General features: G+C 36.9%; 1 protein-coding gene across 1 annotated transcript; it reads left to right on the top strand.

Moving 5' to 3' along the window:
• Nucleotides 1-41,870: 41,870 nt before the first annotated feature.
• SLC7A13 (solute carrier family 7 member 13) lies at nucleotides 41,871-71,614 on the top strand (the record flags this gene model as incomplete). The annotated part of the gene is given in 8 exon segments (XM_079722144.1): nucleotides 41,871-41,952; nucleotides 57,137-57,288; nucleotides 59,797-60,299; nucleotides 60,301-60,392; nucleotides 64,199-64,330; nucleotides 68,762-69,123; nucleotides 71,343-71,484; nucleotides 71,487-71,614. Coding segments are annotated over 8 exon segments (1,593 nt in total).
• Nucleotides 71,615-72,089: the final 475 nt, after the last annotated feature.

Below are 72,089 nucleotides of genomic sequence, written 5' to 3'. Positions count from 1 at the left end.
CTATATGCTTTCTAAATATGTCCTACCCAAGAATGAATGCAATCCCCCCAGATATAGTCTGACAAAGGAGGTATAGAGCAGGACTATCTTTGCTAATTCTAGATATTAAGTATATTGACTCTCAGACCATACATAGGTTCATAGATTTCATAAATCTCTTACCAAAACTAGAGCCTGATTATTACATTCACCAAAAATAGTAAATAAGTCCTTCCAGGGAACATATTCTTCCAGAGAAAGATAAAAAGAAATTAGATAACCATGACAGAAAGGAGAAATATAAAATTCATCCATGAGAGAAGTAAAATAAATTTGCAACATGAATTATTTACTGTATTTTAAAATAAGACCTTATAGAAAATTTGTTCAGTAAATTTGTTGTCTTCAAATTCCTTCTGTACAGATACTCAGCATTCATGTTTATTCTGGGAGGTGTGGTTATGTTAAGTGGTGTGAGGTGTGGAGCCAGGGTTTTTAAATACATATCCCCCTGAGGACCTAAGGGAAGAGATTTAATTGCTGTACTTTCCAAAATGAGGCTGATAACAATTCCAGAAATACCCTTATTTATTTTGTAGATTATTCCACAGATGCGTGTACCACACTTTGAAGATAAATTGTAACAGCAAGCCTGATTCTGGGGTAAAGGGCTAGGTAGATCTTTAATGACTGGTTTGTCAACATGTAATCATAGAAGGAGGTGGTGTTCTGTGAGCTTACTGTTGAAAAGAGCCCAGGGAGAAGAGAACTGAGTTTTCCACTTTTTCCAATTAAATTCCAATTAAATTGTTGTTGTAGATCCTCTGGTGTCAGATATGCTTGCCTCTATAGGCAGGAACTCATTGACACAATAGAGTTTGTACCAGAAGTGAACAATTTCAGACTCCAACCTAATAAAGGAGTATTGTTAGACACTGCATCTGTTAGCATGATTTGATTGTGGTCAACAGAAATTAAACCTAACTAACTTAAGCAAAGTCAATTTATTGGAAAGATATGGGACTTTAATCTGATGAACTGGGCTTGAGAACAGGCAAGAATTGAAGAAGCTCGGAGGCCACACAACAATAAGCTCAGGGCAGGAACTGTCTTGTCAGGATGGTACTGACCCATTGGGATGTACTCTATTTATTTTCAGAGTTCAGGATCCTCTGCTCAAGCTTCTGTTTGGTTCAGTTTTTTTTTTTTATGGAAGAGGTAGGACCCTGATTACCATCCTCTAGATCAGTTGTTCTCAAGCTTTTTGGTCTCAAGAACTCTTTACATTCTTGAAGATTATGGAGGACTCCAAAGAGCTTTGTTAATGTAGGTTATATATCCATGTACATTTACTATATATATTTTTTTGCTTTTTAAATTCATTTTCTTATTTTATTTATTTAAGTCACTAGTTATGTCATGAATGAATAGTCCTTGTATAAAGAGAGATGAGAAAGGATGACAAAAGGCATTAATATTATTTGAGTGCCCACCATGTGCCAGGGAGAGTCTGTAAAAATAGTAATGCTGTCTCTCATTTTTGAGTGACACTCAATATATTTATTATATGGACAAAATGATGAAGAAAGTCTGTTATCATTATTTCCTTATACATATATACTATGCACTGTCAATGCATTATCTCTTTTAATTTGTATACAACACTTGCAAAGTAGCTAGACATTTACTGTACTATAAGCCAAAAGTGAGATATTTTTAAAAATTCATTTATTAATTTATTTTAAAATATCAACAATAAACTCATCACACGTTAACAGAGATAGTATAAGCTCATGAAAAATAATAGTATTTTCCCAAACAAAAAAATTAGTATAAAGAGTGACATTGCTCTATATTTTTGCAAATACCTTTAATGTTCGGCTTGATAGATGAATTCTCATATCTACTCTGCATTCAATCTTTTGCAATACACTGTTTCAGTTGAGGTACATGAAGAAAATTTGGTCTCACACAGATAGATAGTTAGAAAATAGAGAAGTATTTAAAAGCCTTTTTCAGTTAATTGTGGATAACTGGTGTTAAACTGTAAAGTAGACAGAATAGTCTGAAAGCCTGAAGACTAAGCTAGTGAAGCTTTGCCTCAGTGGAAGCCTTTGAGGACCAGAGAAAGTCACTGGGACAGGACACCTGCTCCTTATGCCAGGAAGCCATATAAATCATCCCTCTTCTCCCATTGCCATCTTCCTCACACCATCAAGGGGACAAGGTGAGATTGAAGGGAAGTTGAGAGTCTTTCACTGACTGAGATCAAAGTCTGAATTTACTTCCTTTAAAATCAGAAGTATTGGGCTTCCCTGGTGGCACAGTGGTTGAGAGTCCGCCTGCCGATGCAGGGGACACGGGTTCGTGCCCCGGTCCGGGAGGATCCCACATGCCGCGGAGCGGCTGGGCCCGTGAGTCATGGCTGCTGGGCCTGCGCGTCCAGAGTCTGTGCTCCGCAATGGGAGAGGCCACAACAGTGAGAGGCCCACGTACCACCAAAAAAAAAAAAAAAAAAAAAAAAAAATCAGAAGTATCTGGAATTGAACATGGTCACTTCGAGGGTTTTCCTGTCTCAAATTTTGAATCCATTCTAACGTGCCCAATCCTCTGAACCATTGATCCCTTCTTCCACTAATTTGATATGGTAGATCTGGTATCTTTGCTTAATGTGGGCCATTCTTTTTTTCTAAGCTTCCAGGAACTATCCCAGTAGCATACTGGAGCCCTCACCCAGGGCCTTGACCAAGATGTTAAGTCCTACATTATGGAAGAATGTCCCCATATTGACAAACACCCATAGTTTTATATTTCATCTGTCTTGATCCAGCACTCATTTTCTCAGTTCCTGCTGGGACACATTAGCCAGGTCCTATAGCAGCTTCAGCATATACTTTTCCTCCCTTAGCAGGCCCAGCACTACTCCAATCTGGTTGTGTAGAGATTTGACCCTAATTGTTTGTCTGTAGCCAGGGAGGTGGAAGCAGATCTTGAGGAAGGCAGTATGAACTTGCAAGGCTTCTGCCTCATATGAAGTCTCCACATAGGCTTCAAGCAAGGAAGTGAATGTTGATCTATCTTCCAGGAAGAGAAAGTAGGTCTACTCTGCAGGCCCAAAGCATTCAGGGGAATTCAGAGGTTCAAGGTTCTGAAGTTCATCTACCTGGTTATCCTCAGCCTGTTACTGAACCAAACTTGGGTCCATTCATCCATGTGCAGTAAAGCCAATCTACTGACACTGAGTTGTGGTGAAGGAAAGTACAGCTTTTATTACAGGGTGCCAAGAAAGGAGTCCAGGACAGCTAGTGCTCAAAAAGCTCAAACTCCCTGTTGGGTTTCAGGAAAGCATTTTTAAAAGCCAGGAGAGGGAGAGGTCACAGGGTCTGTGATCAGCTTGTGCACCATTCTCTGATTGGTTGATTGTGAGATAACAGGGCAGTGTCACAGGGGTTAACATGATCAATCCTTAGGCTCCAATAGGCCTGGGGACTATGTGCTCACAGTCATCAGGTAGTTAACATCTCCCATTTGGTGGGGGGAGGGGGACTTTAACATCTGTAAAACAACTCAGGAAATATGCATCAGATACTCTTATCTAGGTACTTTAGAGAGGAGCTAAAGCAGAGGATATGGGGGAGTGGTCTGTCCCAGGAAGGCCCCATAGGGTCCTTCTCAGTTACAATCACTGATCTCAGTTCTATTCCTTCCCTGTCAGAACCCTGACTTTGTCATCAGAGATTTGCCAGAAGGAGAATTTAGCCTTCTGTGTGGTTCTGCCATTTTACAATCAAATCCTGTACCTGATCTTCAGTGTTTCAACTACAAGACATGAGGTTCTATTTAAAGGCAGTCAAGGAAGTTCTCTGACTTTGCTTTAAACTTTTGCTTTAAACTGTTGACTAATAACTCTGAGACTGTTATTTTTTCTTTTCCATGAATCAGTAACACAGTATCTCATTCCAATTTTTATATCTGCTATTTCTCTAATACTTCTCAAATGCCCCAACCGTAGCACCAGCTTTTGTAAGCCCTTACACATCTTTACAGTTTGCCAGAAATGAAAGTCTTCACAATCACACAACTACAGCAAGTCAGTGACAATGACTACTTCACATATTACCTGTGATGGGTCCTCATTGCCATTCACCTGGCAAGTGGTGCAACTCCAGAATCTCATCCTAAGAGACAGCTTTGTAAGACCACATTCTAGAATATAAACAGAGCCTGAGACTGGGGATCTTAGTGATTTATTGCAGGAACATGCTTAAGATAAGGGGAAAGAAGGAAGCAGGATACAGCAGGGGATTTAAAGCTAAGCAAAATTGTGGTCTCAACTAGAGGCTAGCCTTAGTCTCTCCTAAGGGAACTCTAGAGCAGAAATTGTATCATAGTTAAGGTTTCCTTTATTAGTTTCTTTCTAGGCAAGGTGGCTCTCATTTGGTGGAGGGCAATACTCTGGAGAATGGGACCATAAGTCATTACTAGCAAGTAACAAGAATTAAAACAGTCATTGGTAACAATATTTACAAATGCTTGGAAGGTGTAACACTGCTGAAACCAATTATTGAGAGGAAAAAACTCTCTCTGGTTTCTATGCATTGCAATTTTTTGGAAAGTCATCATGTTTGAGAACTTCCTCTGCCTCTCCATTTACTGTTTTTCATTTTCTTTTTCCACTCTGCATGACTGTTATGAGTACCACTGCAAAAACTGAGCAAACCAAATGAGTTATTTTATAAACATTCATGGCATTATTTTTTTGCACCTTGGCCATTTTCTCCAAAACATTGTTATTAACCCAAATGAACACTTCCACTCTGGAAGAGCTCCACGAGCTTTTGTTAGTAACATTAAAAAAAGGAGGAAAATGATCTAATAATCTTTTCTTCTTTCAGTCTCTCCAGCCTGCTCCTTTCCTCTTTTTTCTTCCCTCTCACCTCCCTTTTCTTTTTGGCTTTCCTTTTCCTCTCTTCTTCCTTTTCTTTCTTCTTTTCTTCCTTCCTTCCCTCCTTCCTTCCTTCCTCCTTCCCTCTCTCCCTCTTCCTTCCTTCCTTCCTTCTTTCCTTCCCTACATCTAAATATCAGTCTCTCTTTTACTTGGTTCATCATATATATATATGGTTTTATTTTTCAAGATTGTTCTCTGACACCATCTGTCTTTGCCTCAGACAGGTATTTCTCTCATGATTTTAGGAGTTTTTAATCAGCATGCTATGAAACAGATTCAACAGCAAAAGACTTTCCAGATTTTCAACTTTTAACTACTTTCTCTGAATATCTCTCTTGAAGAAAATAAATTCTTTTTTGGAGCATATGCTGGCTATTACAATCGTAAATTTTTAGTATAAATCAAAAGGAAGAGGTAAGAAAAGATAACTAACTTTTATCATGTAGAAAACATTTTCTGTAGTTAAATAATTTCAATACCTTATATTTTAATGCTATGGTACTGTATCAGTTTGCTAGGATGCAATAACAAAGTACCACAGACTGAGTGGCTTAAATAACAGAAAATTATTTTTCATAATTCTGGAGGCTAGAAGTCTGAAGGTATTGGAAGGATTGTTTTATTTATTTATTTATTTACTTATTCTTGCAGTACGCGGGGCTCTCACTGCTGTGGCCTTTCCCGTTGCAGAGCACAGGCTCCGGATGAGCAGGCTTTGTGGCCATGGCTCACGGGCCCAGCCACCCCGTGGCATGCGGGATTCTCCCGGACCGGGGCAGGAACCCATGTCCCCTGCATTGGCAGGTGGACTCCCAACCACTGCACCACCAGGGAAGCCCAGGATTGTTTTATTTTGATGCCTCTCCTCATGGCTTGTAGATTGCTGTCTTCTCCCTGTGTCTTCACATGGTCTTCTGTCTCTGCATGCATTTATGTCCAAATTTTAATTACCTCTTTAAAGACCTTATCTCCAAGTCACATTCTGAGGCACTGGGGGTTAGGACTTCAACACATAAATTTTTAGGGAGACACATTCAGCCCATAACAGGTAATTATCAACTACATGAGAAATCTTCAGATTCTGATGAACAAGAAAATCTGCATATTACTACTTGCTATGTTACATTGTTTTAAAAACTGCTAAACAGGGGTCTTAGTCTCTTGGGTCTGGGTTTGTTATAACAAAATACCATAAACTAAGTGGTTTATAAACAACAGAAATTTATTTTTCACAGTTCTGGAAGCTGGGAAAACCAAGATCAAGGTATGTACAAATTCTGTGTCTGGTGAAAGCCTACTTCCTGGTTCACAGATGGCTGGTTTTTTTGCTGTAACTTCACATGATGGAAGAGGTAGAGGGATTGTTGTGGGCCCTCTTTTATAGAGGTACTAATCCCACCCATGAGAGCTCCACCCTCATCACCTGATCACCTCCTAAAGACAGCACTTCCAAACACCATCACATTGGGGATTAGCTCTCAGCTGAATTTTGGGGGAAACAAATATCCAGTCTATAGCACAGGAGGACATATGCTCCCAGGAATATTAAGTTGACATGTATTTCCTTATTCTTTCCAGTAAACACAATGAAAAATCCTGGACATAATATATAAAACAAAAAAGAAACTCTGAGCAGTAGATATAAAAAGGTAGACCAGCTAGGGACATCTAGACCCAAGGAATAACATGAAGGTATATTCTCTGAGCTTTCTTATTTTTTGCCACATATATATCAAACTGGATACTAGAGAAGTTGGCAACCCAGAAATACCAATGTTCTCAAACAGAAAAGCACCCTTACCAAAGCCTGCTCTCTCTAGCCAAAGGATCAAGAAAGGGGCAGCTGAACAAGGCAAAAAAGTTTCAGATAATAACTGCTCTACTCCAGTCCAACACCACAGGAAAAAAAAATGTGACCTCATCCTCACCCTACCAGCAAAGGTAGATTTAAATGACACATTAGACCAGATATACCTAACAGACATACTCAGAACATTCCATCCAACAACAGCAGAGTACACGTTCTTCTCAGATTGAGTGGAATATTCTCCAGAATAGATCATATATTAGGCCACAAACAAGTCTTAATAAATTTAAGAAGGTTGAAATCATAGCACGCATCTTTTCCTACCACAGTGGTATAAAACTAGAAATCAGTTACAAGAAGAAAACTGGAAAATTCACAAATATGTGGAGATAAAACAATACACTTTTGAACAATAAAGGGGTCAAAGAAGAATCCAATGGGAAATCAAAAAATATCTTGAGACAAATGAAAATGGAAACACAACCTATAAAACCATATGGAGTACAGCAAAAGCAATACTAAAAGGGAATTTCATAGTGATAAACACCTATGTTATGAAAAAATAAAGATCTCAACTAAACAATCTAATTTCTCACCTCAAAGAACTAGAAAAAAGAAGAGCAAACTAAGCCCAAAATCAGTAGAATTAAAGATGTAACAAAGATCGGGGGGAAACAAATGAAATAGAGACTAGGTAAATAATATAAAAGATCAATGAAATCAAGAGCTACTTTTTGAAGAGATAAACAAAATTGAAAAACCTTTAGCTAGACTTACAAAGAAAGAAAAAGAGAGAACTTAAATAAAATCAGAAATGAAAGAGGAAACATTATAGCGATATCAAAGAAATACTAAGGATGATAAGAAAATATAAGCTAGGGGAAATGGCTAAATTCCTGGAATCATCTAACCTACTAGAACAAAATCAGGAAGAAATACAAATTATGAACAGACCAATGACCAGTAATGAAACTGAATCAGTAATAATAAAAAACTCCCAACAAGCAAAGGTTCAGGACTAGATTCTACCAAATATTTAATGAGATATTCATACCTCCGCTTCTCAAACTCTTCCAAAAGACAGAAGAGTAGGGAACACTTCCAAACCCATTTTAGAAGGCCAGCCTTATCCTAATACCAAAGCCAGACAAGAACACTACTAGAAAAGAAAATTATAGGTCAATATCCCTGATGAACATAAATGCAAAAATCCTCAAAAAAATTAGCAAACTGAATCCAACAATACATTAAAAGAATAATAATCCTGGGATGCAAGGATAGTTCAACGTACACAAATCAATCAATGTGATACACCACATTCGCAAAATAAAGGATAACAATCACATGATTATCTTAGTCGCAGAAGAAACATTTAATAAGAATTTACCATTCTTTCATGATAAAAGAAACTCTCAACAAACTGGGTGTAGAGGTATAGAAGAAACATTTAACAAAAATTTATCATTCTTTCATGATAAAAACTCTCAACATACTGGGTATAGAGGGAATATACATCAACATAAATATTAAAGACCATGTATGACAAGCTCACAGCTAAAATCATACTAAACACAGAAAAGCTCAAAACTTTTCTTCTAAGATCTAGGAACAAGATAAGGATACCCACTTTTGCCTTTTTTATTCAATGTAATATTGGAAGTACTAGCCAGCACATTGGTTGTAGGAATGTAAACTGGTGCAGCCACTATGGAAAACACTATGGAGGTTCCTCAAAAAATTAAAAATTTCTACCATGTAATGCAGCAGTTCCACTTCTGGGTGTATATCCAAAGGAAATAAAGCCATTACCTATTTTTTTTTGAAAAGTATAAGTACTTTATTTATTTACTTATTTATTATTTTAATGAAAGTATAGTTGCTTTAAAATATTGTGTTAGTTTCAGGTGTACGGCATAGTGATTCAGTAGTTTAGCAGATTACATTCCATTATAGGTTATTACAAGGTAATGAGTATAGTTCCCTATGCTATACAGTAAATCTTCATTGCTTATCTATTTTATATATGGTATTAATAGTCTGTTAGCCTCATACCCCTAATTTGTCCCTCCCCCCTTCCCTCTCCCCTTTGGTAACCACAAGTTTGTTTTCTCTGTCTGTGAGTCTGTTCTGTCTTGAATAAACATTCATTTGTATTACATTTTAGATTCCACATATAAGTGATGTAGTGTAGTTTTTGACTCTCTGTCTGACTTATTTCACTAAGCATAATATTATCTAGGTCCAACCATGTTGCTGTAAATGGTAGTATTTCATTCTTTTTTTATGGCCGAGTAATATTCCATTGTATACAGATACCACATCTTCTTAAGCCAATCATCTGTTGGTGGGCACTTGGGTTGCTTCTGTGTATTAGCTATTGTAAAGAGTGCTGCTATGAATATTCAGATTTATGTATCTTTTTGAATTAGTATTTTCATTTTTTCCAGATATATACCCAGGAATGGAATTGCTGGATCATATGGTAGCTCTATTTTTAATTTTTTCGGGAACCTCCATACTGTTTTCTATATGGCTGCACCAATTTACATTCCCACCAACAGTGTACAAGGGTTTTCTCCACATTCTCTTCAACATTTGTTACTTGTAGATTTTTTGATGACAAGTGTGAGGTGATACTTTATGATTTTGATTTGCATTCCTCTCATAATTAGTGATGTTGAGCATATTTTCATGTGCCTATTAGCCATCTGTATGCCTTCTTTGGAAAAATGTCTCTTTAGATATTCTGCCCATTTTTTGATTAGATTTTTAAATTATTGAGTTGTATGAGCTGTTTGTATATTTTGGATGTTAACCTCTTGTCAATCACATCATTTGCAAATTTTTTTTTTCATTCCATAGCTTATCTTTTCATTTTGTTGATGATTTCCTTTGCTGTGCAAAAGCTTTTAAGTTTAATTAGGTCCCATTCATTTATTTTTCTTTTATTTCTTTTGCCTTGGAAGACTGATCCATGGAAATAATACTATGATTTATGTCAAGGAGTGTTTTGCCTATGTTCTCTTCTAGAAACTTTGTGGTGTCATGTCTTATGTTTAGGTTTTTAATTCATTTTAAGGGCTTTTATTATTATTATTATTATTTTTGGTATATAGTGTGAGGGAATGTTCTATTTTCATTTTTTTACATGTGCCTGTACACATTTCCCAGTACCATTTATTGAAGAGACTGTCCTTTCTCCATTGTATATTCTTGCCTCCTTTGTTGTAGACTAATTGAATGTAAGTTTATTTCTGGGTTTGTTATTCTGTTCCATTAATCTATGTATCTGTTTTTGTGCCAATACTATGCTGTTTTGATTACTGTGGCTTTGTTGTATAGTCTGAATTCTGGGTGGGTTATATCTCCAGGTTTGTTATTTTTTCTCAGAATTTCTTTGGCAATTTGGGGTCCTTTGTGGTTCCATATAAATTTTAGGATTATTTATTCTAGTTCTGTGAAAAAGGTCCTGGGTAATTTGATAGAGATTGCATTAAATCTGTAGATTGCATTGGGTGGTATGTCCATTTTAATAATATGAATATTTCCAATCCAAGAGCATGGAATATCTTTCCATTGTTTGGAATCATTTTCAAATTCCTTCATCAGTGTTTTCTAGTTTTCAGAGTATAGATCTTTCACCTCCTTGGTTAAGTTTATTTCTAAGTTTTTTTGTTTTTTTGGATGCAATTTTAAATGGGATTTTTAAACATTCTCTTTTTGATATTTAATTATTAGTGTATAGTAATGAAACAGATTTCTGTACATTGACCTTGTATCCTGAAAATTTGCTGACTTCATTTATTAGTTCTAATAGTTTTTGGATGGAGAACTTAGGGTTCTTTACATAGAGTATCATGTCATCCACAAATTGTAACAGTTTTACATCTTCCCTTTCTATTTGGATATTTAAATGTTTTTTTCTTGTCTGATTTCCATGGCTAAGACTTCCAATACTATGGTAAATAGAAATGGTGAGAGTGGGCATCCTTGTCTTGTTCCACATTTTAGCAGGAAGGCTTTAAGCTTTTCATCATTGAATACTACGTTGATTGTGGGTTTGTCATAAGGGCTTTTATTATATTGAGATATCCTCCCTCTATCCCCATTTTGGCGAGAGTTTTTATCATGAACGAAAGTTGAATTTTGTCAAGTGCTTTTTCTTTGTCTATTGAGGTGATCATGTGATTTTTCTTTCCTTTTGTTAATGTGGTGTATCATAATGATTGATTCGCATATGTTGAACTTCCCTTGTGACCCTAGAATGAATCCAACTTGATCATGGTGTATGATCCTTTTTATATATTGTTGGATTTGGTTGTTAATATTTTGTTGAGGCTTTTTGCATCTATATTCATTAAGGATATTGGCCTATAAATTTCTGTTTTTCTAGTGCCTTTGTCTCATTTTGGTATCAAAGTAAAGTGGTCTCATAGAATGAATTTGGGATGTTACCTCCTCTTCAATTTTTTGGAATAATTTGAGAAGGATAAGCATAAGTTCTTCTTTATATGTTTTGGCAGAATTCCCCAGTGAAGCTATCCAGTCCTGGACTTTTGTTTGCAAGGAGCTTTTCATTACAGATTCTACTTCACTTCTAGTTATCAGTCTGTTCAAATTATCTGTTTCTTCTTGACTCAGTCTTGTCAGGCTGTATGTTTGTAGAAATTTGTCTATTTTTTTTTCAGTTGTCCAATTTGTTGCCATATATCTTTTCATAGTATCACAATTTTTTTGTATCTCTGTAGTATCAGTTGTTATTTCTCCTCTTTTATTTTTTATTTATTATTATTATTATTTTTATTCTTAGTGAGCCTAAATAAAGCTTTATAAGTTTTGTTTATCTTTTCAAAAACCAGCTCTTGGTTTCATTGATCTTTTCTATTATTTTTATCTCTATTTATTTCCTGTCTGATCTCTGTTATTTCCTTCCTTCTGCTGAATTTGAACTTTGTTTGTTCTTCTTTTTCTAATTCTTTTAGGTGGTAGGTTAGGTTGTTTATTTGAGATATTTCTTGTTTCTTGAGGAAGGCCTGTATTTCTATGAACTTCACTCTTAGAACTTCTTTTGCTCCAGCCCACAGATTTTGGAATGTTGCGTTTTCATTTTCATTTGTCTTGAGGTATTTTCTGATTTCCTCTTTGATTTCATCATTGACCTACTGGTTTTTTAGTAGTATGCTGTTTAGTCTCCATGTGTTTGTTCTTTTTCTATTTTTCTTTCTGTAGTTGATTTCTAGTTTCATAGTCTTGTGGTTGGAAAAAATGTTTGATATAATTGCTATCTTCTTAAATTTGTTGAGGCTTGTTTTGTGACCTAGTATGTGGTCTACCCTGGAGAATGTTCCATGCATGCTTGAAAAAAAAATGTGTATTCTTTCTTTGGATGTAGTGTCCTCTAGATATCAATTAAATCCAACTGTTCTATTGTGATATTTAAGACCTCTGTTGCCTTATTAATTTTCTGTCTGGATGATCTGTCCATTGATGTCAGTGGGGTGTTAAATTCTTCTACTATTATTGTATTCCTGTCAATTTCTCCTTTTATGTCTTTTAGTGTTTGCTTTATATACTTAGGTGCTCCTGTATTGGGTGCATATATGTTAATGAGCGTAATATCCTCTCCTCATAGTGATTTCTTTATCATTATATAATATCCTTCTTTTTGTTTATGACCTTTGTTTTAAAGTCTATTTTTTCTGATGTGGGTATTGCTTCCCTGCTTTCTTGTGTTTTTCATTTGCATGAAATATCTTTTCCCACCCCCTCACTTTCAGTCCATGTGTGTCTCTCACTTTGAAGTGAGTCTCTTGTAGGCAGCATATTGAAGGCTCTTTTTATCCAGTTGAAGGGTTTTTTTTTATCCAATCAGCTACCTTGTGTCTTTTGATTGAAGCATTTATTCCATTGACATTTAAAGTAATTACTGATAGATATGTACCATCTTATTCCTTGTTTTCCAGTTGTTTTTGTAGTTCTTTGTTCATTTCTTCTTTTTGTTTTTCCTGTTGTGATTTGATGATTTTTTTTTGTAGTGTGCTTGACTTCCTTTCTTTTTGGTTTTTGTGTATCTATTGTAGGTTTTTGATTTGTGATTACCATGGAGTTCATATATGTTGACCCACAATTATATCTACTTGATTTAAACTGATAATCATTTAAGTTCAAACATACTCTGAAAGTTTTACATTTTTTACTCCCCTCCCCCACACTTTGTGTTTTTGATCTCATATTTTACATTTCATACTTATCTCTTTACTGTAGTTATGGTTGTTTTTACATTTTTTTTGTTTTTTGTTTTAAATCTACATACTGACTTATTTAAGTGATCTTCAATCTGTACAATATATTTGCCTTTCCTATTGAGATTGTCCCTTTCCTATAGAGTCTTGCTTCTTTTCCCTTTAGAGAAGACCTTTTAACATTTTGTTTAAGGTAGGTTTAGTATTGCTAAAATATTTTAGTTTTTGCTTGCCTGAGAAGTTCTTTATCTCTCCTTCAATTCTAAATAATATTTTGCTGAGTAGAGTATCCTAGTTTGCCCATTTTTTCATTTCAGGACTTTGAATATATCATGCCACTCCCTTCTGGCCTGCAAAATTTCTGCGGAGAAATCAGCTGATAGCCTTATGGGGGTTCCCTTGTATATGTCTCTTTGTTTTTCTCTTGTTGTCTTTAGAATTCTCTCTTTATTTTTAACTTTTGCCATTTTAATTATAATATGCTTTGGGTTCATCTTGTTTGAGATGCTCTGGTCTTCCTGTACCTGGATATCTGTTTCCTTCTTTAGGCTTAAGAAGTTTTCAACCATAATTCCTTCAAATACATTTTTGATCCCTGTTTCTCTCTTTTCTCTCTCTTCCAGAAGGGGCTCTCCTTGAACCTCTATTATGTGTATGTTGGCACATTTTATATTATCCCATAGTTCTCATATATTGCTTTTTAAAAAAAATTTGTTTTTCTGTCTGCTGTTCTGATTGGGTGATTTCCATTATTCTATCTTCCAGATCACTTATGCATTCTTCTGTGTCATTTATTCAGTTATTTATTGCTTCTAGGGTGTTTTTTATCTCAGAAATTGAATTCTCCTCTTTTGATTGGGTCTTCTTTATAGTTTCTAGTTCCTTGTTAAAATAATCTGTATTTACGTTGATACTCTTTCTTAATACAGTTAGCAGTTTTATTGCCAACTTTTTAAACTCAGTGTCTGGTAGACTAACTATGTTTCATTGTTTATTTTTTCAGGATTTTTCTTTTGCTTTCAATTTCCTCTGCCTTTCATTTTACTTAACTTTCTCTATCTCTGTGAATTTAGATGAAACGGTTATCTATTGTGGTCTTGAAAAGGTATTTTTATGTGGGAGCTCCCTATGTAGACTGAATGTGCCTAATGCCTTTGGTGGGAAGCTTGGATTTGATGTGGATGCCAGCCACGTCTTTCCTCAGGGTATGCTGGCCACTATCATCTTAGTAGGGTGTGTGGTTGGTGTTGGAGAAGCTAAAGCCTGTGCAGGGTGTGAGGCGGGACTTCCTGCTCCATGGCTGCTGTCACCCTGTCAAGGGCAGGGTCTGCTCCCCAGATGCTGGAGTGGAAGTCCTGAAGATTGGCTCAAACAGGCTCTATTCCCTTTAAGTGTGTGTTATTCCTTCTCCCTGCACTGAGACCTTTTACCCAAAGGAGGGGAGTGCTGAAGAAAGTGAGGCTCATGGCACTCACTGTGGTCCAATATGCTGCCTGTGCAGGCTTAAGGTCACATCCCTTCTCCTGCTGTGATCATTCCAGATCTAGTGCAACGTTGTGGTGTGTTTTTGGCAGGGCCAGGGCATTGGCTCAGCTGGGGGTTACAGTGTGTTTGTTGCAAGGGCTTGAGCAGCTGCACTGCTGCCAGAAGTTTGGGCTGTATCTGTGGTACTGCCAGTGTAAGTGCCAACAGCAGTTGCTGCTGCCTCCCATGGATCACTCCCCAGGTCCCTCGGCCATCTGTGTATCACTAGATCAGATCTCTTTCTGAGACCAGGTTGCCCTAGACCCTGTGCCATCGCATGGAGTGAGTGGGGCTGCTGTGTTTGCCCAGATTGGATTGGTGAGTGAGGCGAGGAGGCAGCTGCTAGTGTAGAGCTCTCTCTGCCCTGTCTGCTGGCAAACAAGCACCCGTGCACTCCTCACAAGTGGAGTCTAAGCTTCTCCATATCTTCTATCTTTTCCAGCATTTTCCCCAGAAGGCAGGGGGGCTTGTCTCCTCTGCATAGGACCCAGGACAGGGGTGCCCAGTCTGCAGCTCACTCCCCAGGCCAGGAGTGTGCCTGTGGGGTCTTTCTTCTCCTCCTAGACCCATCCTTGGGGTACAGGTCCCAACCTGATGCTTTTTCTCCCATCCTACTCAGTTATGTGGGAATCTTTCCTGTAGCCTTTTTGTATAGGAGTTCTTCTGCCAGTTTCCAGTTGGTTTTCCGTGAGAATTGTTCCACATGCATTTTTGCATAGATGCATTTTTGATGTGCTCGTGTGGGGACCTGAGCCCCATGTCCTCTAGCTCAGCCATCTTCATCCGCCTCTCTGAAACCATTATCTTATAGAGATCTGTACTTCTACATTCGTGGCAGCATATTGACAATAGTCAAGTTATGGAAACAGCCACTGATAGTTGAATAGGTAAAGAAAATTATATATATATATATATTTATATTGTATATATATTTATATTGTATATATAATATGTATACTAAAGTATTAATCAGCCTTAAAAAAGAAGGATATCCTGATTGTGCTTTCCCATAGTATTGCTACTTTACAACAATCCAATTCCGATAAAAAAGGGAGAGATACCAGATGTGGTGGTTGATGGGCATATCTTGTTAACAGATGTTAAGTAGACTTAGTATGGTGATCATTTCAGACTGTATATAAATATCAAATCATTATGTTGTACACCTGAAACTAATATAATGTTACTATGTCAATTATACTTGAATTTAAAAAAAAAAAGGAAATCTTGCCATTTGTGACAACATGGATGAAACTGGAAGGCATTATGCTAAGTGAAATAAGCCACAAAGAAAAAAACAAAATACTGAATGGTATCACTGATATGTGGAATCCAAAAGAAAAGTTAAACTTATGGAAACAAAGAGAAGAATGATGGTTGCAGGGATTTGGGTGTGGAAAAAATAGGAAGGGGTTGGTAAAGGGTACAAACTTTTAGTTATAATGGAATAAGGTCTGAGGATTAGTGTATAACATAGTGAGTATAGTTGATAACACTGTATTGTATAACTGAAATTTGCTGAGAGAGAACTTAAGTGTTCTCACTTTTAAAAAGGTGAAAAAATTACTATGGATGTTCATTGAAAGAATATTTACTTCCATTTGGAGAAGGCTTCATGAAGAAGGTGGCGAATTGAGCTGAGTCTTGAAAAATGGTCTTGAACAGATCATTTTAGCTAGAGTAAACAATAGAAGTAAGGCTAGGGAGACAGAAAAGAAAGGGCTGTGTACTGAAATTGACATTTATCCCAAGGTGTCTATACTAAAGTGTACCTATAATGCCATGAAAACGGCAAAAATCACTGAAGGAAGTGTGCAGTGAAGGAGACAGAGGGAAAGGTGACATAAGGCTAGGCAATACCTAATTGTAGGAGACAGGTTAGAGAGGAAAATGTATTCAAGACACTAGAAATTGTATTCAGAGAGGACTAATCTAGTTCCCCAAAGGAAAAGTTACTCAAAAGAGTCACATGCCATGGGGAAATTAAAAAGATTGAAGTGGGAGGTGGACATTTTTGGACTCTTTTCATCTCTACAAGGAAGGAGAAGGAAGCTACATTACATGGATTATGTAGTAGAAAGAAAAAGTTATTTTTGTAACATTTGTGATGAAAGAAAGTCATGATATAATGGTAATTTGAGGGGAAAGCAGAAAGAAGAAAACTTCCATAATAACTAAATCTTTCTGGTTACAATCAGCCAATTTCCTCTTGTTCCACTGCTGGATGGGGTAGAATGGAAGTTCACATCACTCTCCCTAAAGACAGTTTTAGAAAAGTTATTAACAGGCAAGTTATCCTGCAGTCCTTTCCCCAGTACTGTTATTTAAGTAGGAATGAATCTGACAGAGAGCTGCAGGTGGGAAAATGTCATTGCTCACTGTGGGTCTGGGTGGGTATTTTAATTTGAAAAACAATGTTTCCTGTACAAGGATAATTTAAAGGCAGTTTGGATCAAGATTTATAAAAAACATTTATTCTATTGTCCCTTGCGTTCAAGCTCTAGGAATAGATGATAATGGTGTTTCATTAGCCTTTATTGACATCAGTTTGAAGCCTTGTTTTTTCTTACAAGTTTAGTTGTGTATGAGTACAACACAAAGTTATCAGGCGGTTACAGATATTCTAAACAGATGTCCCTCTTCTACAAAGTCCTTGCACTATTAGTATTATTAATAGTAATAATGATTTACTAAATTCCTACAGTTTTCCAGGGACACTAATTATATTATATCTAATCCTTATAACAACTGCAAGGTAGATATTATCGCTCCCATTTAGCTTTAAGGAAATTGAGGCTTAGAGAATTAGCTTAAACTGCCCTAGCTCCCACTGCTAGTAAGATAAAGACCAGGGTTTCCTGTTCTCATTGTCTATATTAACCACACTTTAAACCAAAAATTGGGGCTTATAATGTGAGAATAGGATGTAATATTTGAAATTGGGTTTCAGTTTTATGAAATTTTCAGCACTGTGAAAAATCTGTGATATGTGTCTGGAACATATGTGTCTATTTCTTTGAATTGCAGAGCATATCTTTTTCAGAAATCTAATGAACAATATTTATTTTTTCTTTCCTTTGTTATTTAGGGAAACTGAAGAACCCCAGATGATTCCAAAACATACAATTCATGACAGTTCCCTTAGTGACTGTGGTTTCTTCTCTGCTTACTTTTTCAGACCCTCTAGGAAGTCCCCTATTTATGTTTGATAGCAAATAACCAAGAGAAAAATGAACTTATCTCTCATTCATCAAGTGCTTAAGTGCCAATGAATTATTGAGGAATGTTGTAGAAGACAGTTATATTTATATAATTTCTACAATTATAATTACCTATAGATATGTAATTATCTATCATAAAGAACAACCAAAACTATTTTTTGTGTAGGAAAACTTTTATCCTTAAATATAATTATGTGTTTTTTTTTGATGATAATTAAGTTCATTTCAAATACCATAATTGAAACTGCATGGTAAAGATTTGACTGAAGTTTCTGGTTTCTTTTTCATAATCCTTTTTTTTTTTTTTTTTTTTTTTTGCAGTACGCGGGCCTCTCACTGCTGTGGCCTCTCCCGTTGCAGAGCACAGGCTCTGGATGCGCAGGCTCAGTGGCCATGGCTCACGGGCCCAGCTGCTCCGCGGCATGTGGGATCTTCCCGGACCGGGGCACGAACCCGTGTCCCCTGAATCAGCAGGCAGACTCTCAACCACTGCACCACCAGGGAAGCCCTCGTAATCCATTTTCATAAGGCTTTCCCTAAGCACCATGTGTACAGTGACACCTTCTATAAAATCTTGGAAGGGTTTGTGTTTCAAAGAACTGTTTCGCAGTTCCTAATTGGAAATAAAGAGTATTTACTCTCATTTATTTATTTGACTGTTCTTGTGCATTTTTTCTAAAAATTGTGTGAAGTATATATATAACATAAAGCTTATAACTTTAACCATTTCTAAGTGTTCAGTTCTGTGACATTAAGTATATTCACACTGTTGTGCAACCATCACCACCATCCATCTCCAAAACATTTTCATCTTCCCAAACTGAAACTCCATAATGATTAACACTAGCTTCCCATTCCCCTGCTCACCCCGAACACTGGCAACCACCATTCTGCTTTGTGTCTCTATGAATTTGATCACTCTAGGTACCTTATATAAGCAGAATCATACAATATTTATTTCACTTAGCATGATGACTGATTTATGTCACTTAGCATGATGTCTTCAAGGTTCATCCATGTAGTAGCATGTGTCAGAATTTTCTTTCTTTTTAAGGCTGAATAATATTTCATTGCTTGTATAGAGTACATTTTGTTTATTTATCCACTTGGTCAATGGACACTTGTATTACTTCCACCTTTTGGCTATTGTGTATAATGCTGCTATAGACATGGGTGTACAAATATTAGCTTGAGTACCTGCTTTTAATTCTTTTAATTTAATTATTTTAATTTAATTTTAATACCCAGAAGTGGAATTTCCGGATCATACAGCAATTCTAAGTTTAATAATTTTTTGAGGACTCACCGTACCATTTTTCACAGTGGCTACACCATTTTACATTCCCATCAACAATGCACTAGGGTTTCAGTTTCTCCATATTTTTATCAACATTTGTGGCTTTCTGCTTTTTATTTTAAATAACAATTACGCTCATGGGTGTAAAAGGGTGTTTTCTCTTGAAAGAGTACATACTAAAGATTAATAGAAAACATGCCAGCAAACCAACAATTTCTAATACTCTTATGGATATTTGTTGTAAAGTCACTTTGAAAATAAGCCCTTAAAATAATAAACATTAGATAGAGCAGTATTTTAGAGTCCCTGTTAAGTACAGAAAATGGGAAAAGAATAAGAATATGCACCACAAAAATCTCAAAGAGAAGAATGTATTAAACAGTAACATATCCAAGGAAGATGAAGAAGTGTGGAAAAGAGTGAGAACTAGAGACGTGGGGAATTAATAATTTCCTAAATAAAACACTAAACCTCATTTACTACTATAAACACTGAAAGCAAATTCCTTTTGAGTACATGACAATTGACTCTTTAGTGAATGTTTAAGGGGTTTAGAAAACTTGTGTAAGACTCTAATAATGGTTTTTAGTTTTACCTCTGTTCTTAAATTATGTGAAGAATAGAAGATGTTGGATTTTAATGATCTAGCCATACTAGGGACATGACAACTAAACAAAAGCAGGATCAATTTTTCTAGTAACAAAATTTGAAAGCATTGTATATGAATAATGATCAATTAACTTTCAAGAACTATGAGTGTATTGTGTATAGGTAATAATTTTAATAAAATTTTTATTTTGTTTGGGTGTGGAAACACTATAAATAACATGTGACCTGACTATGAATCACATGTGACCTGATTTACTTTTGTTTAAAATGCTTACTCTTAGACCAATTTTGGGTATAATTTAACTTTTAAAAGTTTAGAAGTACAGTTTTTGATTCTACTTCAAGATGTTTATTATTTAATAATGTTTACTAGTATCTAGTGTGCTCTAGACATTTTTCTAGACTCTGGGGATCTATAAGTGAAAAAAATTAGATTAAAATCTTTGTTTTCATATACCTTACACTTTAGCAAAGGGGGAGAAACTATAGATAGTAAATATAACAAATAAATAATGATTTAGTTATTAGATGATGGGAATTATAAGGTATTAAGTGTTATTAGGATATTAGAAGATGTTACACGTTATGAAAAAGAAAAAGATGAAGATAAGGGGAATGGGGAAAAGGACAAAGCATGGGTTGCAGTTTCAAATGGGGTGGTCACAAGAGGCTTTATTGGGAAGGTGACATTTGAAAAAAGGCTTTAAGCAGGTAAAGGAAATGAGCATTCCAGACAGAGGGAACAGCCAGTGCAAAGTCTCTAAGGCAGGAATGTGCCTGGCATTTTGAGGAACAAAAAGAAGGCAAGTGTGACTGGAACAAAGAGAGCAAGGAGTGAGAAGACAATGAGTAGAAGAAACAAAAATCAGAGGTGCACAAAGATTTATGCACATTGATGTCCAGCAATGGATAGTATTGAATAAGTTGGGGTATGAACATGTGATGGACTATCATACAGCTCATGTTTATAAAGAATATTTAATGATGTAATATAATGCTTACAACTTAGTGGTAACTGAGATATGTGCCCTAAAATTATAAAATTATTGCACATATCTCAATTATTAAGTAACTGAGATATGTGCTATAATCATAGATATAGAATAGATTTATTTATATACATATAAATACACCAAATTTAAGAGTAATAATCTGTTGTTCATGTTATTATGGGCAATTTTTATTTTCTAAATTTTCTAAATTATTTTCTAAATTTTCTAAATTATTCATATATCATTTTCTTATTTTGAAAAAGATATTTCCAATCTAGAGGTATTTTCCTTAAATTAAAAAAAAATGATAGAGTGAACATTTTCAATCAACCAATTATTGGGTTGGCCAAAAGCTTCATTTGTTTTTTTCTGCAAGATGGCTGTAGTAGAACTTAGTTGTCTTTAACTTCATTCAAAACAATTTTGTTAGATTGTATGTAACAGCTGTCATATCAGTGTGCATTTAAAAAAAGACATCAAAATTGGTGAATTTTGTGTAGCCATTTTCATATTGAAGATGAAAAAAGCAACGTTTTGGGCATATTATGCTTTATTATTTCAAGAAAGGTAAAAACATAACTGAAACGTAAAAAAAGATTTGTGCAGTGTACGGAGAAGGTGTTCTGACTGATCGAACATGTCAAACGTAGTTTGCAAAGTTTCTTGCTGTAGATTTCTCACTGGACGATGCTCCACGGTCGGGTAGACCAGTTGAAGATGATAGCAATCAAATTGACATTAATTGAGAGCAATCAACGTTATACCACGTGGGAGATAGCCGACATACTCAAAATATCCAAATCAAGTGTTGAAAATAATTTGCACCAGCTTGGTTATGTTAATCGATTTGATGTTTGGGTTCCACGTAAGTTAAGTGAAAAAAACCTTGCATGCGATTCTCTACTTAAATGTAATGGAAAGTTCCGTTTTGTTTTTGTTGTTGTTGTTGTTTTTGTGGTACGCGGGCCTCTCACTGTTGTGGCCTCTCCCGTTGCTGACACAGGCTCCAGACACGCAGGCTCGGCGGCCATGGCTCACGGGCCCAGCCTCTCCGTGGCATGTGGGATCTTTCCGGACGGGAGCACGAACCAGTGTCGCCTGCATCGGCAGGCGGACTCTCAACCACTGCGCCACCAGGGAAGCCCGAAAGTTCCGTTTTTAAAACAAATTGTGATGCAATGAAAAGTGAATACTGTACAATAATGTGGAATGGAAGAGATTCTGGGGCAAGCGAAATGAACCACTACCAACCACACCAAAGGCAGTACTTCATCCAAAGAAGGTGATGTTGTGTATATGTTGGGATTGGAAGGAAGTCCTCTCTTATGAGCTCCTTCCAGAAAACCAAACAATTAATTCCAACAAGTACTGCTTCCAGTTAGACCAACTGAAAGCAGCACTCGATGAAAGGCATGGAGAATTAGTCAACAGAAAACACATAATCTTCCATCAGGATAATGCAAGACCTCATGTTTCTTTGATGACCAGGCAAAAACTGTTAAAGCTTGGCTGGGAGTTCTGATTCATCTGCCGTATTCACCAGACATTGCACCTTCGGATTTCCATTTATTTAGGTCTTTACAAAATTCTCTTAATGGAAAAAATTTCAGTTCCCTGGAAGACTGTAAAAGGTACCTGGAACAGTTCTTGGCTCAAAAAGATAAGTTTTGGGAAGGTGGAATTATGAAGTTGCCTGAAAACTGGCAGAACGTAGTGGAGCAAAATGGTGAATATATTGTTCAATAAAGTTCTTGGTAAAAATGAAAAATGTGTCTTTACTTTTACTTAAAAACCGAAGGCACTTTTTGGCCAACTCAATACATTGAAAAACTGAAGTGATGTCTATTACATTGAGTGAACTGGTCTTCGATAATTTGGGTAATTGTTCAGCAAGTATTCACTTCCCTTCCCCTCACACTGTAGGTGGAGTATGTTTGACCAATCTCACGATGTAGGACTTGGCCTTGTGACTTGCTTTGGCCAATGGAATGTTAGTAGTCATGATGTGAGCAGAAGCTCTAAATGTGTTTAGTTCTTAATTTGGATTGGTCCTGGAATCACAGTGACATGCCATGAGGAGAGCATGCCTCAGGCAGAATGAAAACATACAGAACAAACCAGAACCTGACCCATAGTCTGGACCCAGGACAGGAGGACAGCCACCCAGCTAAGGCAAGTATAAATCAGATGAACCATGGTTGACTTTCAGATCCTTCAGCCCAAGAATAAATGCTTGTTTTCATAAGTCATTGATTTGGTTTGTTATATATCATTATTGCAGCAATAACTAGTATGTGGACAATGTGTTTTTCTTGGTCAACATTGAAAAACTCACTCAAAGCTGTAATAAACAGAAGATTGAAAAGAAAAGATAGAAGGTCAGTATTCTTGTGGATTTTATACCAGGCCCAGGTTCTGAACTCTGATCTGTTTGTTCCCATATTACTCCATTGGAGGAATTAAATATTGATCTAATTTCAAGTACATTCCAGTAGCAAGAGTGTGATAGGTTAAGTTAGGATGAAGTTGCATAGAATCATTGTGGTTGCAAGAGCAACCTGGGTACCAATGCTCAGCATTGCTGTTCAATACTTCCTTAATTCTCCCACAGGTGTTATTCCGGAGATCATTCCTCTGTTAACCTTCTGCATGCAAATCTGCATTTCAAGTTTATTTCCCAGGAAACTGACTTACAGCAGTAAACAGTATTTGTAATTTTATCTTATGTATGTAAAAAATAGACTAGACATGTTTTCTATGCACACTTGTGCACACTTGTAAATGATTAGAAAATGTCTGAAATGGTGTAATAAGAAGTTGTGGATAAAGAAGATGTGGTATGTGTATATATACAATGGAATATTACTCAGCCATAAAAAGAATGAAATATTGCCATTTGCAGCAACATGGATGGATCTAGAGATTATCATACTAAGTGAAGTAAGTCAGGCAGAAAAAGACAAATATTATATGATATCACTTATATATGGAATCCAAAAAAATAATACAAATCAACTTATTTACAAAGCAGAAACAGACTCACAGACTTAGAAAACAAACTTATGGTTACCAAAGGGGAAAGGGGAGGAGAAGGGATAAATTAGGAGTATGGAATTAATAGATACACACCACTATATATAAAATACATAAACAATAAGGATTTACTGTATGGCACAAGGATCTATATTCAATATCTTGTAATAACCTATAATGGAAAAGAATCTGAAGTTGTACACCTGAAACTATCACAATATTGTAAATAAACTATAGTTAAATTTTTTTAAAAAGTTGTGGCAGTGGAAATGGGAATAGAGGATTCTCGATGATAGGATTTGCTTTTCACAATACCTTTTTTCTTTGAAATTTTCCAGGAGTTTACATTCTTTTATAATAAAGAATGTTTAAAAGAGTCTTTGAAAGATAAAAACAAATATGGTAAAAAAAAAAAAAAAAAAAAAAAAAAAGCTCCTGCAGGCTCTATTAGGGTAGAGAGCTGAACCAAAAGATCTACTGACTATAACCAGCTAGTTTTGCCAGGGACATGGTGTTTGATTGTATCAAATCCCTTAATATTCTAACAGTAATTACACTTAAGTATATAACACTTAAAGATACACAAGAAACAAGTAGTGCAAGAAACAATTTTTCTTTTTCCCAGGTAATATGATTTTTCTTTTAATAATAAAGGATCAATATAAAGAAGTTAATGTAAAAAAGTTTTAAAAAAGTTTAAAAACCACTGCCAGTCCACTATTTAGAAGTAATTTTACCCCATATATTTTTCAATACATATATACAGATGAAAGCATAGGTATATAAATTGGTGAAAGTAATTTTTAAATAAGATTATATTCTAAATGAAAAATATTATATTTAAATTTATTAGTGTTTAAGAGGAATAAAATTGATGGGATATTATGTTCTGAAAGACTTCTCTAAGCTTAAGGAAAGAGATAATAAAATGCATTAAGAAGTTGGAATCATTCTTAAAAATTACTTATTTCTATTTTAAACAATATAGATTGAAGTCTGTGATATGGGAAATGAGGACATTACTAATGAAAGCTAACACTTACTGAGTGATTACAATATGCCAAGCACTATTCTAAATGCTTTAAGTGTATTAGATCATATAATCCTTAGAACAATCCCACGAGGTGGAGGTATCAACCTCATTTTTTAGATGAAAAAACTAAGATAAAGAAAATTTACATGACTGCCCAGGGCTATGTACTTAAGAAAGCACTAAAACTAGGATTCAGACCTGGGCCCAGAACCTTGGGTTCCTAACTCCCACTGCCCCTTTTCAGATTGGTGCCTGCATCCCCATTGGTTAGTCGAATTCTTTTTTATACCGTCAAACTGTATGTCACTTTTATTGTTTTACATTCCATTTGTTTTGTTTCATTTTGTTTTTGAGTTTAAGGTCAAACTGAAATTTTTTTCCTACCTCTTTTCATTTTTTTCCAGGTTTCTTGACAAATAATTGATATATATGACTGTATAAGTTTAAGGTGTGCAACATGGCGTCGAGTGTGATTTACATATATTATGCAATGATTACCACAAAAGGTTTAGTTAACATCTATCATCTCATATACACACAGTAAAAGAGAACAGAGAAAATTTCTCCTTGTGATGAGAACTCTTGGGTTCTACTCTCTTAATAAGTTTCCTACATATCATATAGCAGTGTTAACATGTTAAAACTAATTCTTATTTACCTTAAAACTGGAAGTTTGTACCTTTTGACCACCTTCCTCTAGCTACTCCCTACCTCTAACCTCTGCCTCTGGTACCACAAATCTGATCTCTTTACCTATGAGCTTGGTGTTTTTTTGTTTTGTTTTGTTTTTTTAATTTTTAATTTTTCTTTTTGTATTAGATTCTACCTATAAGTGAGATCATACAGTATTTGTCTTTCTCTCTCTGACTTATTTCACTTAGCATAATGCCTTCAAATTTCATCCATGTTGCCATAAATGGTAAGATTTCCCTGTTTTTTTTTTTTATGGCTGAACAATATTCCATTGTATATATACAGTCAACCGTTGAACAACTTGGGGATATGGGGTGCTGACCGTCTCGTGCAGTCAAAAATCCATGTATAACTTTACAGTTGGCCCTCCATATCCATGGTTTTGCATCTGCAGATCCAACCAACCATGAGTTGTGTAGTACTGTAATACGTATTTACTGAAAAACATCCATAGATAAGCAGATCTACACAGTTCAAACCTACGTTGTTCAAGGGTCAACTGTATACCACTGATTTTCAAACACAATAGCTTAGTATTTATTCCACATTTAGGTGAATTTCATTCCATCTCAGTCCTTTTACATGGATTTTCCATTTCTGAATTCGGTAATTTGGGTTTTTGTGGTTTTTTTTTTTTTTTTTTCCCTCCTAATAAGAACCCATGAGTCCTATGTTCCTGCATTTTTTTCTAATTTGGAAGGTCTGTTTGATATTCTCACATCTTGGTTGAGTATAATCTTCTTGGCCCATATGGGTGTTTTTTTTCTTTTAGAAGTTTTCTGCATGCATTTCTCCACTATGTTTTGGCTTGCATCATGCTGTGCCTCAATTCTTTCTCCTTTTCAGTGGATTTCTTTTTTTTGCCCTTATGCCTGAAGAATTTCTTCTTTTCCTGACTTTTCCTTTATTTGTCCCTCTCTTTCTCTCCCCTCTCTTTTTCTTTCTTCTCTTTGTTTTCTTTATTTTTAAAATATCATGATTTTACTAAGCTATGGCTTGATTAGTGTTGATTATGTGTGTTCAGTCTACTGGAATCATTACTTATTTGAGGGTTATCTGTTGGCAGTAATTCTTTGGAGGCTTTTGTTATTACATTTGTTTAGTTCTGTAGTTTCAGGTTGCTTCTGTTGAATTGTAGGTATCTTTGCTACTTATCTATTTATATTTGATTATTTCAATGCCCACCCGCCCTTATATTTTTATCTGGTGATTGACTGTATTGGTGATTTTCTCAAACTTTTCATCTGTTTTAGTAATTCAATTTTCATCTCTGTCTATTCTGTTTTTAATTCATTTATCTGTAATGATGCTGTTTTGCCTCTCAATTGAATTCTTCTAATCTCTCATTTCTTCTCCTTCTGTTCTTTTCTTCTCATCTTGTTTTTAGCTTTTTTTAATTGATTAACATAGTAGATTGTCTGCCCATTTCTTTTTACCTTATTCTTGGTTAGTGTTGCTCAGAATTTATTTTTGTTCTAATATATTTAATTATCGGTTCTCTTTCCACTGTACCTAAGAGGAGTTGACTTTCTTTTCTGCGATACAATTTAGAGACGTTTTCCATAGCACAAAACATGATAGGAGTAGGGGATAACCCAGAGAAAATTATATCTAATATTTGTAACAATACTTAGGCTCTGCTCTCATATCTGAAGTTTTTTGTTAACATTCTGTACAGGGGTTATCTATTAGGGTTAAGCTATCTGCTGTAAAAAGTAATTCTCTAACCTTGGAAATTTAACACAATAAAAGTTTATTTTAGTTCACTTATGTCCTAGTCCAGTGAGGATATTGTGGAGGAAGGAGACCATAGTCTTTCAGGGACTAAACTCCTCTATTTTGTGAGGCTGTCATTTTCAACATGTGACTTCCAGGGTCATTATGGAAAGGGAAGAGAAAACAAAGAATCTCACATGGGTCTGGAAGTATCATTTGTAACTTTTGCCCACATTCCATTGGCTGAAACTTAGTTCCATGGACCCACGTAGTTGAAAGTAGCTTGGAGATGCAGAGAAAATGTGTGCTCAGCAGAAACATTAGCTGGGTTTGGTGAACACATAATGATGTTTCTGCTGCAGGTTCACTCCCTGCTTTGGTGCTCAGAAAATAATTGTGAAGAGTGAGTACCATCAAGTCGCAGATCAATTGTCCAATTCAGTGTGATTCACTGTGAATCAATCTCATGGCTAGTTTCCCCTATTGAAACAGTTTCTCCCATCATTCATTTCTATGACAGAAATAAGATGACTCACTGAGTTTTACTTTATTTTTATTTATTTATTATTTTTTTTAGACTGTTTCCTTTTATTTTATTTTTTACATCTTTATTGGAGTATAATTGATTTACAATGATATGTTAGTTTCTGCTTTATAACAAAGTGAATCAGTTATACATATACATATGTTCCCATATTTCTTCCCTCTTGCGTCTCCCTCCCTCCCACCCTCCCTATCCCACCCCTCTAGGTGGTCACAAAGCACCAAGCTGATCTCCCTGTGCTATGCGGCTGCTTCCCACTAGCTATCTATTTTACGTTTGGTAGTGTATATATGTCCATGCCACTCTCTCACTTTGTCACAGCTTACCCTTCCCCCTCCCCATATCCTCAAGTCCGTTCTCTAGTAGGTCTGTGTCTTTATTCCTCTCTTACCCCTAGGTTCTTCATGACATTTTTTTTCTTAAATTCCATATATATGTGTTAGCATACAGTATTTGTCTTTCTCTTTATGACTTACTTCACTCTGTATGACAGACTCTAGGTCTATCCACCTCATTACAAATAGCTCAATTTCATTTCTTTTTATGGCTGAGTAATATTCCATTGTATATATGTGCCACATCTTCTTTATCCATTCATCCAATGATGGACACTTGGGTTGTTTCCATCTCCGGGCTATTGTAAATAGAGCTGCAATGAATATTTTGGTACATGACTCCTTTTGAATTATGGTTTTCTCAGGGTATATGCCCAATAGTGGGAACTGAGTTTTACTTTAAAGGCTAGGTATTGGAGTATTAGAGAGAATTCTTAGGAATTTTTTACTAAACAATATAGAGGGGTAAAGACATACAATTTCAAGTGTTGCCATGACATCCTTGAGCCCCAAAGGCTGTGAGTTCTCCTGCTCTTGCCAGATATGCCTCCCACCCATAAGGAGAGGCTTCTCATGTGGCTAGTTCCTCTTTCAGCTGACCAGCTGCACTGAACTTAGTCCTCAACCTACTGGGTTTTACCTGTGTTAGCCTTCAAATTATTCAAAAGCAATCACGTCCTCCAGTGGGGATTGGGGGTACCTCATCCACTTGTTACTACAAAGCCTGACTCCCAGAGTCATTGGTTCGCTCTGCTCCTGTGTGCAATCACTGTGTGGCCCTACATGGCCTACCCTAAGGTGTGAGCTATGTGACTAATAAACTACTGTCATTCTCATCTGTCCAGTGTTGGGTGTCATGTGTTCAGCCATCTCATACTATTTAGGGTGAGGAATCCCTCCTTCACCAATAAGGTGAATTGGAAGTGGTCAGAACAGGAGTGTTAGGAGACTTATCACACTACATCAACCAATTTTGCATCAACATCTTGTGGAAAACAAATATTAGGTGACAATATTAGATGACACGTCTCATTGTTTGATTTAGTTGGGTTTTTTTTGTTTGTTTGTTTGTTTGGTTTTTGTTTCCATTACTTAAATGTTGTGGATAGACAGTTTCAGAATAACTTTGCTTTGCTTCAAAGTTCTTTATAGGCAGTGATCTTGTAGAAAAGTGTAGAAGGAAAATGTGTAGAAGTAAGTGTATCCAAGAGCAGCCAGCATCAATATTATTATTGGACATGAACAGCAGATCAGACAGGAGGAAAATCTAAGTAGAATGAGATTTTTGTTATACTGGCATTAGAAAGAGAACAAAAATAACTCATGAGCTTTTAAAAAATGAACTCACTGAAGCTATTAAACTATTGAACCATATGATGTCATTGTAATTTCATCATTCTTATTATTTTATGAGAGGACAATATGTTGATGTCATTAAAGACAAACTAGAGCTACTGAAGTCCTTAGATTACCTTATAGAGCAAATACACACCAGGGACACTTTGTATCCTAGGGCCTAACTCTGCTTCAGAAGAGTAGTCCTGCAGCTAATCAGGCATACATGCTTGAAAACAATTACTGGATCATTCATGAATTAGTACTCTGCATTTCTTTGTTTTTTAAATTAGTTTCTGCTTTATAACAAAGTGAATCAGTTATACATATACATCTGTTCCCATATCCCTTCCCTCTTGTGTCTCCCTCCCTCCCACCCTCCCTATCCCACCCCTCCAGGCTGTCACAAAACACCGAGCTGATCTCCCTGTGCTATGCGGCTGCTTCCCACTAGCTATCTACCTTATGTTTGGGGAGAGGCATGGACATATATATGCATTTCTTCTTAATCATATGACAAGTAGAATAGACAACTTCTTAAGTGGTGCTTTGAGAACTCCTAACCCAAAATGTCAACCTACCACCTTACAATTTCCATCTTAACTTTCTGGTTTGGTTTGAGTTTGGAAAACTATTTGGTCTTCATTGTCTCAAAAGATAAGGAGAATTTTGATAGAAAGAATGAGTAGGTAACAACATTCCTATTATGAATAAGTATTGGTCAAAAAGTTCTGGACTTAAACCAGGAAAAGGTACTCTATATATAATTGTAGGCTTGTGTAAAGTATCAGTAATAATATAATAATAATGACAGCTAACATGTATGAAGCAACTGCAAAATATTAGTCTTATTGCTAAGAATATGACTTGAATTATCATACCTAATACCTACATCAGCAAAAAGTTAGAAACCTTTATTATCTATGATTTGCAGATAAAGAAACTGAGCCTTAGAGAAATTGAGTAAAGAGCCACAGATACACAGCTAATGAGTATGGGGGGCTGAGAATCTAACCTTGGATTTCTGACTCTTCTGTCAGAGCTCTTAACCAAAGCACTGAGAGAATTCTGGGATGCAGGACAGAACACCCGGAATAAAGACTACATAGGTTATCTTCTTCAAAAGGGTTTCTCTCAAATTCTATCTTAATTGCTAAGTTATTTATCCAGCAATTATTTATTGGTCACCAACTATGGTCTTGGGACTGTGCTAGTTATTGTGAATATAAAAATGAATGATAGATGGTCCCTGCCCTCACGCAGCCCACAGCCCAATGGAAGAGTTAGAAAATAGACAAAGAACTGCAAATACAGCATGGTAAGGACCTTGTAGGGACAATCAAAGAGAGCTAGGCACCCCACAGCTGGCACTGGGGAGGTTTTTACGACTGGCAGTGGTGACAGTATACTATGATTTAACCTTCTTTAGAAGTTCTAAGAGGTACAATATTTCCCCTCCCTTTCTTCTTTGCTGTTCTTTGTCCCATTCTTTCATCAAATAGCACACATAATTAAATAAAAATAATGAGGAGAGCCACACAATGGTTAAGAGCTCATTGACCTTTCCACTCATTAGCTGTGTGACTTTGGCCTAGTTACTTAACCTCTCAGAATCTATGTTTTCTCATTTGTACTTCTTAGGTTTGTTGTGAATATTAAATTAAGGAAGAACAAATCTGACTGCATATTAGATACGTTTCTTTTACTTTAACCTTTGTATTCTATTGTTTTTCTTCTTTAGGAATGTTGCCCATTCTCAAGCCTCTGACCTTCAAGGGTATAATACTTTTCCATTCATACAGAGATTAAAAAGTTGCAGAACAGAGAATAACATTTGTTTCTTTGGAGGTTTTCAGGAGCATCTGTGACCTGACCTAGGTGGACAGCTACAAGAACAAAGGATTCCCACACCAAGATGTCTGCAACAACCAACCATGCCCCTCCCTCAACTTGCTTTTAAAAAGGCTTTGCTGAAACCCTTCAAGGAGTTCTAGGTTATTTGGGGGTATGAACCACGCATTCTCCTCGCATGGCCCTGCAATAAACCTTTCTCTGCTCCAAACTCAGACGTTTTGGTTTGTTTGGGCTCACTGTGGGTCAGGCACACGAACTTGTGTTTGGTAACAAAATGAGATAATGCCAACCCTTTCTAACCACCTTTCCCTGCCTTATTTTTCAACATAGCCCTTATGACCTATTGATATGTTGATTATCATTAATCTGTACACTCCATGAAAGCAGGGCTATTATTTGCTTTTTTTCATTGGTATAACCCATGTACCAAAAATAGTGTTTGACCCTTAATAATTGAATAAATAAATGACTGAATGACAACAAAGCACTTAGCACAGTGTCTGGCCATAGTAAACATTCAATAAGATGAATTTTTGATTATGATTGTACCCTGACATACATTTGCATTTTAAAAGTGGCAAAGTTAGCTTCAGGTGTAAGGGAGAATTGGCTAACATTTGTCTTGTGTGCCCTATTTAGTTATCTTCTGCTCATTCCTGCTTCTCCATTAATCTCAGTTTTTGACTGTCCTGAAAGGTGTTAGGTGATTGGCTTACCCTTCACACTAGTATTTAAGAATTAGGAGAAAATGCAGAATGACTCAACAGCAGAAAGATGAGATTAGTGGCTGAAATATTGGCACCAGCAGTGGAGGTATTTGGGGGGAGGGGAAGGGATAAAGCTCAGAAATGGCTGAGGGAATTGTTGGTCAACACACCATTTTTTATTCTCCAGCCCTTCCCCCCTTCATTCCACCTCTTAAGTCACACCAGTAACCTGCTACCATCTGACTGAAACACAGCTGGAAGATGTTTTCTGGGTTTATACCATGAACTTTGTCTAGCCTGGGATCTGATTACTTGTTTGCCCTAAAGAAAATCTCCCTAAGCCCATGCTCACCAGGGCTGCAAGTGGTCATAATCCTGACACACATGTGGGGTGGGATAACTAAGGAGTGTTCCTTCTATCTAAGCAAAATCCTGACAAAGACACCCTCTGAAATTGTCTCCTTTCATTCAGTCTCATTTTATACCTTCAGAGGTGCTCAACTTGCTATAGGCTCTTAACCCAGATTCTGTTTTCTGTATCATTAGAGAAATATGCAAGTATCTTCTTATAGGTTTTCATATCTAACCTGTTAATCTATTTTGGTTTTGATCCCAATGATCATCTCCATTTTATCTATCTATAATATTTTCTCTGCAGGGTATGTTTTATTGACTTCTAGTATTCTTTAAACTGTATTTCATATTGTTTTGATGAAAATCATTGATTTTATAACTGCTATCAAATGCTTCTTTACCTGATGTAGATGATGAATAGCTATCAGAGCAGGAAGTTATGAAAAACATAGCTTTGTGAGGATGCTTCAAATTCCAAATAAAGAATAAATGTCTGCTAAATCAAAAATAGTGAAAATACTATAATACATTTAATTCTGAAGTGAAATACTAGGTCAATGTGCCCAAATTCAAACCTCATTTATTGTAGGTTCACATTGTTTTACATAATATGTATCTCTTTAAAATTGATCTGCATGTGACATGATACTATACATAGAGAATCCTAAAGATGCTACCAGAAAACTACTAGAGCTAATCAATGAATTTGGTAAAGTAGCAGGATACAAAATTAATGCACAGAAATCTCTGGCATTCCTATACACTAATGATGAAAAATCTGAAAGTGAAATAAAAAAAAACTCCCACTTACCATTGTAACAAAAGAATAAAATATCTAGGAATAAACCTACCTAAGGAGACAAAAGACCTGTATGCAGAAAATTATAAGACACTGATGAAAGAAATTAAAGATGACACAAATAGATGGAAAGATATACCATGTTCTTGGATTGGAAGAATCAGCATTGTGAAAATGACTCTACTACCCAAAGCAATCTACAGATTCAATGCAATCCCTATCAAACTACCACTGGCATTTTTCACAAAACTAGAACAAAAAAGTCCACAATTTGTATGGAAACACAAAAGACCCCGAATAGCCAAAGCAACCTTGAGAATGAAAAACGGAGCTGGAGGAATCAGGCTCCCTGACTTCAGACTATACTACAAAGCTACAGTAATCAAGACAGTATGGTACTGGCACAAAAACAGAAATATAGATCAATGGAACAGGATAGAAAGCCCAGAGATAAACCCACGCACATATGGTCACCTTATCTTTGATAAAGGAGGCAGGAATGTACAGTGGAGAAAGGACAGCCTCTTCAATAAGTGGTGTTGGGAAAACTGGACAGGTACATGTCAAAGTATGAGATTAGAACACTCCCTAACACCATACACAAAAGTAAGCTCAAAATGGATTAAAGACCTAAATGTAAGGCCAGAAACTATCAAACTCTTAGAGGAAAACATAGGCAGAACACTCTATGACATAAATCACAGCAAGATCCTTTTTGACCCACCACTTAGAGAAATGGAAACAAAAACAAAAATAAACAAATGGGACCTAATGAAACTGAAAAGCTTTTGCACAGCAAAGGAAACCATAAACAAGACCAAAAGACAACCCTGAGAATGGGAGAAAATATTTGCAAATGAAGCAATTGATAAAGGATTAATCTCCAAAATTTACAAGCAGCTCATGCAGCTCAATAACAAGAAAACAAACAACCCAATCCAAAAATGGGCAGAAGACCTAAATAGACATTTCTTCAAAGAAAATATACAGACTGCCAACAAACACATGAAAGAATGCTCAACATCATTAATCATTAGAGAAATGTAAATCAAAACTACAATGAGATATCATCTCAAACCGGTCAGAATGGCCATCATCAAAAAAATCTAGAAACAATAAATGCTTGAGAGGGTGTGGAGAATAGGGAACACTCTTTCACTGCTGGTGGGAATGTGAATTGGTACAGCCACTATGGAGAATGGTATGGAGGTTCCTTAAAAAAGTACAAATAGAACTACCATATGACCCAGAAATCCCACTACTGGGCATATACCTTGAGAAAACCATAATTCAAAGAGTCATGTATCAAAATGTTCATTGCAGCTCTATTTACAATAGCCCGGAGATGGAAACAACCGAAGTGTCCATCATTGGATGAATGGATAAAGAAGATGTGGCACACATATACAATGGAATATTACTCATCCTTGAAAGGAAACGAAATTGAGTTATTTGTAGTGAGGTGGATGGACCTAGAGTCTGTCATACAGAGTGAAGTAAGTCATAAAAAGAAAGACAAATACCGTATGCTAACACATATATATGGAATCTAAGAAAAAAAATGTCATGAAGAACCTAGCGGTAAGATGGGAATAAAGACACAGACCTACTAGAGAATGGACTTGGGGATATGGTGAGGGGGAGGGGTGAGCTGTGACGGGGTGAGAAAGTGGCATGGACATGTATACACTACCAAATGTAAAATAGATAGCTAGTGGGAAGCAGCCGCATAGCACAGGGAGATCAGCTTGGTGCTTTGTGACCACCTAGAGGGGTGGGATGGGAAGGCTGGGAGGGAGGGGAGGAGACGCAAGTGGGAAGAGATATGGGAACATATGTATATGTATAACTGATTCACTTTGTTATAAAGCAGAAACTAACACACCATTGTAAAGCAATTATACTTCAATAAAGATGTAAAAAAAATGATCAGCATGAATGTTTCATTAAATAAGAGTTGTTCATATTCAATTCTTTTTTCCTGTACTTTTTCTATTGTATTTGTAAGTTATGCTCAATTAAAAGGAAATAATTGGACTAAAATAAAATACTCTCTTCAGTTTTTCTATTTCTGCTGATACTGATTTGAAAATGAGGGTAATGCCATTTGCCCAATCAATATTTTCTTCCTAGTATTTTATTCCTGGGAGTGGGGGAAGCTGATATATTGGGATATTTATCTGTTTTTTTTTTTTCCTGTGTGCATTCAAAACAAGTCTCATCTCAAATGCCTTAGAGAAACAATATTACTGTGTGTGTGTATTTAATTCAAAATAAGACCCACATCAACTTTCTGCTCAAATACCATAATTATATGGCAAAATTTGATTCTTGTGACAAAGTTTGCTGTTATTATTGCCATTTTTGCAGATCTAGTCTCACAGCTTCCAATTCACAATATCTGACAGCTATTTAAATTACTAATGAGAATAATCATAGACCAGGATTATCATCTCTTTAATTCTATATATCAAAATTCCCTTAATTGCTTTGGAAGCCACATCAAGCAATAGAGTCATGTGAAACATTGTTTTATAAGTAAAACATGTTAGTCTTTTACATAAAATTGTGACTGTTAAGCTTCACTTTCTCCTAGTGGCACTTGGTGACAACCATCCTTAGATTGAACTGAGGAGGATACAAATGGAACATATGTAAATAAAGCAGTAGGAAAATATTTTGATTATTATAAATATGTATTTTTTTCCTTAATGCTTTGTAAATTTTACAGCCATTATACCAATTAAATGTTCTTTTTCAGTGGTGTGCTGGAGTCGGCTTGTACTTGTTCTCAAGAGCTGACTGTGACATCCTCTCAACTCCAAGTTTAGTGACATCAGGTTGTTGGCTTGAAATTAGTCATAGTGGGAGTATCTATACCATGGGAAGTAACAAATAAGACAAACCAGGGCTTTTTTTTTTTTTTTTTAAACCCGGAGAACTGATTGTTAAACATTTACCAACATCCCACAACTTGTATTGTTACCATTGTTAATTTCCTGATTTTGATAATTGTACTAAACTATGTAAGAGAATATCTTTGTTTTTAGTAAACAAACCCTGAAATATATAAGGGCAAAGAGGTATTATGTCTACACCTTACTCTCAAGAAATTTGATATGGTTATATACATATAATCTCTGCACATAGAGAGACAAAACAGAGAGAGAATGATAAAGCAAATATGGTGAAATATTAACACTTGCAGAATTCAGGTGGTGGTTATAAGGAACTCTTTGCGTTATTTTTGTAACTTTTTTGTAAGTCTGAAGTGATGTCAAAATAAAAAGCTAAAAGCAGTGTCTTTGAGGCTGAGATAAAGTGCTACAAGAAAAGGAGAATGCAAAAGAACAAGCGAACGCCAAGGGCACATTCTTGAAAGGTTGTACAAGGCAGTGGACAGGAGCACAGACTCTGGAGGGGGGAAGGGGTTGGGTGGAAGGTGGAGGTGTGGGGGTCGGGTTTGCCTTGGTTCAAAGGACAAAGATCAACTCTGCTAGCTCTCTTCTGTGGACTTGGCCCACTTACCCTCTATGTGCCTATTTCATCTGTAAAATGGGGTAATAATAACATCTATGCCATGTAGTTGTTGTAGTGATTGAACGAGTTAATGTATAAAGCACTTGCATTAGGACCTGGCCCTTAGTGAGCAACTGCTATTGCTTTTGTCAGTGGATGTGGGTTTTAAAACAGGACATCAAAGCTTCCAAGAGCCAGGTGCTCGGTAGAGAAAAATGCTCTCTGAATTCCAGAATCTTGACTTTAAGTGTCAAGAACCAAAGCTGTGGGCTTAAAGCAAATAGTATACCACAACATTATGGAGTATGAGACTATAGGATGCAGATAAAAGAACAGTTTTAAGTCACGAGGTAAGGAAGTTAGAAAACAAAAACCAAAACAGAAACTCAACAACCGAAAATACGCCCCCTTGGTTTGAGAAAAACATATGGGGAGGATTTGAAAAGAAGAGCCAGAGAGCTTAGATAAAATGTGAAGCTTTATTCCCTGCCTGCCCATTCTCCCCTTCCCTGGTTGAAATCTTTGTGAGTATCAATGATGATAGTAATATTTACTGAGCAGTAAGTATATGTCAGAGTGTTCTAAGTGCTTTACATGGATTACCTTTATAAATCTCCCAACACGTCATTGTTGGTGGAATTATTAACTCCATTTTATACATGAGGAATTTTATGCAGAAATATTAAGTAAATTGCCCAGGTCACACACTTTAAAAGTGTTGATACAGAATTAGAAACCAGACAGTAAACTCCAGAGCCTGCACCACCTCTAGTGAGCTTTGGGATCAGAAAGAGTGACTTGTGCCTTGCATCCCACACGGAATTCTGGGAGGAGAGAAACCTGACGGAATATTTACATGAGAGTCAGCCTTCAAGATGTCCTACAGTGACCGCCTCCTCCTGGTGTTGGCATGCTTATGTAGAGCTGCTCTGCAGTGTAACAGTGTGCCCAGTAGAATGGCATATAACTTCCTAGTCTAGGTCACAAAGGACAATGTGGCTTCTTTGTTCTCTTTCTCAGATCACTGGCCCTGGGAGAAGCTAGCTGCCATGTCCTGGGGAGTCTTCAGAACCCCTACTGAGAAGGTCACCTGGTGAAGAACTGAGGTTCCTGCCAATAGCCAGTGAGGACTGAGGCCTTCTGTCAACAGCAACATGAGTGACTTTGGAAGAAGACCTCCTCCAGCCCCAGCCAAACCTTCAGATAACTGCAGCCTTACTGATATTGTTACTGAACAAAAGTTCATGTGCCTGACAAACAGTGAGGTCAAATAAACTGAAACGTCGGAGTTTGGAGCAGAGAAAGGTTTATTGCAGGGGCAAGCAAGGAGAACAGGTGGCTCATGCTCGAAAACCCCGAACTCCCGGAGGGTTTAGGAGGAGAAGTTTTTATAGGCAAAATTTGGGGTGAGGGTTGCAGGGTGTGTGCCTTTCTTCTGATTGGTTGGTGGTGAGGTAACAAGGCTATACTCCAAGAATTTTGTGTTCAGCCTGAAGTTGCCATCCTCTACCTGGGTGGGGGGCCTTAGCTCTGCAGAAGAGCTCAAAGATATTGTTATGTATATTCCTTGAGGAGGAACCAGGACCCTGACCCAAGACTATACTATTGTTTTAATCTATATCTATATCTATATATTTTAATTGAAGTATAGTTGATTTACAATATTGTGTTAATTTCTGCTGTACAGCCAAGTGATTCAGTTATACATATATATATTCTTTCTTAAAATATTCTTTTCCTTTATGGCTTATCATAAGATATTGATCATAATTCTCTGTGCTATACAGTAGGACCTTGTTATTTATCCATTCTATACTTAAAAAGTTACATCTGCTAACACCAATCTCCCACTCCATCCCTCCCCAACCCTTCTCCCTTTTGGCAACCACCAGTCTGTTCTCTATGTTGATGATTCTGTTTCTCTTTCATAGATAAGTTCATCTGGTGTCATATTTTATTTTATTTTATTTATCTATTTTTTTTTTGCGATATGCGGGCCTCTCACTGTTGTGGCCTCTCCCGTTGCGGAGCACAGGCTCCAGATGCACAGGCTCAGCAGCCATGGCTCATGGGCCCAGCTGCTCCGCGGCATGTGGGATCTTCCCGGACTGGGGCACGAACCCGTGTCCCCTGCATCGGCAGGCGGACTCTCAACCACTGCACCACCAGGGAAGCCCTGGTGTCATATTTTAGATTCCACATATAAGTGATATCATAAGGTATTTGTCTTTCTCTTTCTGACTTACTTCACTTAGTAGAATAATCTCTAGTTGCATCCATGTTGTTACAAATGGCATTATTTCATTCTTTTTTATGGCTGAGTAGTATTCCATTGTATATATGTACCACATCTTCTTTATCCATTCATCTGTCTATGGACATTTAGGTTGTTTCCATGTCCAAGGCTGCACTATTGTTTCTTGACTGTTCCTCCCTTGGTTCTGCATTCCCTCCCTTCCCTGATTAGCAACTGAATCTGCCCTGTGGAACTCAGGAAAAGTCAAGGAGGCTGAATGAAGCTTATTTCCTACAAACAGGAAATGGAGGACACAGAAAGGATTTGTACCTGGGAGCCCCACAGTGTCCTGCTTGGTTTCAACATCCTGATTGCAGCTTCATGAGAGACCCCAAACAACAATCACCCACCTAGTTTGTTCCTGAATTACTGACCAACAGAAACTGAGATAATACATTTTAAAAATTTTAAACCACTAAGTGTTGGGGTGTTATGTTATGCACCAATGTGTGACTAATACAGTCTAGCACCAACAAAAGATAACTTCCAGAGAAATGGTGGCGTGGCATGTTTGTGCAAAGAGAGAATGAGCTGGTCTACCCCTCCCCCACCAAATGTTTTTGGTTAAGAATTAAGATCTGAAAGGGGAGCCCAGGACTAGGGTGATGGAACCCTGTACCAGGGTCTTCAGAGTGGATCACCCATGCCAAGGCAACAGACTCCATGTAGCATCAGCTGAGGATGCATATGGGAAGCCGTGGAGACAGAGGCTGATACCCAACGTCAGGTAGCCCAAACTTCACTCTCGGTGCAGTCATACCTGAGACAGGTCAGCACACACTTCCACTTCCACAAGCCCAAGGCAACTCTCTCAGGAACTTATAAAATCCCAGGAACTTTACCACTGGGTAAAAGGGGTAAAAGCAAAGAGAGAGATGGGAGTCATGACAGACTAAGTTTTAAACTGAAAGTGACTAAGTTACCTTGAATCGACAAGAATGAATTTTCTACCACAGATACAAATTAGGGCTTGAGAATAAAATTAACTTCAGTTATGGAGAAATAAAAGTTATTTACAGACTTTTTCACAATCAATATTTGTAGTTACAAATCTTTACACCCATTATTTCACAATTTGTAGGGACTTCTTGGTACCAGAGCAAGATAAAAGAAATAGATCGTTAGTGTCATAGAAGGGCAATGCCAATTTTCTTTGTTCAGGGTTGTAACTGCATTATTTTTGGTGATGAGAAATAAGCCTTCATGTAGAACAGGATCTCTTGCTTTGCACTAATGCTGGCTAATACTCCTGATATGCTTACAATGTTCCAGGGAGTTGTTCTCACCGTTTTACAAATATTAAACTCATTCTGTTCTTACATAGAATCTATGTGGTGCTTATTAGCATCAGCCCCACTTAAAAATGGGGAAACTAAGGCACAGGAAGATTAGGCAAACTGCCAAAGTCGTACATAGCCAGTCTGGTTCTGGAGTCTATAATTTAACCAGTGCTTTCTCATGCTCTTCAGAATATATCTTATATTTCTTCAAATACTTTATTTCCTGTACATCAGGTTTATCTTAAGAGCTGTGACTAAGTTGGAAAAGTGTATGATTTGGACCCAGATTTAATGTGGGTTTTCCTGATGATACTAGACAAGGAACTTATTGGCCGATTTCTAAAATGGAGTTAATTGCACTCATCTGCATGCACAGATGTTTATGGAGATGAGTCCATTAGTATCTGGATTTCACTTTAAAAGTGAATAGCTTTAGGTGTCCTGGCTATGGAGTGGAGAGCCCCACAGATCTTTAAGGACTGGCTTGTAAACATGTAATCAGAGGATCTGATGCTGCCTGAGAATCCAGAGCAGGTTTTAAATAGCTCACAGAGTGCTAAGCTGGTCTTTCCACGTCCAAGTTATCAAAAATAGTTTCCTAGTTGGTGTGAGTAACCTTTCCTGGCCACAGACACTGAGCCATAAAGGCTATTTTGCCTTTGCCTGTCTCCAGAGGCAAGAGCAAACTCCTGACTTTTTCAAATATGAGCTATAATTTAAAGATCTAAATAATCTCAAACACAGTGCTAGCACACAGCCCTGTGAGGCCCTTGGGTTTCCCTGAATTTAAAGGAATCACTCTTTCCAGCAAATACCTCCAAGATAAGGAACAGGGCCTCAGTGGCCAATGTCCTGCTTTCATCAGAATATTCAACCAGAAACAGAAGCAGTCACAGAGGCCTGAGGATTCTTCTATAGACAAATCGAGAATCTCTGATATTGTTGATTAACTTGTTTTACCTGACTTGTCTAAAACTTACTGGAAGAAGCCTTAATACAAGTCTGATGGCTTTGCTAACTTTTTTCATTAGTCCTGGAAGACAGTTCCATCCAACATTTCCAAATCCATTTAATGAACTTTCCCCTTGAGAGCCGTTCTGACTAACATCTATATGTGAAGCCAGCAGGGAACAAGAAAAATTATTGTTATGCTGAGATATTTTCTAGGTTGGTAATCATGTGGACATGTTGTGAAGTATGAAAACTAAACAAAAACAACAACAAAAAAACAAACTAAAAAACCTGAGAAGGTAAACATTCAAAGTACTCTGGGAGTGGAATTTTGGCATTATTCTCCACTTAAAAAAAATCTGCTACTTTGGTCCAGAAAAAAATAGTTTCAGTGTTCTTTTCGGTAAAGAGATTTCTAAATTCCCATCTGGTAGAACTTGTGACAGTCACATGAAATACTGGGTCATAATCTTTTAATACCCTTTTTAAAAAAAATTATTTTTTACTGAAGTATAATTGATTTACAATGTTGTGTTAGTTTCAGGTATACAACAAAGTGATTCATATATATATATGTATATATATATATATATATATATATATACATATATATATATATACATATATATTCTTTTTCAGATTATTTTCCCATATAGGCTATAACAAGATATTGAGAATAGTTCCCTGTGCTATACAGTATTTCCTTGTTGGTTATCCATTTTATATATAGTACTGCATATATGTTATTTTTAATACCCTTTCCCCCCCAGTTTTCCAATGAGTATTTATTATTAGGTAAGCCATGATTCAGGATCCCGGGTCGGGATCACCACGTACCCGGGTCCTCCTTTGCCACCCGGGGAGAAGGACGGAGGACAGAGGAGGTGGGTGGAGCCAATTTAGATCTTCTCAGGATGTATCGGCCCAGACTGACACCCAAGATATGGGGCTGAGGGACTTGTACACATGGTACCATTTGCACCCTGAGATATGGCTCCCTTTAGGTTTCATTGCCTTCTCACAGGGGTGTAGGTCCAGGGAGTTCTGCCTGCAGTTCTAGGTCTGGTTCTGGTTGGGGAAGGGGCTGTCAAAGGGGCAGTGTGGTGGTTCTTGATTTTGGCCTTGATGTCTTCAGCCATAGTGTTGACTCCTAGATATGCCCCCAAAACAGCTGGAAGCTCAATGTCTGATACCATTGTTAATCAGCAAACGATTTGGTTTAATTTTCTAGGTGAGTTAGCTGCGATTTGACGTGGTTTATTTTGCTGATTCATAATTATAAGTCAACATTTATTCAGAGAACAGAATAAATAGCATTTCATTTTCCTTATTTATAAAAGGAATAGATATTTCTTGAAACTTTGCATTACTCTTTTTAATGTGGATAACTCATTAGGCCTGTTGTTTTTAACTGACTTATTCTTGAATCATGTACAAAAAACTTTTAAACTATGCATTCGGGGCACTCTTCATGTACTTTAATAAACTTCGGCTGTCAGAACTTTTCTTGCACATGAATAATGCTTACCATGGGTCCATTTCAACTTAGTGGAACCCTTTCATGTTCACAAACACCACTGTTTCTGCCTCTGTTTTTCAGTTTTCATTTCTTAAGTGAGGAATCTGACTGGCCCAGCTCATCTTTTTTTTTTTTTTTGCGGTACGCGGGCCTCTCACTGTTGCGGCCTCTCCCGTTGCGGAGCACAGGCTCTGGACTCGCAGGCTCAGCAGCCATGGCTCACGGGCCCAGCCGCTCTGCTGCACGTGGGATCTCCCCGGACCGGGGCACAAACCCGTGTCCCCTGCATCGGCAAGCCGACTCTCAACCACTGCGCCACCAGGGAAGCCCCCAGCCCATCTTTTTGATCAGGTCTTAGAGAGCAACACAGGCCACTAAACCTTGTATGTGTTGGGTACAATTGGGCCAACTGCTCGCCCCTGGTAGACACAGATGCTGGGGGAAAGTGAGTTCTCACGGAAAGAGGTATGCAATGCAGAGCAATATTGGCGTTTTCGGTATATACAAAGTAGGATACTAAAGGTTAACCTAGTTCCTAGAATATTTAGTTCTTTTGAATTAAAATCCTTGCAATTTATTATGGAGCACTTGAACTTGATTTATTTCATAATAAGGATCTTAGGACAAAGAAATAAAAACAATTCTTGAAAACTATTGCTTACACTGTTGGTTGGCTGACCCAACAGTTCTCTCTACCACTTAAACTGGAGAATTTCCCTGAATTTTCTTGATTTTCTGGCAAAGGAAACATGTGAGGCAGCACTGCTGGTCTTGTCTTACTCTTGCCCTGGTGCTAAGCCTGAGCTCTAGCAACCATCTTGTGACCATTAGGGACCTTGGCAGGGGTAAGTCACTGAACTGATGTCTACCTCAGTCTTCCTCTGATGTGAGAAAAAAAGATGACTATATTTTAAAAAGCTACTCCGATTTCCTGTAACTTGATTTCCATGTAGTCCTAACTGATACAATAAAATATGGTTATACCATATTTTATTGGTATAACCATAAAATGACCAATAAAATATGGTCATGCCAAAGACTTAGAGGACTGATGATGATATTGAAGCCAAAGTGGACATCGTCCCATTTTTTCAATGCAATGTAAAATTTCAAGACCAATTTCAAAATTGAAAAGTGCATTTACTGGTTTGACATTTCTCCTTTTCAGTTATCATTTTTGTCTTCATAAGTCTAATTGTTTATATCACCACATATGAACTGGGCAAATTATATTGTCTTACAAACAATGGTTTTTACAGATTGGCCATTTCTCTCAAAGCATTATTACAAATCAATATAAAAACTTCTACTTTGGAAGAACTCCTAAGATTTAAATATAAAATGTAATTAATAGCAAAGGATAAATTAGATCTCTTTCCTTTCTCCCTTCCTTTCTTCTTTATCTCTCTGTTTCCAACTCATTCCTTCCTTGCTTAATGTTTTTCTTTATTTAATCTTTCCACTCTCCTTTAAAAAAAAAAGTCTTTCCTATAGTTGGTACTTTTCTTTTATCAGAGTAATGTGATATACTTCTCATAAAGAATATAGACATTTTTCTAAGTATTTATGCACCTTTGTGGTAGACATTTTTTCCTTATGAATATTGTGGGGATTTTGCCAGCATGTTATACAACATGTTATACAACAAAACCAGTAATGGAAACGTTTTTCAGATTTTCAGTTTCAAATAGTTTTCCCCAAGGTTTTTTTTCTGTAAAAATATAATCCATGTTTGAAGTACATGCCATTATGTCACAGAGGATTTTTGATCCAAGACAAAATATGAAATCACAAATAATAACCACATTTGAGGGGCTTCCCTGGTGCTGCAGTGGTTGAGAATCTGCCTGCTAATGCAGGGGACACGGGTTCGAGCCCTGGTCTGGGAAGATCCCACATGCCGCGGAGCAAGTAGGCCCGTGAGCCACAACTACTGAGCCTGCGCGTCTGGAGCCTGTGCTCCGCAACAAGGGAGGCCGCGATAGTGAGAGGCCCACGCACCGCAATGAAGAGTGGCCCCCGCTTGCCACAACTAGAGAAAGCCCTCGCACAGAAATGAAGACCCAACACAGCCAAAAATAAATAAATAAATAAATAAATAAGCCAAGCATTTGAAGCCCTTTAAAAAAATAATAATAATAATCACATTTGATTATTTACCAATATTTTTCCACTCACATATATAAAAACACTGTGCATGTTAATGTTATATCTTCTTGCTAAATATAGCTCCATCAGTGTCTGAGAAATAAGATAGGATTAAATAATATAATTTGGTATGTTATAAATATTTTTAACTGAACAGGATCAGAAAAAAATAAGCTTAATGTTGAGTAAGATATATTGAAAGCAAGCTTAACCATTTCCTTGCACAAAAAGGGCCACTTAGTATATAAATGAGATAAAAAAAGCAGAACATATTTTCCAGAAGTTAAAATAATCTATTGAAACACTGTTTCTCTGTTTGTATTAGTCTGAAAATCTGAACAGATAGTATTTAACCAGAATCCAAAGTTCGGGGGCAAGATTGTTGAAAGATCTCTAAGTTTAAAATCACTGTTTGTTGAGGTAAACCTTTGTTCCCAGTCTGTAAATTATTAAAATAAGTAAATAATGAGTTCCCAGGCCTCCTCATTAGGCCTTCTTGTAGGCACAGCGAGCTGTTTCCTGATGCACCTCACTCTCTGGCAGTTCATTTCCAGTGATGGTACCAGCACTTTCAGATGTGCAGAGGCTACGCCGGGGATCCCATGACTGCACGCACGTATCCTCAAGCAAATTACAGGCCAACTGTTCCTGCCATACTTTCTAGAAGTTCAAGTTTGGGAATCTCAGTGGAGGGTAGACTTCTTGCTTTAGAAGCTTCTCTAATGTCCATTCCTTTATTTTCTGTGTAATTCACTTTGATTTTTATCTCAAAGTTCTTATTTTGCCTGAGGCAGAAAACTTAGTCATTTCTAAGTAAAAATATATTCTGTTATTTTCAGTCATTTAATTTTGAAGTTTAATTATATTCACGATGTTCCCCCTGTTTAGTCTTTTCTTACTATCCTTTTTCCTGGGTTGTATTTTTAAATTTTAGGGGCTTATGCAACTCCCACTCTGGGTGATGTGGGAGGGGCCTGATCTCCTGCAGGTCTTGAATTGTTCAAGCCTACACTGGATTCTTACTTTCTATGTAATTTATCCTATCAGACTCTTGGCAAAGGCGAAGTATGATGTTTTCTCTAATGGCAACCTGGAGAGAATGTGGCATTATCTCTGCATCTACTCTGCTTCATAGCACCGGTGATGCCCTGAGCCCATTCTATCCTTTCTGTTTTGAGGATGATCCACAAAGGACCCTTTGGATGTATATCTCTTCATCCCAGTTGTAAGACCATCTGCAAAGGTAACCATGCTTTCTCCCAGTTAACATCCATGCCACAACTGGGACCCAAAGGAACTTTCAGACCCCCTTCTACACTCCACAGGTGCCACAGGTGTCTCTGGAGGATGTGTATATCTCTTTCTCTGCTAGCCTGCCACACTATCATCCCTACTTCCCCACTGAACTGATGTTCTGAGACTCAATTTCCAAGGTGGGAAAAGAAAATTCCCCACATTTCCTACAAGCAATTCTGGTGTCTGAGAATTCAGTTCAATTCTGACACTACATACCTGGAGATAGAATCAAATTTCATAGGTAAAGGGCTCAGTCCCAGAAGACCACTCTCCAATTCAGACGCCAGATGCCAACACAGTTTTTATCTGTATTTGTGACTAATTGGCTGTAAACAAGAGGTTCCCACAACCCTCTCCTTGGGTTCGATTAATTTGCTAGACAGCTAACAGAACTCAGGAAAATCCATTTACTCAGTAGATGACCAATTTATTATATACGAATCAACAACCAGATGAAGAGATGCATAGGGTGAGGTCCCTAACAAAGAAACTTCTGTCCTTTTAGAGCTTGGGGCACAGCGGTATGTGGAAGCCCTCTGAAAAAATCTGTCCCTTGGGGGTTTTAATGGGAAACTCATTACATAGTCATGATTGACTAAATAATTGGCCAATGGCAACTGATGCAACTTCAAACCCCTCTCCCCTCCCAGGAAATCAGGGGGTGGGACTGAAAGTTCCAACCCTCTCATCACTTGGTTGGTGCTCCTGGCAACCAACCCCCTTCCTGGGTTGGGATCCAAAGGTCATCTTCATTAACATAAACCCAACTGTGATGGAAAGGGCTTGTTATGAATAACACCCACTTCACCTTTATGGCCCTGAAGACAAGAACTGAGGACAAGAGACCAGAATATTTAAAAAGATGCTCCCATTACTCTTATTCATCAGAAAATTCCAAGAGTTTTGAGAGCCAGGAACTATGCATGAAGACCAAATATATCTGAGAAATATATTTTGGTCATTAGAATGACCAAATATATATACTTTTTATAAATCACAATGTTGCACCCATCGTTTTCCTATTTCCTTGAGGGTGCAGTAGGTTCCCAACTTTCAGAAATCTCAGATGGAAATCAGGGCACAAGTTTCTTCTATTTTTGGTTCCACACCCACACCCCTGCCTCAATCCCCCAGAACTTGACATAGGAGGTACGGCTAAGAGTAGTGTGACCAACTTTCCTGATTTGCCTGAGAGTGAAGGGGTTCCCAGGATGCAGGACTTTCAGTTTGAACATAGAAAGTCATGGAGTTGGTCACTTTAGAAGAGGCATGTCCTCTACAGTATGCTTAACTCTCTTTTTCCTCTCTAAAGCCCTTACTTTTTTTATTTTTTATTTTTTTTTGCGGTACTCGGGCCTCTCACTGCTGTGGCCTCTCCCGTTGCGGAGCACAGGCTCTGGACGTGCAGGCTCAGCGGCCATGGCTCACGGGCCCAGCCGCTCCACGGCATGTGGGATCTTCACAGACCGGGGCACGAACCCGTGTCCCCTGCATCGGCAGGCGGACTCCCAACCACTGTGCCAGCAGGGAAGCCCAGTCCTTACTTCTTGCTCAGAGTATTTCTTATCTACTGGGGGCTGAGAGTACTTTTTCTCCTTTAAATATTTTCTGTCTGAAAAGGGCCTTTTCAGCTTAGAAGTGAAGAATTTGATATCTATTTTTTCCCCTTCAACTTGGAAGTATACACTTTTGTTTTCCATGTAGTTATATTTTGGAGGATTAATGGGAAATCAGGAGGAATAAGAGAAAATACAAATTAATACTGATACTTCACATATCACATTACCATGTTTCTTTTTTTTTTTGAGGTACGCGGGCCTCTCACTGTTGTGGCCTCTCCCGTTGTGGAGCAAAGGCTCTGGACGCGCAGGCTTAGTGGCCATGGCTCATGGGCCCAGCCGCTCCGCGGCATGTGGGATCTTCCCGAACCGGGGCACGAACCCGTGTTCCCTGCATCGCCAGGCGGACTCCCAACCACTGCGCCACCTGGGAAGCCCACCATGGTTCTTTTTTAAAAAACTTTATTGAAGTATAGTTGACCTTCAACCATTTCAAGTGTACAATTTAATGATATTTAGTAATTTTACCAGGTAGTGTTACCATTTCCATAAAACAGTTTTAGAACATCTTTTCTTTCCCAATAAGATCCCTCATGACTATTTACAGTTCATTCTTATTCCTAGCCCTAACCTCAGGCAAACACTAATTTACTCTCTATCTCTGTAAACTTGTCTTTTCTACACATTTCATGTAAATGGAATCATACGATCTGTGGTTTTTTTTGTTTAGCTTCTTTCATTTAGCACAATGTTTTTCAGGCTCATCCATGATGTACCATGTATCAGTAGGGGTTGTTCTATTCAATGCTGAATAGTATTTCATTGTACGGATATACTGCATTTTCTCCCTATCTATTCACCAGTTTATGGATGCTTAGATTGTTTCCAATTTTTGATTATTATAAATAATGCTGCTATGAATGTTTTTGTGTAAGTCTTTTTTTTTAATCAGTTTCTGCTTTATAACAAAGTGAATCAGTCATACATATACATCTGTTCCCACATCCCTTCCCTCATGCATCTCCCTCCCTCCCACCCTCCCCATCCCACCCCTCCAGGCGGTCACAAAGCACCGAGCTGATCTCCCTGTGCTCTGCGGCTGCTTCCCACTATCTATCTACCTTACGTTTGGTAGTGTATATATGTCCATGCCTCTCATTCGCTTTGTCACAGCTTACCCTTCCCCCTCCCCATATCCTCAAGTCCATTCTCAAGTAGGTCTGTGTCTTTATTCCCGTTTTACCCCTAGGTTTGTGTAAGTCTTTGTGCAGATATATATTTTCATTTCTCTTGGACTTAGGAGTAGAATTGCTGGGTGATATGGTAGTTTAATGTTTAACATTTTGAGAAACAACTGAACTGTTTTTCAAAATACCTGCACTACTTTACACTCCCACCAGCAACATAGGAGGGTTCCTGTTTGTCCACATCCTTGCCACATCCTTGTTAATGTCAACATAACATGTTGTTAATGTCAGTCTGATTTATTAGAGCCATTCTGGTGGACGTGAAATGGTGCTTTAAATTTACATTTCCCTAATGCATGATATTGTTGAGCATCTTTTCATGTACCATTTTTTCTTCATCCATTCCTGTATCTTCTTTCATAAAGGACTGTTCACAAGTTTGACCATTTCTGATGGATTATCTTATTATTGAGTTGTCAGCATTCTTCATAGGTTCTGTGTATAAGTCCTTTATTGGGCATGTGTTTTGAAAATATTTGCTTCCTATCTATTGCTTGTCTTTTCATTTTCTTAATGGTGCCTCTTGAAGTGCAAAGGTTTTAAACTTTGATGAGGTCCAATTTAATAATTTTTAAATTTTATGAATCATTCTTTTGGTCTTTCCCTAACACAAGGTCTTTCCCTAACACAAGATTTTCTTTTACATATTCTTCTAAAAGTTTTACTGGTTAACTTATTTATTTATTTTTTTATTATTTATTATAAATAAATAAGTTAGTATTTAACTCATTTATTTGTTAGAGTTAAAATCCTACATTCAAGTATATAATCCATTTTGAGTTAATTTTGTGTTTATTCTGAGATGAAGTCTATCTTTTTGTGTGTGGATCTAATGGTCCCAGCACCATTTGTTGAACAGACTATCCTTTCCCCCACCAGTGATTTGTTTTGGCATCTTTGTAAAACAAATCAGTTGACTTAAATATAAGGCTTTATTTCTGGGCTCTCAATTCTCTTCCATTAATCTGTATACGGTTGACCTTAAACAACACAGCAGGTTAGGGCCACTGGCTCTCCTCACATTTGAAAATCCACATATAACTTAGAGTCTGCCCTCTACACCCAAGGTTTCTTAACTGCAGTTCTACATCCGTGGATTCAACCAACTACAGATTGTGTAGTATTGTAGTACATACTATTGAAAAAATCTGCATATAAGTGGACCCTCACAGTTCAAATCTGTGTTATTTAAGGGTCAATTATATTTACATGTCTATATGCCAATACCAGACTGTCTTGATTACTTTAGCTTTTATAGTTAGTTTTGAAATTAGGAAGTGGAAGTTCTTCAACGTTGTTCTTATTTTCAAAATTATTTTGGCTATTAGGTGTTTTGCATTTTCATATAAATTTTTGACTTTGTCAATCTCTGTAAAAAGTTTTTTGATAGGGATTGTGTTGAATCTATAGATCAGTTTGGGAGAGAACTGCCATCTTAACAATATTGAGTCTTCTAATCCATAATCATAGAATGACTATTTATTTAGGTCTTCTTTAATTTACTTCAGCAAAGTTTTATGATTTTTAGTGTATGCTTTGCACTTCTCTTGTTAAATATATTCCTAAGTATTTTATTCTTTTTGGTGCTATTGTGAGTGAAATTTTATTCTTAATTTTGCTCATGTATCAAAATACAATTGATTTTTGTAAATTGATGTTGTATCCAGCAAGCTTGTTGTACCTTTTTTAAAAAGTTAATGGACTTTATTTTTTAGAGCAGTTTTAGATTTACAGAAAAATTTAGCAGAAAGTACAGAGAGTTCCCACATACCCCTCCCCCCCACCACTCACCTCTAACCCTTCTACACAGATTACTCTATTATTAACATCTTGTTAATATGTTATTTAATACTAAAAATTGGCTTGCCATGTGATCCAGCAATTGTTGGATCTACTGTAAGAAATACATTTGATGAGCCAATACTGATAAATTGTTATTAACTGAAGTCCATAGTTTATATTAGTGTTCACTCTATGTTGTATATCCTATGGGTTTTTGCAAATGCATCCACCATCACAGTGTCATACAAGTTGTTTCACTGCCCCCAAATTACCTGTGCAACACCTGTTCATTGATCCTTCCCTCCTTCCAAATCCTTGGAAGCCACTTGTCTTTTTACTGTCTCAGTAATTTTGCCTTTTCCAGAATGGCATTGCTGTGAAGTTAATAAACATTAAATTAGGTTTTGTTGAGTCCTGTGATGGCAGATGGTGAGCCCTGGTTCAACAAATGACCACAAGGGAATTGAAATAGAGAAGTTTATTGCTCACAGGTCCTGGAGAAAGTACACAGCATATGTTGAAGGACCACATGGGGAGGTCAAGGCATGGTGTAGGCAGAGAGAGTGACAGGATGTGGGACATGTGCCTTTATTAAGGTCCATGGGTGGAGTGCTTTGGGGTTTCCAAGCTAAGTCATATTGGTCAATTCAAACCAAAAAGAGTAGGGCTTTGATAAGCTCCCCAACTGTCTTATCTAAGGGGTACACAAGGGGAAGGCTCTGGGAGGAGGGGTGACTGTTTATCACAAGGGCTGTTGGGGAAGTCATACTGAGAACTTACATTTACTTGTGACTGCAGGCTGTTATCTGGGCAATGTTCTTGCATGAGGAGCTAATGCCAGTTTAAGACCCCTGCAAGTTTCTTGACCAAAAAAATGGATGCCAAGGCTGCAATACCATGGAGTAGCTTAGCTAAATTCTCAACAGTTGGAATCATGTATTTTGTAGTGTTTTTGAATTGGTTTCATTCACTTAGCAATATACATTTAAGGTTTCTCCATGTCTAATCAATTCTTTTAATTGCTGCATGGTTTTCCATTGTATACCACATAACAATACTCCGTTAATATACCACAGATGTTTATTCTTTCACCTCTAAAGGATATCTTGGTTGCCCTCAAGTTTTAGCTAAGTTATGAATAAAACTTCGTGGGCAGGTTTTTGTGTGGAGATAAGATTTCAACTCATTTCGGTAAATACCAAGGAGTGCAATTGCTGGATCATATGGTAAGCCAATGTTCAGTTTTTAAAGAAACTGTCAAATTGTCTTCAATGTGGCTATACCATTTTTGCATCCTCACCAGCAATAAATGAGAGTTCTTTTTTTTTTTTTTTTGTGGTACGCGGGTCTCTCACTGTTGTGACCTCTCCCGTTGCGGAGCACAGGCTCCGGACACGCAGGCTCAGCAGCCATGGCTCACGGGCCCAGCCGCTCCGCGGCATGTGGGATCTTCGCGGACCGGGGCATGAACCCGTGTTTCCTGCATCAGCAGGCAAACTCTCAACCACTGCGCCACCAGGGAAGCCCCATAAATGAGAGTTCTTATTGCCCGACATCCTTACTAGCATTTGGTGCTGTCAGTGCTGTTGTCAGTGATTTCAGCCATTCTAACAGGTGTGTAGTGGTACTTTAATTTGCAATCCTCTCATGACATATGATGTGGAGCATCTCTTCATATGCTTATTTGCCATCTGTATATCTTATTTGATAAGGTATCTGATCAGTTCTTCTGCTCACTTTTTAATTGGGTTGTTTGCTTTCTTATTGCTAAGTTTTAAGAGTTCTATATTTTGGTACCTTACCAGATATGTATTTTGCAAATATTTTCTTCCAGTCTGTGGTTAGTCTTTTCATTCTCTTAACAGTGTCTTTGCAGAGCCAAAGTTTTTAAATTAGGAAAAGTCCAATTTATCACATTTTTCTTTCATGGATTGTGTTTTTGGTGTTGTGTCTAAGAAGCCATCACTAAGCCAAAGGTCACCTAGGGTTTTTCTTACATTGTCTTTAAGAGTTTTGTAGTTTTGTGTTTTATATCTAGGTCTATGATATATTTGGGTTAATTTTTATGAAATGTGTATGGTCTGTGTCTGAATTCTTTTTTTTTGCATTTGGATGTTTAGTTGTTTCAGCACCATTTGTTGAAAAGATTCTTTTTTCTCCATTGAATTGCCTTTGTTCCTTTGTCAAAGACCAGTTGACTGTATTTGTGTGGGTCTATTTCTGGGATCTCTATGCTGTACCCTTGATCTATTTGTCTATTCTTTAGCCAATACCACACAGTCTTGATTGTTGTAGCTTCCTTCTGTTTTTGATTTCTAATTTAACTCTATTTGTATGACAAATCCATTTAAATTTATTAATATTTATTTCATGACTTAACGTATGATCTATCTTGGAAAATGTTCCATGTGTGGTTGAAAATAATGTATATTCTGCTGATGATGGGTGTTAGGTTAAGTGGGTTGATATTTTTAAGTTGTATAAATTCTTTTTGATTTTTGTTCCAGTTCTTCTATCAATTTTTGAGAGCAACGATTTTTTTCAACTCTTTTTTTTTTTTTTTCTTTTGGTCATGCCGTGCGGCTTGTGGGACCTTAGTTCCCCTATCAGAGATCGAAACCTGGCCCTCAGCAGTGAGAGCCCAGAGTCCTAACCACTGGACTACCAGGGAATTCCCGAGAGCAACTTTGTTGAATTTTCTGTTTTCACCTCCAATTCTGTCAATTTTAGTTTCATATATTTGGGACTCAGTTATTAGGTGCTTATAATTATTATTTGTTCTTGTAAGTCAATCTTTTTATTGCTATAAAATGTTTCTCCTATCTAGTAGCATTTTTTTTAAGCCTATTTGTCTTTTATTAGTATAACCCCTCCAGCTCTTTCTTGGGTACCATTTGCATTATGTATCTTTTAACTTATTTGTGTCTTTGAATCTAAGTGTCTCCTATGTACCATATATAATTGGATCATTAAAAAATATTCCATCATGCCTGTCTCTGCATTTTGGATCAGAGCATTTAATTATTCACATTTAATGTAACTGCTGATAAGGTAGGATTTATGTTTGCAATTTTCCTGTTTGTTTTCTATATGTCTTTTTTATTCCTCTGTTCCTCCATTACTACCTTCTATTGTGTTAAATAGATATTTTCTAATGTACCATTTAAATTCTCTCTTTTTCTGTTTACTCTTTTTTAAAAGTTATTTTTTTTAGTGTTTGTCCTGAGGATTACATCTGGCTCCTTAACTTAGAACAATCTAATTTAGATTAATATTAACTTAATTTCAGTAGCATACAGAACCTTTGTTCTAATGGAGAAGAATTTTGCTGCATTCCCTCTTTTTTCCTATGTGATATTATTGTTATATAAATTATATCTTTAAACATTATAAGACCATCAACACACATTTATATTAATTGCTTTATACAGTTGTCTTCTAAATCAGATAGAGGAAAAAAGTTTCAAAAATTGCATTTGTATTGTGTTTTATATTTATCTATGTAGTTATCCTCACTGATAATCTATTTCTTCATGTGGATTTGAGTTACCATCTAGCGTCTTTTCATTTGAGACTGAAAAATTCCCATTAGAGCTGGTAGTTGTGAATTCCCTCAGCATTTGTTTATCTTGGAATATCTTAATTTCTCTCACTATTTTGAGGAATAGTTTTGCTGAATATAGAATTCTTGATTGACAATCTTCCCCCCTCCACCCCCAGCACTTTGATTGTATCATTCCACTGCCTCTGGCCTCAATATTTTCTAATGAGAAGTTAGCATTAATCTTACTGAGAATTTCTTATACATTATGAGCATTTTTCTTTTGATGGTTTCAAGAATCTAAGTTTGATTATAATGTGCTAGGGTATGGACTTATTTAAGTTTATTCTATTTGGGGCTCATTGGTTTTTCATCAGTTTGAAAGGACACTAGTCATGCTGGATTAGGGCCCACCCTAATGACTTCATTTTAAATTGATTACCTCTGTAAAGACCCTATTTCCAAATATCATCACATTCTGAGGTACCAGGTATTGGGAATTAAACATGTCTTTTCGAGTAACACAATTCAACCCATAATATAAACTTTATAGAATTAGTCTAGGAAAGTGATTAAGCACATACATACACACACACACACACACACACACACATACACACACCAGCAGCAATAACAACAATAACAACAAACTTTGGGGAGGGGGGATCTGATTTCCAGAGTTGCCACATTCACATTATCTAAAATGTCCAGTTTCAAAAAATATTTTTGTGACTCATGAAGAAACAAGAAAGGCACAGAGGAAAAAGAACATATGAATACACAGGAAGAAAAGAGCATGTAACTGGAGTCTTGCACCTGCAAACCAAGAAATTCTGTGGATTGCCAGAAATCACTCAAATTTGGATGAGATGAGGAAGAATTCTCACCTAGAGATGTCAGAGATTGTGTGGCCCTGCTGAGATCTTGATTTTGAACTTCTAGCCTCCAGAACAATAAGACAATAAATTTCTGTTGTTTTAAGACACCTCGTTTTTGGCAGCCCTGATAAACAAATACAGTTTGTATTCCCTAGTGTGCAGCCACTGTGTTCTCTACTAGGTGGGCTTAGTAGTCAGCTAATGACTGATCAGAGATTCCCATAAATACTTGGGACCAATAAGCCTTCCAGTCTTTGCTAAGGAGCTCTCCGTGTGGGTTGAGGCACTCCTTTTATGCTCAGGCAAATTACTAGACTAACTTACACTTCATTTCCGGTTTTCACAGGGCCTCAGTATCAGCCAGAGGTGAGAGCTTGGAGCCCTGTTAGGTCTTTCCTGGGCATTTATACAGCCCTGAATGTGCACATGGCCTTCTAGATATTTAAGAATATATAAGCTATTTCCAAAGGCCCTTCTGGACATTTCCTATTTTAGGCTGGAATTTTTTTCCCCTGAACTGGCATTGCTGCCTTAGGCTGTTGCTGTGTTCAACAATTGTAGTTGATTGCTTGAGTTAAATACTCTGCTGAGAGGGATTTTTCCGAGCCCTGCATATGGGGTTTTTCAAGCAGCCAAGAGATAAGTCCAGTAAGAAGAATGCTCTGGAGATGGTGCTCTTGGAGGAGCTCCTGGTTTGCCCCTTTTCAGTGGCTGCAACACTGTTCATTTTTACAGCTACAATATGTCAGGGCTGCTGGTTTTCAAGACTAGTTCAGAGTTAGGGGAAGGAGGATGGGAACAGGCCAAATTTAAAAATCCACAAACTCAACTATTCTAATGGAAGTTCAGAAGTTTTTCTTGAATAAATTCTCCCTAGATTGAGGCAGGTCTTGGGTTAGTTTCTAAAGTACAGAAAAAGATGATTTTGACAAAATTTTCAGTATTTTGTTGCTTTTATGGAAGAGCAGACATATAGGGATCCTCAATCTGACATTACTTATATTTTAAATCAGGGCTACAAAAAGTAGAATTAGACATTAAGAACATGAAGTAACACAGGATTGGAGGCCTATGAATTGGACAAGTTCATTTACCTCTGTAAGCTTTTTATTGCATATCTGTACAGTTGAGGTAATGATATACACTCAACAAGACTGACACCGTTAGGTCTGCCTTCATGACAGATCTTCTCTTACGAGGGCAATTATAGAAAAAGAAAAATAATGATAAACAGAAAAAACACTGTAAACCCTTCAGGGTGGCATCTCGCTGCAAAATTTAGTCTTTTGAAATGTCTCTTCTCTGCTGTTCCCAATCTCCTATTTCTTAGGTCATGTGTGAAAAGGCATGGGCATGGCAGTTTCTCATTTAACTTTGCAGAATTTCTGTCTAAGGACTGAGCTCACCTACATGCTATGTGGAAGATAATTCTCTGGGCACTGGAGGTGCTGTGCCAGTGAGCCTAATATTGGATGACTTACACATTCTCCCCTTTGATGGAATAGCCTCACATAGAATCTTCAAGAATACCCCCCTTAAAGTAGGGGTCCCATTTCAAAGAGTGTTTCCCCTGAGTTTGGAGACTATCTGATAGTCCTGAGAAAGCCAGAAATGCGGGTTGATATTACAGCCCAAGTTTCTTGTTTTACACTCTTAGTTTTCAGTGTCACATTCATACCTGAATACTATTAAACTCCAGGGATGCATGAAATGCCATAGCCTTTTGCTCTCTGTATCAATTAGAGCAGCAGAACCACTAGGAAATTGTATCTACATCTATTTCTATATCTATGTGTAGATCTATCTATATCTATTTATCTTTATTTCTTTATCTGAATCTCTATTGCTATCTCTATCTATAAAAACTAAAAGGATTTGCTTAGAGATTGACCTTATGTAATTGTGGGAGCTGATTAAGTAGTCTCTATTAAGGGTGTTGTCCTCAAGTCTGCTGCTGGGAAGTTGAAGTTCAAGTCATCCAGAAGGGGTGATGCATGTAAAAGTGAAGGAAAACAAGAACAAGCTGGAGCCTACAAAGATGAACTGAAATCTGCCAGTTTTTATTACCACTAACCTTGATGGTGTGGACATCTTGTAGAAGTTGGGGCCCTTCTTGGTGGAACTAAACACATACCAGGCCCAGAAGTTGAGCAGCTGAAGGAGGATCTTGATGAAGGTGGAAGAGTTACAGGCTTACCGTCTCATGCTAGAGAGATAAGCCAGCAGATATATGACAATTACAGCAAAGGGGTGGGCCATCATGTATAACACAATGCATATTGTAAAAGAAAAATTGCCGAGAATGCTGGTTACAAATGGCAAGGCAGATTTTATTTGAGCTACTGCCATAGGGGAAAGGGACTTCAGTCTAGAAATGAACTTGACACCAAATAGAGCAAAGACACCTGGGAATTTATAGCCATGGGCAGAGTGAGGGAGTCAGTGAATGGAGAAGGACTAAAAGGAACTTGATTAGATAGCAAGGGTGTCGGTATTCTTGCTAAACTGTGCTGAGCAGGCCGTGGATGAAGGCTCAAACGAGCCTGATTTAAGTTTGGTCAAGGAGGGCTTCCTTGTCAGTGTGAAACATCAAAGTGACTGCTGCTTCGCTTCTGCTTTCTAAATCTCACACAAGAATCTTCCTTATGGTCCATTCTAACTGAGAAATTTGGGAAATGTAGTTTAGCATAACCAAATGTGTAGTTCATACACTACAAAGCTACCACACTGCTATTTGGGAGCCATAGTTCTGTCTCTATTCCTATCTTCCTGCTGTGAAATCCAAGGCATGGGTCGTGGATTCACTCACTGTCTCTCCTGAAAGTAGGTAGGTGGGAGATTGATTGACAGGACATTGGCTAACTCTGCCCCCTGCTTCTACTTTGTTTGTTTTTTTCCATGTGTTAAATTATATTTTACCCTCTTTTAAAATATTTTATTGTGATAAGTACCTAACATGGGATCTATCCTCTTAAATTTTCAGTGTACGTTATTGTTGACTGTAGTTATAATGCTGTACATCTCTAGAGCTTACTCATAGCTGAAATTTTATGACTGTTAATTAACAACTACTCATTTCCCCCCTGGACTCAGCCCCTGGTAACCACCATTCCAGTCTTTGACTTTATGAATTTGACTATTTTAGGTATCTCGTATAAGTGGAATCATGCAATACTTGTCTTTCTGTGTGTGGCTTATTTCACATACTGTATTTCTATTTTAAGGTGAGCTTTCTGGTCTCCTTCCCTCACTCCTAGGTCCTTCTCTCTGGGATAGGATGGGAGGCATGCTTTCATTTCGGTAGTGAACTCGCTCATGTTTATTTGGATCTGTACAATATTATTACTGGACTTTCTGGCGGATCAGATGCAATCTGCAGAAAATAGCCAGTTTACCCACAACCAAAGCAAAAACATAAACAATTTCATTTTCATTTACTCGTAAAGGCTAATTTGGAAATAATTTACTTCCGAGGCAGGGGGTGTGCTCCAAGCTTATGAGGCTTTAGAAATGCTCAGGACAACACTTTGCATTGTAGAGTCAACATATATAAGAGCTATTAAGGCTCAGACCTTGCTCAGATGATCAGGATCCTCTTGCCTTCTGTCCATGGGGGTCAGGCCTCATCCTATACTTCCTGTCCACATCTTTCTGCATGTGACCCAGGAAACCAGAATGATGGCTGTTTAGGGGACAGGGTTATGTTGCAGGGCCTTTCACTCCCTCACCTTGTTAATTGGTTTCCATGAATTGATTAAAGGTAAATACTTGGTTTCTTGAAAGCTTGATGGTAAAAAATGGGAGGAAGAGGGAGTAGAGTAAGTGAGAGGATAGTAACTGAGCTAATTCCTCAGTGTTCATGGGAGGAAGTCAACGGACACTTTCTTAAGTAGAGATATTTAAGAATAAAAGTCTTTTCATACTGTTTAGAGTTGTGGAAGCAACCACCAAAAAGAACCCAAACCATATATACTTTTAAATGGTTGTTTCCAGAGAAAAGAACTGGGAATCTGTTTGGGAAGGAGTGAAGTAGAGCAGGAAACCCCTGCTTTTTGCTGTAATACCCTGTCTTATTGAACTCCTTTTTTTCCATCTGAATGTATTATTTTGATAATAATGTAAAAAAACAAGTCAAACTTAAACCCTTCCAAGTAATCTTACATTATTTCACTTGGATGCATCACATATATTTTGTTAATGATTGAACATAGGCTATATTTAACAACGGTGTAAAAATGGGGCAGCACTCTTTTATTTCAGAGAATCCATGAACATCCTTTCCAGCAACATAGGCAAGAAATAAATAAAATTTGTTTATAAAATTTATAAAATTTAATTATAAAATTTATTTATAAATAAAATTTTAAAATTCTTCAATTACAATGGATGCAGAGAGGAAGATACAGCTCAAGAGCGTATTTTTTTTTTTTTTTTTTGCTTTATAACAATTTAATCAGTTATACATATACATATGTTCCCATATCCCCTCCCTTTTGCGTCTCCCTCCCACCCTCCCTATCACACCCCTCCAGGCGGTCACAAAGCACCGAGCTGATCTCCCTGTGCTATGCGGCTGCTTCCCACTAGCTATCTACCTTACGTTTGGTAGTGTATATATGTCCATGCCGCTCTTTCACTTTGTCACAGCTTACCCTTCCCCCTCCCCATGTCCTCTCAAGAGCGTATTTGGATATTCCTGGAGCACAAGTTTTTTTAATTAATATAATTAAATATAATTAATATAATTATGTTAATATAATTGGAGCAGGCATTTTTGTGGCCACCAAAGGGGTATTGAAGTACTCGTGCATGAACGTGGGGCTCTCCCTGTGCGTCTGGGCTGGTTGTGCCTTATTGTCCATTATGACCTCTCTCTGCTCCACAGAGATAGGTATAACCTTCCCATGCTGTGGAGCTCACTACTATTGTCTCAAGAAATGTTTTGGCAACTTGATCTCTTTCCTGAACCTCTGGATAACCTTGTTTCTGGGGCCAGGGCTAGCTGCCAGTCAAGCTCCGCTCCTCACTGGGTACAGCATCCAGCCTTTTTATCCCAGCTTCTCTGCTCCAAAGCTGCCAAAGAAATGTCTGGCCCTGGCCATATTGTGGATTTTGGGAATCCTGAATTTTCGTGGTGTGAAAGGGGTGACTTGGCTTCAGATATCCAGCACCGTGCTGAAAATGGCCATACTCAGCCTTATTTCCCTAAGTGGAGTAGTGTTGCTGGTGAGAGGGAGGAAGCAGAATCTAGAACTCCTTCGGTGCTGAGTTTCCAGAAGCCTCCCAGTTTACAGAAGCTGTCTTCCAAGGATATTTTTCATATTCAGGTGGAGGATACTCTATGTATATAGCAGGTAACCAACAATACCTTGAGAAAAGAAATCTCAAGCCATGACTTATTGCATGCCATGTGAAATGCACATCTTTTATTATATTTTGTGTTTCATTTAAAATAAATGATTCAATCTATTTTTTCTTCCTTATTATTTTCTAAATCAGATCAAGATATGCCAGCTCTGCACTTATCACCTACTCTTAATTTTTTCCACAGTTATTCCAAAGTATTTATTTTCTTGAATAACTTCTCTTTTTCAGCTTTCTATTCCGGGACCACAGATATGGGATCTCCATGTAAACCTAGTTTTTATTCTATTAATGGATGAATTCTGGGGTTGTGGAAACACTCCCCTTCCATGAAACTGTGAATCCAAGAATAATCCAATGCAGACTATTTTTGTGTTATGGGTGGGTGCGACACACCCAGGCTCTTAAGTATTTTTAAAAAGAATAGAATCATAGAAATCCTTGATTGCTCTAAGGCTGGACTTAATACTCTTCCCTTCAATGTCAGGACAAAAGTTTTCTCTCCACTTTCAAAGTCAGTCTCTTCCCTTGAACTCTACCTGTATCCTTTCCCTCTCACCTCCTCAGGAAACTTGCACACTTATTTCATGTTTCTCAAAGTCAACCATTTTATCAGTTTTTTTCTTTGACATTTAAACATGAAGCAGACGCTCTACTATTGAACAAATTTTTCCTTTAATCTTAGTACCCCCTGTAGTGACTGATGGGTCCATCACTCATTAAATCACTCGATCAGCAGATATTTTTTTAAACACTGACTATTTTTAAAGTCCTGTATTAGAGCCTGAAGATGAGTAAGATGTAGTCTTTACCCCAAAAAGGCTTATAGTCTAGTAAAAGTGGCAATACCTAGATTTTGGCCTGACTTCTGCCACTTACTAGGTTGGCAAGTATCTTTAACTCTCTGGACTTACTTTTTTTTTCTCCTTCATTTGAAAAATGGGCATTATCACTTAAAATCACTATAATTCTGTGCCTTATGAGCAAATAATGGCATGATAGTATTTAATAAGTGGCTACAAGGGAAAAATATAATTACTATGGAAATTCAGTCGAAGATAAAATCACCTTTTGCTGTGTCATCAAGTGGAAAAGGTAGCAATTTTCATTGAATCCAAAAAATTCTAGCAGTAGAAAAATCTGAGTGAAGCTGTGGAGACTAGAAGTGTGCAGGTGTGTATAAGACATGGCACACAATCTTGGGTGACTGCAAAAATGCTTTCCATCTGATGGGCTTGATGATAGATACGATTGTTAAGCCAAGCACCTAGAGAGAGGTAGAACAAGCTGGCATAGGACTGGAGACAGATGACTGGAGAATGCCAACTTTTAGGCAGTAGGTGGAGAAAGAGGATCTGCTGAAGAAGCCAGGGGAAGTTTAGAGAACTATGAAAGAAAATCACCATGTTTCCAAAAGGGGGTGAAATCAACATGGTGAAATGCTTCAGAAATTGAAGAGTGTGAGAACTGATCAGAAAAAAATTTTAAGAGGTCATTGGTGAATTTTGAGCATGAGAGGAAATTTGGCTTTGAATTTAAAAGTGAAGTACTGAGAAAAGAAAGCTATAAGAGATTAGTCTTTTATGAGTAAATGGGTCACTGCAATTTGAGAGGCTAGCATAATGAGAAAAATTTTCTTTTTCTCTCTCTCTCATTTTGTCTCTCTCTCTTTTAAGGATAGAAGAGCTATCTTTGGCGTCTATCTGTGCCAATTTCATCTTGTTCCATTGCCAAAGATGTTTCATTGCTAGATGACTTTGCTGAAAACAGATTAATAAAATTTGCTAACTTATCAATTATTACAGAATACTTGAAAACCAGCTAGCAGTAAACAAAAGCTGAAGGAATTTCAGTGTATGCTGGGATTGTTAATTCACTTAATAAATTTTAAGTATAACTAACTTCTAAGTAACACTTTTACCAGTAAAATAATAATTTGTAGGCAGCTGACTTTGCCTACCATAGGAACAGCCATCTTTTAAGTTCAAAACCAAGGATATTCACTACCTGTCTAGCTATTATATTGTATATTATATTGTATTATATTCCTATATCCTCCGTAACAATCTAATACATAACAAGAAAGAGCAAAAGGCCCAGAGGAAAGTACAGGTAATCATAAAAAGTAGCCCTTCTGCTTGCCCAAAAGCTTTAACTAATAACCGTAGTCATTAATAACTTATTAAGTGCTAGGCATTTGATTGGAATTTTATTGTCTCTGTATTTTCCATTTCCCCGATATACAGGTAAGGAAATTGAAATCTTGACAGGCAATACATTGTCCAGAAGCCCATAAATAGTTAAGTGGTTCAGACAGTATTTAAATGAGAGTTTTCTAATTCTTTACTCATCAAGTACTTAATCAGCTCATATTTGTGTATGCCATGGGCATTACATTCAACCTTTGGGCAGATGCAGATGGAAGGAATCTGACATTTGTCAAAGGACAAATATTTATTAGTCAGAGGGATTTAGCTTTAAGTAACAGAAACCCACACACATTAGCTTAAACTAGCAAAGGGGAACTTGCTGCAAGAATAATGCTGTATTTCAAGGAAGACCTGAGCAACCAGTCTTCAGGAACAACAGGAATTAGGGAAGCTCTAGAACTTAAAAACTAGAGATATTAGCTGGATTTTTGTGCTGCCATTACGTGTTTCTTTCCTGATTCTCTCAGTTTTGTTGACATATAGTTCAAATTCTTGAAAGAAATCTTCTCGTGTACTGGCAATGATTGGTTTCCAGTGAGTCAGAGGTCTGTGCTTGGTCCTATTACCTATTACCGGGGCACAGAGTCACATTGTGTACACATAGTTATAATGTTCAATTCTTTATGTCAGGGATAATCCTCAGAGAATGGTGAGGCTGGGGAAAATGGTGTCACAAATGGGACAATACTTGAGAATAAGACTATCCTGGAAAATCATTATATATGATGCTAAATCACAACGTCTTTTCTGCACTTAATATTGGCATAAAGGGAAGGTAAAGAGACTACAGGGAGAGAGTATTTATGACGGACTCATTTACTCTTTTCACAAATGCTATGAGAATGTATAATAGGACAATTTTGTTAGACTAGGAGATTTTTAGCTCCTATTTTCCCAGAAGAAGTTATGATTGCTGAAGGAAGGGTAAGTGTCAACTAGGCAACTAGAAAAGGAAAGAACATTCCACGTGAGAGAATGGGCTGAGGGCAACAAGGAGCACGACACTTTTGAGAAACTGAGAGAAGACCAGTGTGCATGTAACACGGAGAGCAAAGGGGATCATCAACTTGTCATATACTGTATTCTCACAGCCTTTTCTCTCTTTTCACATGGACGCTTACCACAGTCACTATTTTAACTTTTCTTTAGGTGATTATTGAATTAATCATAGGTCCTCTTCTTAATGTTGAGCTTCATGTTTGTTTTTGCTCACCACTGTATTCCCACTACTCAAACTCATTACCTAGTACCTAACAAAGGAGACTGAAGACACAGGTAGATGCCGAACCTACAGGGTCTTAGGGGCTAAGCTTTCATTTTCATTCTTGTGCATTTCTTCAGAAATTTTACCATCTATGGGGGAAATGAAAACATTAACCCCCTTTTTTTTTCATTTATCACCAAGCTCTGAAGGGAGGTGTATGTGTAGCAGTTCCTACTGTGTGCGTGCATGCGCGTGTGGTGGTGGTGGTGGCTGGGGTGGATAGGAAGAGTCCAGCCCAACGCTTGATACATGAAGCAATTTTAAAGGTTAATTTAAGGCATAAGTTTTACCAGTTGTGATTTTGCTCTTTTGCGTGTTATAGGGGAGCTGAAGCAACCCAGGAAGACAATTCTAAAATGCGTATTTACTGCATTCCCTCTGGTGACTATTGTTTATTTACTGGTTAACATTTCCTACCTGACTGTTCTAACACCCAAGGAAATTCTCTCTTCAGGTTTGTACGTAAATAACTAAGGCAATAAATGATAATAATAAGGACAGTTCTGGTCCTTTTAGCATATGTAAGTATCATTTTACCAGTTGAGACTGCTGTTTGCTTTTCATTATTTTATAGAGTCAACTTGTAATTTTCGAAAATAACAGAGGGGCCAAAGAGCATGATTTGGCTTAGAAATGAGTTTCACATTTAAGCATGGTAATGTGTTTTCTGATAACATGGAAAAGTATATATAATGATGGCATATGGTGCAGACTGGGTTCAAAATGTTAGTATTCCTTTCATGATCTCTTCTCACCAGAGTGACACTGTGTAATCAGTGCTTATAATATATATAATACATATATTATATCTACTAAAAATTTCACAACATGAATTTTCCAAATGTTCTTCTAGGTGAAGTAAAGAATGATAAACTTGAAATGTAGGACATTAGCAGTTAAAAGAATAGATGTTAATGGTCAAGTGATATATATAGTTAATATGATTAATATGTAATATAATGTTGTTATTTACCATAAATAACTCTAAAATTTATAGTGACAAAGGGCCCTGAACATATTGGAAATTTGACTAAAAGATAACTATTTTAGGGCCCTAGTTGTAGAATAAAAAATGAAAGGATAGGAAAATCTTAAGGAAATAAACATACATTTAAAAGTGAGTAACAGATTCAAGGAATAAAAGGAAATTTGGAAAGAAACGAGGAACAGGAAATATGAAAGACCAGCAATTTCCTCAAATCAGCATTAAACGTTGAGTTATCAGCCAGTACTTTTGGGACTAATGTCTTTTGAGTAGTTATTACTGTTTTGGTAAGTCTTTGGGGCACTGGAAATAAATCTAAGGGAGGTTTAATATAAAAGTCCTAACACACTTTGCCTCAATTCTTGTGTTACTGCCATGTAGGAAGCTGTCATATGCATGGTATCAGTGTTGATTCATAGTGGTCTAGCTCTGTTAGGGAGCTGTACACTAGAAATAGTCAAGATTCTGAGTATTTGTGGGAACAAACCAATTGCTAAATTGGACAAAAACAAGTAATGATTTATTAACTACTTTGATTATGTAGAAAATAAATTTATGAAACTAGGTACAGGTGTGGTCTGGGCTGTTGGTCAGCTGGCTCAGCTGTAATGGTTCACTGAAGCTGGCATCTGTTTTGGCCAGTGCTCTGGCCATACTCGTTGTTAAAAATGATGAATATCTCTTCTGGTGTGTCATAACAGTTGCAGCATTTTTGTGGGCAGTATACTAGTTTTGGCATGTATGGAAGACACATGAAGTGTTTTGACTATAATTGATACAACTCTTTTAGACATATCATCCTTAGATCTTGTTTAAATTCTGAAATAATATTTTTGATTTCAAATATTTACCTTTTATTATATTATGAAATTATATTAAGGAAATAATCAGAGCTATACATGAAAAATGTATGTACAGGGACAATCATCATAGCATTACCTATGAGAGCAAAAAATTAAGGACCACCAAAATACCCAATAAATTTGAAATAAATAAATAATTTATAGAAATGTATATAATAGACCATCCTGAGATTTTTCAAGATCATATTTTTGAAGAATACTTAAAGTAAAAAGACTGTTTATAATGTAATAATGAGAGCAAAGGCAGGATCTACATTACAATATAAAACAGAAAGTATCAATAACTAATTAATAATGACCTGTTGGAATGATATTGATAAACAAATGATTTTTGTTTATTCTTTACTAAATTTTCCAAATTTTCTTTAATGAACGGCAAAATTTATATAGTAGGAGAAAAAATTATAAGCAAAAGAAATGGATTCCTAAATTAAGGAATTTTAAGGATTAAGGAGTGAATGTTTTCAGACAAATGGGTATATTTAAAAGACGTGACAAGCTACAAAGGGATATAGAGCATCTAGGATGTGTGTGTTTTTCTTAGAAGAAAAAATAGAGTAAGTTCTACAGCACAGTGGGGGAAGCCTGTCCCTCTAGAATGAGGTTTGTGGAAATGTCATAGTGAGGAGCACAGGTTCCTGGCTTTTTCAGTCTGAGGATTTCAAAGTTCCTGAAAGCCCTGCTAACACACCGGTGACAGGGTTGCTCCCGCTTGGTGTTCTTGAGGGTTCCATGTCATACTTGAAACTAGAGACTATTGGCTTAGGAAAAGATAATCCAAAAGAGTAAGTACATTGTCTGGGAGCAGAGGCTAAGAAGGTTTCTTTGACCAGAAGCAGCCTGCAGATAGCTGGTCAACCAGGCGTGATTAAGTACTTTGAGAGGAAACTGAAAATGTTAGAATCACTTACTAGCAAATTGGTACAATCATTTTTGGAGGGTAATTTTGTAAAACCTAGCTTATTTTAAAAAGTATGTACCATTTGACTCACAAATCCCACTTCTAAGAATTTACTCTCAGAGGAGAAGTGCACCAACACCTGAGGGCACAAGTGTGTTCATTAAAGAACATTTTTAATTAGTAAAAAATTGAAAACAACCTAAAAATCCACCAATATGGAAATAGTAAATAATTTAAGTTGCAGTTATATAATGGAATACTGAAAAATTTTAAAGATAATTAGATGGATGTATATGTATTAATATGATCAATATATATTCGAAGGTGAAAAAAGTAAGATTAACCATTCAGGAGCACACACAAACACACACACACACACAAATACATATATGTACACATATACATACCTCTCACAGATACTTATATATGCATAGAAAATTTATGAAAGAATATCAAAAAAGATGTTAACAGTAGTTACTTCTGGGTGTATGATTGAAGGATTGGCAAAGAAAGGGACACATTTTTACTTTATGTGTTTTAGAGTTATTTATTTTACTTTTTATCAAAAGTATATATAATATAATTTTTTAAAGAAAATAAATGACATAAGAGAAGGAATGAAAAAGAAAAAAAAATCACTTGTAAGATAGAGATAAAGATTATGCAGCAGAGCTGAACTAGAACCTCCTCTAATTATAACCCACCAGGTTTGAAAAGGATGAGAAATCAAAGGAGAACAAGGGCTTCACTACTGGAAAGAAGTATTTCTGAAATGTGTCTGAAAATGGAAAATATGTGGAGGTATGACTGTTCAGGAGGAATAACCAACAATACCTTATTTAAAATAAATATTAAGTGAGGCAGGAGACATTTTAAAACAAGACCCAATATTATAGAATAGCATTAAAGAGAATAGTGAAAAGAGCACTTGAGGCTATTTGAAAGGTCTTTAAAAAATAGACTTTAAGGAACAGGAACCACTGATGATATTTCAATTTCATCATATTGAAAAAATTTTACTGTTTGTTATAAGCCAGTGTGTTGACGTGCTGGAGGCTCCCCTGGAAAACAACTTTGCCATAACCCCGGAGGACCCCTACCCCCAGGGACACAATATCGTGTTGCACTCTTTCCACTGAAAAACTGAGAATTTTTTTTTCTGAGTCTGAATGATCTATCCTAGCTTATATATCCTACATAATATGAATTGGATTCAGATAGATTCACATAGATTGTGGATAATTGTTTTCACTGATGCCTTTTATATCTACTGACTTATACTGAATTAGCGTTCATAAGATCTCGTCATCTTTAAGTAAAAAAATCACAATATTCTCTAAAGATTGGTCAATACCAAGGTTTCTCAATCTTAGCACTAGACATTTTGGACCATATCATTTTTTGTTGTTTTGTCCCATGCATTGTAGGATATTTAGCAGCATCCTTGGCCTCTACCCACTAGATGACAGCAGTAACCTCCTACCTCCTCAGTTGTGACAACCAAAAATGTCTCCAGACTTTGTCAAATGACCCCTGAGGAGCAAAACCACCTCCCCTGAGAGCCCCTGATCTATAGTTTAGGCTAGTGCCCAAATGTCATAAGTATTTTAATCTGTGTGTAATATATTTTCCCTGTCTATATGGTTTATTTTTATTTCTGTTAACTATTTCAAATTGCACCATGATATGGGAACTTTGTGAGTCTCATTCCTGTGTCAGCAGCATTGCACCATGCTTTTTTTTTCACTCTGATTGTAATTATCAGCACTCTGTAAACTAGTTTTAGTTTAAGCACTCACTCAATCATCCATTCAACAAAATCAATTTATTTCACAAGTATCATTGAAAATTTACTCTATGTCTGTCACTGAATGAAGTACTAGTTTTATAGAAAGGAAATGATCTTTGCCCTCAAGAAGTGAAATTCCTTGTCTATTGGGGAAGACACATAAAATAATAACTGGTTTGACAGAGCTAAAATGGACACATGTATAAGGAAATGAAGTGTGAAATGAAATGAAATTCAAATTTTTAATGACTTTTTAAACGTCCTGCTTTTATTTAAAAATAATTTTTAAAGTTTTATCATTCTCTTTTTAAATACATTTTCTTTTGTGTGTTCTGGTTTTTCTGCAGATGCTTTGGCTATCACATGGGCTGATAGAGTTATCCCCTCATTAATGTGGGTTATTCCTTTTGATATTTCTGCCTCATTATTTAGCAACATTCTGATTAATGTATTTGAATCGTCAAGAGTAATATACATTGCAGGCCAAGAGGGCCAGCTGCCTTTGTTGTTTAACATGCTTAATATTTACTCCTCTCCATTTATGTCTGTGCTACTACTTGTCATTATGGCGTCCATTGTGGTTGTCTTGACAAACCTAATTGATTTGATAAACTCTCTTTATATTGTAGTTTCTATTTGGTCTGCTTTATCAATGACAGGAATACTAAAACTGAGATACCAAAAGCTCAATCTACCTCGACCTTATAAGGTAAAAGTGAGTTTTTGAATTTTTTTCTGTGTGAAATCAAAGATACTGGGTGTAAATGTATTGGAAGACTATATTCAGAATGTCTACAAGTAGATCTTTTTATTACTAACAAACTGTGAAGCATGTACAGATAATTTGGTCTTAGTTTTAATTTTTATTGGGTAGATTTTACTCAATATAAAATCTCTCAGGTTCTGTTTGGTTTATTAGAGAGAAGGATAGTCCTCTGGACTGTCAGACAAATCATTATGAGTCTTTTCAGCAGAGATTACTTTGTTTAGTTCTGTAGCTAGCTACCACTGCATACCAGTATCTTCCACAGTCAGGGTCAGATTTTGCAGGTGGGAAATAAGAAGAGGCAAGTGCTGCTGTGGGGTCACAAGTTATAACATCTCCTGTCCTGAAATGTCAGCTTAACTTGATCACCAACAAATTCCATCCTTTCAATTCTACTTACATTTAAACTTACTTTCAGTCTGGATGAGGAAGAGTTTCACAGGAGTGCTCTTTAATCATAGAAAAGGAAAGAAGAAAAAACTGGACAGCATAAGGAAACTGTTGGAGAAATGTGGCCTGATGCTTTGGTTATCAGAATAGTAAAACAGGCTTGGTTGGCTCAGCATGATGTTAAAACCTTTGCTTGGATTATCAAAATTATTTCTCTCAGTAATACAGAAGATGGATACTAGTGTTATCCCCATTTTAAAGATAAGGAAATAGATCTATAAAACTTGTCACTTGCCCAAGGTCACACAGCATGGAGTGGAGACAAGATTCAAATCTAGGCAGTCTCTTTAGGATGTTTGTCTCTCACTAAGTGCAAAATATAAGAAAGTACTCCGGGAGGAAGCAACATTCTAATCATCAGCTTTGGTTGACTTACAACCATCTTTTCTTTTCAGTTCCTTCTACTTCCATCCAGCCATCCCCTAATTATATCAATTATTGAGAAGCCACTATGATTTGAGTACCTTGCTAGGTATTGTGGGTGCAGAAAGGAATAAGACTTGGCTTCTGCATTCAGGCAGACTATAATCTATCTAGACAGTCAGATGAACCAAAACCGTAGTATGATCATTGCTACGTGGTGGCCTCCAGATTATGCTCAGAGAGTACATAGGGAAGGGGAATCTTGTTTTTTAATGGCTGATCCTCAGGGTCTTCAGACCTAAAATGGGAATAAATAATGCTTACCTCCTAAGAATGTGGGATGTATTAAATGAGTTAAGGCATGCAAACAATACAGAGCCACATTGATAGTTATTATTATTTATATTATTATTTGATATTCATTTGCATCAAAAAAGAAGGCAAGGGTAACCACAGCGTAAGTGGTTGAAATTTGTCTCTAATGCCCACGTGAATACTCTTCTCTCATCTCTCAGTTTTTGGATAACTGATAGTAAGCTCTGAGATGATAGGTTATCTTTCTCAGGGGTATTTTACCAATTCAAAGGAGTTTCTTAATGATTTAAACCCCAAATGAATGACCCTCTAATTAAAGGGTTTAATAAATTGTGACTAGATGTGTTATACTTTGGAGGTACAGATTCATATCTATCTCTTAAATACATTGCAAAAGTGACTGGCTACTGAATTTTCTCCCTAGGTAGGGTAATGTTTGGTGCAAAACACTTGAAATCCTAACACAAAGCAAGTGCCAAGGATAGGGATTCAAGGTTTTTGGCAAAAACAGAAGCCAAAAAAATCCACAAAAAATAAGGAGAATTGTTTTGGCCAAAGTTTTTATTTTGATTTGTTTTGTTTTTAATATACTGAGCCTACAAAGCCATAATATTTACCTGTCAATATCTACTTGAGTAACAGAGGGTCTGAGGATACTCTGTGTTATTGACATGAATTTCCTACTGCCTTGAGATATTTTTCTGGGAAAATTGTTTTGACTTCCTTTGGGCCTTAGGAACTCCCCCTTAAAGAACTCATGCCTTCTAGACCAGAAGATGTTTATCCTACCGGCAAATGGTCATGATTATTTTCACTCACGAACAGTCAAATGCTAGATGTTCATTCCCTACAGCCAACACCCTAACAATAAGAATTTTCAACATCTTAAATAGTAAGCCAGGTTTATCTAAACTCATGGATAATTTAACCCATTTTTTATCAGTAGCTTATATCTTATTTTTTGTTTACATAAATATGTAAGTACCTTAAATGGGTTTTCATATCTAATTAAAAATTTTTTTTGCTCTTTTCAGGTGTTTTTGGAATTTGTATTGGTAGCAATAGCCATCAGCCTGTGCTTGGTTTTGATACCTTTGGTGAAGTCTCCACATATGCATTATATCTATGTGTGTCTCTTTATTCTCAGTGGACTTCTGTTTTATATACCTTTAATATATTTAAATTGAGGTTGCTTTGGTTTGAGAAGATGACGTGTTATTTACAATTGCTGTTTAATATTTGCATCCCTGAAGTGTCTGATGAACAGATGTCAGAAGTAGAAGTAGGAACTGTGAAAAATAAATAGCCTTCTAAAAACACACCAAGTTCCAAATAAAGATTAAGCACATAATGGAACATTAATGATAAAGTACCTATGGTAACTTTCTTTCTCAAAGGAGATAATATATATAGAAGTACACAGGACAGTACCTATCTTTAAAAATCACACAGAAATTGTTATGTGTAATGAAAGCTCTGTTGTTCTGCAAAAAGCTTAAGTCTTGGTTTGCATTGATATATTGATGATGTCTCTCCCACTCTTCCATTTTTTCTGTATCCCACCCCTTCTTTACTGAAGTTGTGGTTGTCTTGTAATAAAAGTTAACAATTAAAAATAAAAAAGAACGGGAGTTCCCTGGTGGTCTAGTGGTTAGAATTCAGTGTTTTCACTGCTGTGGCCCGGGTTCAATCCCTGGTCAGGGAACTGAGATCCCACAAGTGGCGCTGTGTGGCCAAAAATAAAAAATTAAATAAATAAATAAATAAATAAATAAAATTAA

This window comes from Hyperoodon ampullatus, assembly GCF_949752795.1.
Source record: "Hyperoodon ampullatus genome assembly, chromosome: 17".
Classification (NCBI taxonomy): Eukaryota; Metazoa; Chordata; class Mammalia; order Artiodactyla; family Ziphiidae; genus Hyperoodon; species Hyperoodon ampullatus.
This window is presented reverse-complemented; position numbering and strand designations above follow the sequence as displayed.